The 57,264-nt window shown below is 51.3% G+C and overlaps 3 protein-coding genes across 4 annotated transcripts; 2 read left to right on the top strand and 1 right to left on the bottom strand.

Annotated features, from left to right (window-relative positions):
* Positions 1–15,336: 15,336 nt before the first annotated feature.
* Positions 15,337–16,164, top strand: LOC308258959 (tubulin alpha-4A chain-like; the record flags this gene model as incomplete). Its single annotated transcript, XM_080689611.1, has 1 exon — positions 15,337–16,164. Exon 1 carries the CDS (start codon positions 15,400–15,402, stop codon positions 16,162–16,164), a length of 765 nt encoding a protein of 254 aa, XP_080545737.1. The 5' UTR covers positions 15,337–15,399.
* Positions 16,165–24,818: 8,654 nt separating this feature from the next.
* Positions 24,819–31,481, top strand: DNAJB2 (DnaJ heat shock protein family (Hsp40) member B2; the record flags this gene model as incomplete). The annotated part of the gene is made up of 8 exons (XM_080689576.1): positions 24,819–24,883; positions 25,444–25,553; positions 26,983–27,036; positions 27,204–27,329; positions 29,676–29,768; positions 29,962–30,064; positions 30,212–30,282; positions 31,117–31,481. 8 exons carry the CDS (start codon positions 24,819–24,821, stop codon positions 31,479–31,481), a joined length of 987 nt encoding a protein of 328 aa, XP_080545702.1.
* A 3,593-nt stretch (positions 31,482–35,074) lies between these two features.
* Positions 35,075–55,639, bottom strand: PTPRN (protein tyrosine phosphatase receptor type N; the record flags this gene model as incomplete). 2 transcript variants are annotated; one of them, XM_080689787.1, is made up of 23 exons in its annotated part: positions 35,075–35,146; positions 35,384–35,457; positions 35,648–35,712; positions 36,304–36,357; positions 39,177–39,343; positions 40,450–40,569; positions 40,680–40,757; positions 41,254–41,327; positions 41,488–41,635; positions 41,727–41,927; positions 42,302–42,520; positions 43,487–43,551; positions 43,741–43,820; positions 44,132–44,218; positions 44,396–44,670; positions 45,491–45,525; positions 46,128–46,259; positions 46,646–47,000; positions 47,090–47,348; positions 48,988–49,084; positions 53,803–53,916; positions 54,132–54,182; positions 55,525–55,639. In XM_080689787.1, the coding sequence occupies 23 exons, from the start codon at positions 55,637–55,639 to the stop codon at positions 35,075–35,077; spliced, it is 2,937 nt and encodes a 978-aa protein (XP_080545913.1). The 2 variants fall into 2 exon arrangements, with proteins under 2 accessions (XP_080545913.1, XP_080545914.1); XM_080689788.1 differs by lacking the exon at positions 44,132–44,218.
* Positions 55,640–57,264: the final 1,625 nt, after the last annotated feature.

Here is a 57,264-nt window from a genome sequence, read left to right as displayed (position 1 = left end):
GGTGGCGATGGCAGGACGAGACTCGCCAGCACCTGCGTCACAGGGGCGTTGGTGGTCCTGGCTTCTGATTTGGGCTGGATCCAGTTGAAACCTTCCTTCCCAGGTGGATGCTGGCGGTCCTCACCAGCGCCTTTACCACCCAACCCCCTAGAGGCTCTAGTCGGCTGTGCAGCTCCGGCCTGTCTCTCGGGACCCCTTCCAGTAGCACGCCGCCGCAGGTCCCCACCTGCTGGACCGCAGACTGGAACCCGAGCTGCACAGCCTGAGCCCCAGGGTGCCCATTCTTTAAACTCTCCCAGAGAACCGAGCCCCACACCTCTCTGCGAGGGCAGACTCCCGGGAATCTGCCATGGCTCCGCTGCCGGTAGGTGAGAGGCGCAGGTCATCAGCTCCTCACTGTTAGTGAGCCCTGTCTCGCCCACCTGCGGGCTTTCCTGCTGCCAGAGCCCTGGCACACTGGACCTAGAGCCCTCACGATCCAAAATCGCATCCAGACTGCACTGTGGATCTTGGGCAAGTGACTGCCTCACTGGCCCCTGGACACATTCAGCAGGAGGTGTTACTTCTCTGTACATCTCATTTCATTTTCAAAAGGACCAGCCTTTCCAAGCTGTTTCTGCTTTCCCTGCTTTGCCTTACATTTTCCAGGTGTCTCCCTCCACTGGAAATTCATCAGACACTACCCATATGCTGGTTCCCATGTCCCTAAGAAGCCTGCTGCAAGCCAGGCATGCTGCATGCCTGCAGCTCCTGCTGCTTGGGAGGCTGAGGCAGGAGGATTCCAGTTCCTGAGTGACTTAGCCAGACCCCATCTCAAAACAAAAAAGGGCTAGGAGTGTAGCTCTGTGGTAAAGTGCCTCTGGGTTCAATCAAGAAGGAGAGAGGAAGAAAGAAGAAACCTGTCTCCCAGCCGGTCATCACTAGGAAAAGCTTCACCTGCCTCTCCTCCAGAGGTGTTTCCCCCAGGCCAGGGCTGACTAGCAGTGCAACACAAACGATAACGTAACTGGTGATGGCAACTTTCTATCAACAAATAACTACTTGGCATTTGACTTAGTCAAGGTTTCAGTCTTCCCAGTAGACCTGTGTGTAGTGGGGGAAGAAGGCTCATATATAAAAAGGAAACTGGCCAGGGCTCCCTGGGAGGCTGCTTGGGGAAGGAGGGCATGGTCTTGGGAAGGATTATAGGATACATGGCTCCGTGCACTCCTTTTTGGCTGTCTTGTTCCTTGTGTACCCCGATGTCAGAAGAATGAATATATTAGATCTGGTTATCTCAGGCAAAACCCTTAACCCGATTGACCTTCAGGTGCACTCCACGTGCAAACTTTGGACTTTGAGGACAAGATGAATTTAGGCTAGGTACACATACAGCAAAGCACGGTGTAAGTAGCTGAGATCTTAAAGCACTTTGTTCACATTTATTTTAGTATATTTAGCAACCATGCTGTAGTTATTTGTGTTTATGTCTGACTTACTAAATAGAAAACTGCTGCCGGGCGTGGTGGCGCACGCTTGTAATCCCCGCGCTTGGGAGGCACAGGTTCAAAGCCAGCCTCAGCTACTTAGTGAGGCTCTCAGCAACTTAGTGAGACTCTGCTTCCTTATAAAGTGTAAAATTAGTCTGGAAGTATGGTCCGGAGGTAGAAAGCCTCTGGGTTCCACCCTCAGTACCACACACACACACACACACACACACACACACAAAAGGAAAGAAAAAAAGAAAAAGAAAACTACTGAAAGTGAGGACTGTTGTGATCACCTTTGTGTCCCTGCTTCCTAATGTGGTGCTAAGCACACATGGTAGGCGTTTGCTAAGTGTGTATGGGACGAATTGTTTCGCTTTGGCGACAGGGCTAAAATTAGGTAAAATTAGGTAGAAACTAAGAAGACAGAAGTTGCAAATTGGCAGCCTGAAGACAAAATTCCCTCTTAGAAATATTTTGTTCATAGTGTTAAACACCATAGCATTTAGAATATGAAAAAAATCAGGAATGATTTTGTTGGATCACCCTTTAAGTTATCCCCAAGTTGAAAGAGTCATTAGAAGGAGCCACAGACTCTGGCACATAATTGTATCCACAGCTATTTTTTTTTGCAGCAATCTAGTAAGAATGCACAGCTGGATCATAAAAGGGAAAGACACTGAATCTGGAGGAATCTGTATCCTCTCTCTCCCATCATGGCTTATACAAAGTGTACTCTTCTTCCAAAATAAAAATGCAGCAACATTTTACTGCAATCTTTCTGTCCAAGGAAGTGCCATGGAAAGTCAGTAACCAAGGTTTTTTTTTTAATTTTTAAAAATTTTTTTTAGGCTTGTCATATAGGCACCTCTGTCCAGCACATACCAAAATTTCAGACTCCTAGAAGAAAAGCATAAAACGTGTTTATGCAAACAATCTAGGTACAGTGAACCATCCTTATCAGTTAACTGTTGACTGTGAGAAGCAGATTCCCAGAAACCAAAGAATACCTGTCTTGCAAGAAAGCCTTTCTAAGGACAGCAGACTCAGATCTGCTGTGTTAACTTTGCTGCCGTGATATCAAATTCCAGATATCTAGTCTATCTTGAAGAGAACTGGAAGCTCTAGTTGTACCAGGCCTGCATTCCCATTTAGCAACCGTGACAGGCAGAATAATGCACCCCTCCAAGATGTCTACATTCTAACCCCTAGAATCTGTGGCTATGCGACCTTACATGAAGAAAGACTGTGGAGGTGATTAAGGTAAGGATATTGGGATGGGGAGATTAGCTTGTGTTATCCAGGTGAGCCCAGAGTAATCACAGGGTCCTTAGAAGTGAAAGGGAGGCAGGAGGGTAAGAGAAGAGGTCAGAAGCAGAGGCCAGAGTGCCATAATTGTTGGGCAGAACAGCTAGGAGAAGTTAGGAGAACAGCTTCTAGGAGATGGAGAAGACAAGAAATTCCCCCTGGAGTTCAGAGGGAAGATAACCTGTCAACATCCTGAGTTGTAGCTCTGTAAGACCCATTTTGGACTTCTGACTCCAGAACTATACCATAATTAATTTTGTTGTTTTAAGCACTACATTCATAATCATTTGAACATCAGCAATAGGAAATATTACTGCAACAGATGGAGCTGGTAATGGCTACTTTCCTGTGATGGGCGACAAGCTCCCTACTTTACCATAGTCCTTGTTACTTTTGGTGTCTCCCTGACACAGAAGACCAGTGTCTGTTACCGTTTAACTTTATACACTCAGCCCACATCACACACTTACACTTACAAATCCTGAGCAAGCTCTCTAGCTGGACAAGACAAGGGTATAGGAAGAAACGCCCAAGGCAGGCTGTGGAATGCAGATTTTGCTTCTGATTGTATATGTCTCCTCAGGATATATACAGATTTCCTGAATTATGGCTTAAGCTCTGGACTGTAACAGTAATGGTCCTATTACCAGATTAAATCTTTGGGTTTCTTTTCAGTATTGAGAATTGAACCCTGGGGTGTTCTACCTCTGAGCTATACCCCCAGTCCTTTTTATTTTTTAGTTTTGAAACAGGGTCTCACTAAATCGCTGGGGATTTTGCTAAATTGCTGAGACTGATCTCAAACCTGCAACCCATCTATCTTAGCCTCCCAAGTATTAAGATTTATTTTTTTGTGGTACTAGGGGTAGAACCCAGGGGAATTTTCTACCTCTGGGCTATACTCCCAGACCTATTAAAATTTGTTTATTTATTTCTTTATTGTGGTACTGGGGGTGGAACCCAGGGGCTTTTCTACCTCTGGACTATACTCCCAGACCTATTTTATACTTTATTTGGAAACAGGGTCTCACTGAGTTGCTGAGAGCCTCACTAAGTAGCTGGAGGCTGGCTGCAAACCTGTGCGATCCTCCTGTCTCAGCCTCCCAAGCACTGGGATTACAGGTGTGTGCCACTTCGCCTGGCTTATTTTTTTATTTTGAGATAGAGTTTTGCTGAGTAGTTCAGACTGGTCTTGAACTTGTGATACTCCTATCTCAGCCTTCCAAATCCTGGGATTATAGATATAGCAAAATATTTAACAGGGATGTCGCAGCCAGGAGAGACAGCACATGCTGTAAAACCTGGGAGGCTGAGACAGGAGGATGGCAGGTTAGAAATCAGCCTCAGAAATGTAGTGAGACCCCCAGCAACTTAACACCCTGCTTCAAAATATAAAGGGCTCAGAAGTAGAGTGCCCTTGGGCTCAATCTCCAGTACCAAACAAAATAAAATAAAAGGGGAGTCCGTCTTATCCCCACCTCCACCTCCCACTCCTCCACACTCTCCAGCAGGCTTGGCTCCTGGGCTCCACTGAGATGCTCCTACCAGGGTCTCCAGCGACCTCCGTCTTGCCAAAGCCACAAAGGCCATAGCTACATCTCTGTTTTCTGAAGCTCGCCACAGCAGTGTTTGACAAGGTGGGGTCTCCTTCCTTCCCGAAGCTCCTTTTCCATGGCTCGAGGTTTGTCTGAGCCTCCTTGGCGGCCTCTGGCGGCTCACCTTCAACAGAGCTCCCCACAGCCCAGGCCCTGTGCTCTTGTTTTTATTCTCTACTTTTCTCCCCAAAAGAGCAATTGTTGAGGCTCAGTGACTGGTGTGCAGAGTTTTATCTCATTGTCTATACTTCGGTGTATATGTTTAAATGTTCATAATAAAAAGTTATTGTAGCTGAGCGTGGTGGTGCCCTGCGAACCCAGCACTTGGGAGGCTTAGACAGGAGGATTGCAGGGGTGAGACCATCCTCAGCAATAGTGAGAGTCTCTGTAACCTAGTGATACCCTGTTTCATGTGTGTGTGTGTGTGTGTGTGTGTGTGTGTGTGTGTGTGTACTGGGGGTGGAACTCAGGGGCTTTCTACCTCAAGGCTACACCTGCAGACTTATTTTTGTATTTGATTTGGAAACAGGGTCTCACTAAGTTGCTGAGAGCCTCACTAAGTAGCTGAGTCTGGCTTCGAACCCGTGTGATCCTCCTGTCTCAGCCTCCCAAGTACTGAGATTACAAGCGTGCGCCACCACGCCTGGATGTATACTCTGTCTCTAAATAAATAAGTAAACAAGCCGGGCGTGGTGGCGCACGCTTGTAATCCCAGCATTCGGGAGGCTGAGACTGGAGGATCGCGGTTCGCGGACAGCCTCATTTTCTCTTGATTTTCTGCCCTCGTGTGCTCCCTGCCAAGCCCACTTCTGTTCTCGGCATCTCAGGCTGTGTGAACAATATCGCCTTGACCCAAGTACTTAAGTTAAAATCTAGGGTCAGATTATTCCCTCCCCCCCACCTTATATTAGAATTTTTGGCTGCAAATAATGGAAAGCATAACTAATCGTGACTTAAACAATGAGGAGATTCATTATCCGGTGAGGGATCAGAGTGCAGGGCAGCTTCAGGCGGACCCAGGCACGGCACCAATAACTCCGGTGTTTCTGGCTCTGGGCTCCGCCATCCCCCATGGGCTGGTGACATTTTCCCTCATGATCATAAGATGGCTGCAGCAGCTCTAAACGTCATGTCCTCGATATGACACTGTCTTAAGGTAGGGAAGGGGGAGGATTTCTTTCCACGTCTCTTTTTATCAGAGAGAAAATCCTTAAAGTACCTCCCTAAAAAATAAAAAGAAGACCACTTCCGGGAAGATGGCGACCGAGAAAAGCGGGGCTTAAGAGTCCCGCTAACAACCAATCTCCATTACCACAAAAAGAGCGCCTTTCATAGCCAGAAAACACCATCACCAGAAAAACAAAAAAAAACACCAGGCTCCAGAGAGAAAGCGGACTGAGAACAGAGCTCAGGGCCACAGAGGAGACACACGCGCCCGAGGACGCGGCAGCAGCGCCATACTGCCTGCGGCAGCGGCGAACTCAACAGACGGCTACAGCAAGCCAGGTGAGCCGCTGCGGAACAGCCAGGCGGGATCTTTCGGCGCAGACAGCATTTAAAGCTCCCAGTGGCTGAGCTCAGCACACGCTTCAGGGATTAATCAAAACCAGAGAAGAAAAAATACGCCAGCCTCATGGCCGAGGGCGTGGCAGAGGCGCCATATTGCCACCGGCGGCGGCAGCAGCAGTGAATTCACCGAGTCCAGTACAGCTACATCTGCGTACTCAAGAACAGTGAGTCAAATTGCGGGCCACAGAGGAGAAATCGCAGTATTGGGCCTCCTGGGACTTGACCCAGTGAGGGAGTGGTGGTGGCAGAGATATCACACCATAGGAGAACGTGCAACCTGGCACCCCCCATAGTTTAAAGCAGCCTCTATCGACTCCCTGGGTCGGAGACTCTGTGATACAACCCAGTAAAGGAGTAGTGGGGTCTGAGATAATACAGACTCGAGATCCAGAGCACCTTAAGTGAAGCCATAGTGACCCAAGGGAAGAACCCAGAGAAGGCACAAACCTCCGAAATCATGGGAAAGAGGAATAACACTGGAGTAATGAATGTGCACAACCCCACAACATCAGAACCTGATAAAACAGAAAATCAGAGATTTCTAGAAGATCAAATCAGGAAAATAACTGTAGAAATAATAGAGGTGCTTCGAAAAGAACTCAGAGAGAGCCAAAAAGAGATAAAGGATGCAATTAATGAAGTAAAGGCCTCAATTCAAAGCACAAACAACCGATTAGACCACATGGGGAACAGAATCTCGCTCTTAGAAGATGATCATTCCAAAAATGAATGCATAGTTTCTAATCTAGAAAAAAATATCCAATAGCAGGAATCTGACATTGAAGAAATATGGGCCCATCTTAAGAGAGCTAACCTAAGAATAATTGGAATAGAGGAGGGAAAAGAAAGTGATACCAAAGGGATCAACAATCTCTTCAAGGAAGTAATAGCAGAAAATTTTCCAAATATAGAGCAAGAGGTTGATACACAGATCCAGGAAACTTATAGAACTCCCTTTAGACAGGATCGGAGAAGAGGATCCCCACGCCATATAATTGTCAAAATGACCAATGTAGAAGCCAAGCAGAGAATCTTAAAGGCAACAAAAACAAAGGGCCAAGTGACATTCAGAGGCAAACCAATTAGAATCACTCCAGACTTCCCAAACCAAGTCATGAGAGCCAGAAGGGCTTGGAGTAACATATTCCAAACTCTGAAAGAAAACAACTTCCAGCCAAAAATTTCCTATCCAGCAAAACTTTCTATCAAATTAGATGGAGAAATAAGAAGCTTCCATGACAAACAGAAACTGAAGGAATTTATGTCTTCAAAACCAGCGCTAGAGAAAATACTCAAAGAGATTAACTACAAAGAAGAAATAGGTAACACTCACCAGAACCAGAGAAACAAGAGTTTCCATCCAACAGACAACTAAGATTGGTTATCTGTGGAGATTCATTATTTATGTTAGTCTTTTACCTATCTCTAAGTTGTATTGTTTGCCTTTATTGTTGTTAATTTTTAGGATTTCTAGTTGGAATATTAATATACCTTCAGATATAGCATTTGGAAATATTTTATCCAATTCTATTAGTAACTTTTAACTGTTTACATTGTCTTTGGATATACAATATTTTCTTTTATTTTTTAGGGAGTTTGTATATTCTTCTGTTGCCTGTGCCATTGAAATCATATCCAAGAAATCACTGCCAATTTCAATGTTGTGAGGTTTTATGACCCAGATTTTCTCCTAAAAGTTTATAGTCTTAAGATTTATATTTAGGTCTTTTATCTATTTTGAGTTAATACTTGTATATGGGATTAGGTAAAGGTCCAATTTTATTCTTTTCCATGTAATTATTATTTTTCAACAATATTTAGTTAAAAGATTATTATTTCCACCACCAAATGTTCGTGGAAACCTTGTCAAAAATAACTTGACAATATAGGGAAGAATTTAGCTCTAGGCTTGTATTTAACTCTAATGGTCTATATATCTGCCTTTAGAACAGTACTACACTGTTTCAATTATTGTAGCTTTATATGGTTTGAAATCAGAAAATATATATCTGCAAGCTTTGTTCTTTTTCAAGATCGTTTTGGGCATCTAGAATTCATATTCCATATTAGGATAGATTTTTTTCTGAAAAATAAATATATAAATATATGATAGTTTCACCTAAAAAAACAGAAAAAAATATGCTCTAGTAAGAAAGAAAGCAAAAAGAAATATTGAAATGCTATCTTTAAATCATCAAACGCTTGGTATCAGACAAATGAAACTGTTATGTGAGATTATCATTTTTAATTTTGGATAAATTGCTATAATACTAGATGTCAACCACTAAGCCAAGCATGGGAAGGAGGGATGGGGAGGGAATGGGGTGGGGATCGGGTGGGGGCTGACTGGGCGATGTGTGCATGTATGTCTACAAAAGTTTGTATCCCACTATGATGTATGAATACAGTGCACCAATAAAATAAAATTAAAAAAAAAATAAAAAATAAAAAATAAAAAAAATAAAAAGAATTTTTTTTAATTAAGAAGGAGAGAGGGAGGAAAAGAAAGAAAGAAAGAAAGAAAGAAAGAAAGAAAGAAAGAAAGAAAGAAAGAAAAAAGAAAAAGGGAAGGACACCTTAGCAGACATCCCTTTGTTTCTCACTAGCCCATTCCTAAACCAGTTGCTGGAAAGAGGAAATCGAAACCCATGAACGGTTTACACTGATCGATATTCACCTGTGGGTCTGAGGAAACCAACTTCTTTCAACAACTTAAACAAAACAAGGCCGGGCATGGTGGCGCACGCTTGTAATCCCAGCATTCAGGAGGCTGAGACCAGAGGCTCGCGGTTCGCGGACAGCCTCAGCTACTTAGTGAGGCCCTCTGCAACTCAGTGAGACCTGGTTTCAAAATAAAGAATAAAAAATAGGGCAGGGGTTGTAGCTTGGAGGCCAAATGCCCCTGGGTTCCATCCCCAGACCCCCCCCCCCACACACACACACACAAAAAAAAAAACAACCAAGCCCCTGCCAGCAAAGAAGTGGGGCCAGTGCAGGAAGGTTGTTGGGGAGGTCTGCCACAGCCTGTATCCACACGCCCTTCACTTTACTTTGAACCCAATTACTCTCACCACCAACTCCTACTATAGCTCTGGTCCAAGCCACCCTCCTCTCCTTCCTCAATGTATGAAGCACCCCCTCATCCAGCTGCCCGCATCTGCCCTGCAGCATCCTCTCATCCAGCTGCCCACATCTGCCCTGAACCCCTATAATGCATTCTTCACAAAGCAGCTGCAGTATTCTCTAAAATTAGGCAATAATGCTTGCTTAAAACTCAGCCCTTATTTTGAATTTTTTATTTTGAAACAGGATCTCACTGAGTTGCAAAGGGTCTCTCTAAGTATCTGAGGCTATCCTCGAACCACAAGTCCCCTGTCTCAGCCTCCCAAATGCTGGGTTTCCAAGCATGTGCCACACTGCCTGGACTTTCTTTCTTTCTTTCTTTCTTTCTTTCTTTCTTTCTTTCTTTCTTTCTTTCTTTCTTTTCCTCCTTCCCTCCCTCCCTTCCTTCTTTTCTCTCTCTTTCTTTCTTTCTTTCTTTCTCTTTCTTTTTTTCATATTGGGGGCTGAGCCCAGGGGCATTCTATCTCTGAGCTACACCCCTAGCCCTATTTTATTTTTATTTTGAAACAGGATCTTGCTAGGTTGATGAGAGTCTCACTACTTGCTGAGGCTGTCCTTGAACCTGTCATCCTCCTGTCTTAGCCTCCCAAGTACTGGCATTACAGGCATGGGCTTTTCTAAAGCCACTGTTTAACTGGGCAAATGCAGGCACAGAGTTGGTGAAGAAATAGATTGAATCAGGATTGTGGTTTATTTTATTTTTGCAGTACTGGGGATGGAACCCAGGGGCATTGTACCTCTGAGTTATATATCCCCAAACCTATTTTTTATTCATTGTTTTTAAACAGGGTCTCACTGAGTTGTGAAGGGCCTCACTAAGTAGTAGCTGAGGCTGTCCTCGAATCATGATCCTCCTGTCTCAGCCTCGCGAATGCTGGGATCACAAGTGTGCACCACCACGCCTGGCCTAGGGGTGTGGGTTTCACCAAGAAGGATGAGGAAGCTGGAGGGAGGCAAGAGTTGAGGGGTATAGGGTTGACCCTGGCTGGCCATGGAATTGAAGATGGAGAGGAAGGAGATAAAGACCCAGGAGGGGCTATGGGACAGTGAACACTGCCTGGTGCTTGGATGAATCTTAGTTTTTCCCCTACTTAACCCCCATGTGGCCTGGGCAGGACACCAGAGACTTCCATTTCCTTGTCTTCATCATGGGGATGGGAGGACCACCTAGCATACCACACGAAGTTGTTGAGGGACTCAGAGGAAACAGACCACACAGCTGCCTTAACAGCTATAAAGTGGTATTGTGCTTGCCTAGCACGCACCAGGCCTTGGGCTCAATTCCACCACTGAAAAAGAAAGAAAAGAAAAGCAGTATATAAATGCTAGAGATTTTTATTTTATTTATTTATTTGCTTTTTTGAGGGTCTGGGGATGGAACCCAGGGGCATTCGACCTCCGAGCTACACCCCCTGCTGTATTTTTTTTCTTTATTTTGAAACCGGGTCTCACTGAGTTGCAGAGGGCCTCACTAAGTAGCTGGGGCTCTCCACGAACCGCGATCCTCCGGTATCAGCCTCCTAAATGCTGGGATTACAAGTGTGCGCCCCCACGCCTGGCTAAGAGATTTTGATTTTGATTTTAGAATTTTGTCCAAGAAGGCAACAGGGAGGCTCCTGTGGGGAAACAAAGCCAGGCTATTGCAACCATGACTTTAATTAACTTGGGGGAGACATTTAAAAATAGCCTGGGGACCCATGCTCATTGTCTTGCTTGCCTGCGGTGTACAGCAGCAACTCAAGACTGAGCACTTAAGAAAGTTCTTGAGCCGGGCGTTGGGACACACACTTGTAATCCCAGCATTTGAGAGGCTGAGACAGGAGGATCCCGGTTCTCGGCCAGCCTCAGCTACTACTTAATGAGGCCCTTTGCAACTCAGTGAGACCCTGTTTCAAAATAAAGAATAAAAAAAAAATAGGGCTGGAAGTATAGCTCGAAGGTAGAATGCACCTGGGTTCCATCCCTGGTACCACACACACACACACACACACACACACACACACACACACAAAGTTCTTTGAACCTCAAAATATCACCTCTCCCTTCTACAGATGAGAAAACTGAGGCCACACAAAGGTAAGTGGTAGTAGATAGTAGATACAGAGTTCCCTGTAAGGTCCTAGTTTCCTCTGTTCTGTGATATTCAGTTTCCACCCAGAATGCCCTGGGCTCCATCTCCTGTCCCAGTCTTCATTATTCCTTAATGGCTGCAGACATCTGCTTAGTTCACCCCAACTCCATTTCCAGCTCTCACCAACCCCAAGGAATGGGGTCAGTTGGAGCTCCAGTGTGGCGCTCTGGGGGCTTGATTTCTAGATCTTCTCCCACCTCTGAGAGCTGGGCTGGAAAAGGGATTATGTAACCCGCCAGGGACATCAGGTGGGGCCAGATGCCTGTATGGGGTTCCCATCCTTGCCTCCCCCTTTGCCCACCCCACCTGGCTCCCTGTCTGGGCCTCAGGCCCAAATCTTGCCTGCTGAGCTGTAACCAAGTCAACAGGCCAGCCCCCTGGGGGTGTTTCTAACCATACTTCCGCCTGGGAGCCAGCTGAGAGTCTAAGCGGCCACAGGTAGCTCTGGGTCTCTTGGGGAGCCACCCCTGCCCTACCAAGTGGCAGAGTGACACAGACGACCCCAGTGGGCCAGCATGGTGAGCAGGGCTGGGGCAAACACACGGGTCGGGGGCCCAGTGGCTGGTGATGGGCTGGTGATGGGGAACCTTGGGGGCTATACCTGTGAGATGGGCAAGGGAGGGGAGGAGACAGAGAGGGCCTTCCAGAGACGCGTGTGGTCCCACAAGTGTGCCAGTTTGGGGGAGCATGAACAAGAATGGGAGAAAGAAAGGATGATGTTTCCAAGGACGCATCTGAGCCTGGCTCAGGAGGGCTCTGGATTTAAGGGTGGAGAGTGTTAGATAAGTAGAACTTGAGCAAGAAGTACAGGCACTGTGCATACTCGCCAAGCCTCCAAAACCCAGGCTCTGCCACAGAGCTGCCGATGGGCTCTCATCCTCCTTCTCCACTGTGGGTACAAGTTCTTCCTAGAAGCTGCTGCTCTCTGATTTCTCCCTGAGCCCCTTATTTCAGCTACAGATCAGTGGGAGGAAGAGGAGGAGGGAGGGAGGTGCTCCATCTATCTAGAACAGCCGCGCTGTGCATGGGACATGTTTGATGTTTGATATCTTTAACAGTCTCCCCACCAGGCAGGGTAGAAGGGCGCTGGAGAACATGGTTGGAGACAGGCTGCTCCTACTCCGAACAGACCTGCTTTTGCTCATAACCCAGAGCAGGTGGCCTAACCCTCCAGAGGGTCAGGGTTTTTTTTTATCTGTAAAATGAGGGTAATAAAAGTGTCTGTCTAGGGTATCGTTGTGAAGATTAAATGAGGTAATATGTGGGAAGCGCATAATGCTGTCCCTGACACCTAATTAGTGCTTATTAAATGGGAACTAAATAGCACAACCGAGCCTGCCGTGTGGGAGATGAGGATGCCATGTGTGCTGTCTAGAAGAAGCAGCTCCAAAGCCGGGCGTGGTGGCGCACGCTTGTCATCCCAGCATTTGGGAGGCTGAGACAGGAGGATCATGGTTCGAGGACAGCCTCAGCTACTTAGTGAGGCCCTCTGCCACTCAGTGAGGCCCTGTTTTAAAATAAAGAATTAAAAAATAGGTCAGGGGGTGTAGCTCGGAGGTCAAATGCCCCTGGGTTTCATCCCCAGACCCTCAAAAAAAAAATCCTCAATCAAAGCTCCTATTTTATATTAAAACATCAGTGATGCTGGCTGTGGTGGGCCACACCTGCAATCCCAGTACTTGAGAAGCTGAGACAGTAGGATCCCAGATTTGAGGCTGGTTTTAACAACTTAGTGAGACCCTGTTCCAAAATAAAAGAGGACTGAGTATGTGGCCCAGAGGTAGAATGCCCCGGGGTTCAATCCCCAGTACCACAAAAGAAAAAAAAAAAGAAAAAGAAAATTAAAAAGTCATTGCTATGTTAAATTTAAGGAGAATGTATCATCATTAAGATTATGACTATTTTAGATATACAAAAATATAAAGACTAATGAACACCAGCTACCCACAGCTTTCAGACTCCCTCCCCTCTCCTGCCATAGAGAGCCATGCTTCCAAATTCAGTGACAATGTCTCCCCTTGCTTCCCACACCAATGGCTCCTCGTTTCTCTCTGAGCAGAGGTGAGCTGACTGTCGCGCTCCGCCAGACTCTGATCCCTTCCTCTGATGCTCCTCACTGAGGGGCTGAATCACTGAGCAGGCCCGCATCATCTTGGATCTGCCCACATCTGCTTCCTCCGAGAGTTTTGGCCTAGCCCAGGCCAACGCCTGGTGGTCCTCGATGCCACCAGCAAATGCTTAACCCAGGAGGTGGCACGAGGAGAGCAGAGTCCAGAAACCTGGGCCCTCAGCCAGACATCCACTCAAGGAAGGCCAGCAGGAACCATGACCAGCCTGAGACACTTCTAAGGCTGTGCTCTGCCCTTTGCCCACTAGGCATGAGTGTGTTTCAGTCCACCTGGAAGGCCAGCATGCAGATTAGCAGGCAGGGCCTGCTGGGAGCTATACTGCTCAGAACATAGAATACAACCAGATGAGCAGATGGCCAGTTACGAGACCTTCAGGGGACAGGAAGACTCCGTCAACACCTTCTTGAGGGAAGCAGACTAGAAAGCACCCTGGGCAGTGTTTGTGGACATGAGGCCCCCGTGATGGGAGAGTGGCGCTCATCCCCTGCCATAGCCTTGACCCTAAATACAGCAAGTCCCACTCCACCACTACAGAGCTCTGGAGTTCGTGGTGATAGCTGAGGCCTGGTGAGCCATTCCTTGTCTGTATTGTGAGGCTTGGGAATCAGACTCAAGGGAGGTGGGGTCCATCTGTACCCGTGCGGTGTGGACATGCACATTGCTGTCGGTTCTTCCACCCAGAGCAGCTCATCGAAGGTCAGGAAGGTGCTGCCAATGACCATGCCCAAGGCCACTGCACCCCTGGGAAGGAGCTCATTGACTGGAGGCTGGACTGGATTTGGAAGCTGGTGAGGGAGGGCTGCGGGCTGCGGCAGGGGAATCTGGAATCTGGGTCTTTTCCTGAAGTGCTCTGGAGACCACACTGCAGAAGGACAGCTTTGACACCTGGGAGAGGCTTTTTTTTTTTTTTTTTTTGGTGGTATTGGGGGTGGAACCCAGAGGCTTTCTACCTCCGGGCTATACTCCCAGACCCTTTTTATATTTTATTTGGAAACAGGGTCTCGCTAAGTTGCTGAGAGCCTCACTAAGTAGCTGAGGCTGGCTTCGAACCCGTGCGATCCTCCTGTCTCGGCCTCCCCAGCGTGGGGATTACAAGCGTGCGCCACCACGCCTGGCCCTGGAAGAGGCTTCTAAATGAGGAGGAAAATGGGGAGGAGGGCTAGGATCACTGAGGAGGACCCCTGCACTCTGAATAGGAGAGATGACCTATAGTTCCAGCCTAAAGCTGGGTGTCTTACTAGCTTTTTTGTTGTTTTGTTTTGTTTTAGGTACTGGGAATTAAACTCCTAGGAATTGTGCCACCAAGCTACACCACAGCCATTTTTATTTTTTTATTGTGAAACAGGGTCTCACTAAGTTGCTGAGGCTGGCCTTACACCTGACATCCTCCTGTCTCAGCCTCCCAAGTACTGGATTATAGGCAGGCAGCCCCATGCTGGGTGCTAGGTATGTTCTTTATCTTTATAGTAGCTGGCTCAGTGCCAGGGAGAGTGACCCCCAGTGCTAACATGTGATGGGCTGCCTGGCCAAGATATGGGGTCCACAAGCATCCCCAGAGTACCATCTTGTGCTGCTAGGATGTGGATAGAAGTCCCCATGAAAACCAGGGATTTTAAGAATGCTCTGTGATTGACTGGCTCCACCAAGGATGGTCCTGGATCGTGGATCTCAGTAGAGAAGCCCTCCACACACCTGTGAGATTAAGTCAGGGGGACATGGGAATGAAACTGGGTGGAGTTGGCAAGTTATGACAAAAATGACTATCTCACAAAATTCAAAGGAGATGTGTGTAAAAGACCTTAGGAGATTGTGGGAAGAAAGAGGGATGAGGAGAAGAGAGAGTGGGCCCTACCCTCGCAGCTTTCTTATGCTCTTAGGAAAGTTCGGAGATTTCATGAAGCTTTTGGGGGTCTTGGGGTAGCACAGATGGGTCTTTCCTTCATCAGCTGTTCTTCAAACCCCACATTTCTCCTCTCTTCACTGGACTGTCCTGTGCTGGTCAGTGCACAGGACTGCAGGGCTTCCTGGTGTTCCACAGCTTCGGCGGGGGCACGGGCTCTGGCTTCACCTCCCTCCTGATGGAGCGGCTCTCTGTTGACTATGGCAAGAAATCCAAGCTGGAGTTCTCCATCTACCCAGCCCCCCAGGTGTCCACAGCTGTGGTGGAGCCCTACAACTCCATCCTGACCACCCACACCACCCTGGAGCACTCCGATTGTGCCTTCATGGTGGACAACGAAGCCATCTATGACATCTGCCGCCGCAACCTGGACATCGAGCGCCCGACCTACACCAACCTCAATCGCCTCATCAGCCAAATCGTCTCCTCCATCACAGCTTCCCTGCGCTTTGACGGGGCCCTCAACGTGGACCTGACTGAGTTCCAGACCAACCTGGTGCCCTACCCTCGCATCCACTTCCCCCTGGCCACCTATGCTCCCGTGATCTCTGCAGAGAAAGCCTACCACGAGCAGCTGTCGGTGGCGGAGATCACCAATGCCTGCTTCGAGCCCGCCAACCAGATGGTGAAGTGTGACCCCCGGTACGGCAAGTACATGGCCTGCTGCCTGCTGTATCGTGGAGACGTGGTGCCCAAGGATGTCAACGCTGCCATTGCTGCCATCAAGACCAAGCGCAGCATCCAGTTTGTGGACTGGTGCCCCACAGGCTTCAAGGTTGGGATCAACTACCAGCGACCCACTGTGGTGCTGGGGGGTGACCTGGCCAAGGTGCAACGTACCGTGTGCATGCTGAGCAACACAACTGCCATTGCTGAGGCCTGGGCCCACCTAAAGCACAGGTTCACCCTGGTGTATGCCGAGAAGGCATTTGTGCACTGGTAGGTGGGTAGAGCATGGAGAAGAGAGAGTTCTCTGAGGCCTGAGAGGACATGGCTGCCCAGCAGGAGGATTACGAGAAGGTGGGCATGGGTAGTGTGGAAGGAGAGGGGAAGGAGGAGGAAGGCGATGAATACTAGGAGATCCTATGTCTCTGTCCTAAATAAAATGCTGTGGCCTTATTGTCTCACAAGGACCTTTTCTCTTGGGAAAAGCCACAGGGAAGGGCTTCTCCTCCATGAGAGAAAGGAAGGCTGGTGTCAGCCTGCGCTCCCCAGGAGGCAGATCAGATTTTAGATTTCATTACAGTGCAATTCCAGGGAGCAGAAAGGGGGCCACCAGGAGGATAGCAGGGAAGGAGGGTGAATTCACCGTAGAGACAATGCAGCCAGATGACTGGCATCGCGGGCCATCCTGGGGTGGGTGGGCAGGTGAGCAGGGAGAGTGGGGAGCTTGTGCACTGGCTCTGTTCCTCTGTGGGTTAAACCTCCACCCCATCAAAGTGCCAAGTCCCCTGCACTTCTGGGCTGCACACTCGGGCTGCAGTGTCAACAGGAAACCCCGGGGGAAGAGGAGGTGCACACTGTGAGGTCGGGGCTGTACCAGGAGCTGGGAAGGCTGAGGACCTGGACACTGCGGGCACTGTCCACCCTGTAGTCTGGAAGCTTGTCTTCCGGGGAGGAGGTGGGGTAGAGAGAGTCCAGAGTGGGCTGCGTGGCAGTGTAGCGGCAGGAACAGAGGGAGTGGCTGGGAGAAGAGATAACCTCAGTAATCTCCATCAACACTCGGCACCTTTCGTAAAGTCAGAGACCTCTTCTCAACCCTATGCTATGTGTTATGCAAGCACAGCTTCAGGCCCCCATTTCCAGCCTAATGACTCCTCCCAGTCCTTTCATATGGGCTCCCTGGAGCCCCTTCTGTGCTGAGGGATGGTTTAATTATCGGAGGTATTGGTGCTAGGGCCAAACCTTCTCCACCCCAAACAAGCTGAGATTCAGTTCTCAGTGCCGCCCTCGGCTTGGTCCTTCCTATAGTTCTCTTTCCCCAGGCTTGGTGCCTGTTCCCAAAGTTAGCAGCACCAGGAAGCTAACCGCTGGTGTTGGAGGGACTCTGTCGGATGAGAGGGGATGCCACAGCCTTGGAGCTGGGCCACCAGGCAAGAGTTGGGACCACAGCAGGGTCACCCAGGGGGAGCAGGAGGGACTGAGGAGGGAGGGCATCTGGCAGGATCAGAGCCAGGGAGGGGATGGTCACCGGCTGAGAAGCCACCTGACTTGGAGAGAGGGGGTGAAATGCCGTTGTTCCCACCAGCTGAACCTAGACAGAAGCCACCTGGCAAGGAGGGCCCAGGACAAGGGCAGGATGCCCCGAGACACAGAGCAGGGCAGGGCAGGGGAGAAGGGTCTCAGAGAAAGCAGGCAAATCCCCGCAGGACGCTGCTCAGAGTGACTCCTCCCCTCCTGTCCTTCTCACTCTTGTCTCAACAAGTACTTCCTGGTGAGCAGAGGACGGAGTAGAAGCAACAGGGTTGGGGTGTAGAGAAGAAAACAAGGCTCCTGGGCCAGCACCTTCCTGTTATCTACCTAGAGAGAGCACGCATTCGCAAGGCTTTTTTTTTTTTTTTTTTTTTTTTTGCGGGTCTGGGGATGGAAGCCAGGGGCATTTGACCTCTGAGCTACACCCCCTGCCCAATATTTTATTCTTTATTTGGAAACAGGGTCTCACTGAGTTGCGGAGGGCCTCACTAAGTAGCTGAGGCTGGCTTTGAACCTGTGCGATCCTCCGGTCTCAGCCTCCCGAATGCTGGGATTACAAGTGTGCGCCACCACGCCCGGCTTCTCAACGCCTCTTTGATGATTTAAACTTCATGGGCTCTCCCCTCAGAATAGAGGCTACAGTTTTGTGTATATGTGTGTTTGGTGAGGTATGAGTGGGGGTAATTTAATTCAGAGGGCGTATTTAGAAGTTCATTTTTTCCCAATAAAAGAATTGCTTTTATTTTTTATTTTTGTGGTACTAGGGGTGGAAGCCAGGGATTTTTCTACCTTCAGGCTATATTCCCTGATCTATTTTATATTTTATTTGGAAACAGGGTCTCACCAAGTTGCTCAGAGCCTCATTAAATAGCTGAGGCTGGATTCGAACCTGTGTGATCTTCTTGTCTCAGCCTCTCAAGCGCTAGTATTACAAGTATGTGCCACCACGCCCGGCTTAAAAGAATTGATTTTAAAATCTCCATCTGGGCCAATGTAGTAGTGCACACCTGTAATCCCAGTATTTGGGAAGCTGAGACTGTAGGATCACAGGCCTAAGGCCAGTCTTAGCAATTTAGTGAGACCCTTAGCACCTAAGTGAGACCCTGTTTTGAAATAAAAAATAAAAATGACTAGTTGTAGCTCAGAGAAAGAATGCCCCTAGGTTCAATCTCTACTATCAAAGAATATTAATAAAATAAAATATTTCATCTCTGTCTCTTATGTCTTTTTTATGTCTCTCTCTGATTTGTCTTTCTCTTCTCCTCCTCCTCCTCCTCCTCCTCCTCCTCCTCCTCCTCCTTCTTCTTCTGGTACTGGGGGTTGAACCTGAGGGTGTTCTACCTCCAAGCTACTCCCCATCTCTGTTTTATTTTTATTTTTTGAAACAGGGTCTTGCTAGGTTGATAAGAGTTTCACTCCTTGCTGAGGCTGTCCTTGAACCTACAATCCTCCTGTCTCAGCCTCCCAAGTACTGGGACTCCAGGTGTGCACCACTTGTACAGGCTTCACCTGGTTTCAAACTTGGGAAGAAAAGAGGAGTTACTTTGGGAGCCCTTCAAATACCAAGCCATAGTAGATGCTCTCAAGTACTGGACACCTATGCAGGCCCTGTGTCCACATTATTTGGTTTAGGTCCTGAAGTAAGGACTAAACCAAGTAATGGAAGCTCCGAGGGGTCAGGCCTTATTCCTCATTCTTCTATTCTCAGCACCCCATATGTCGCCTGATGCATCAGACACCCCATATTTGTTGAAGGAACTTGTTACATGAGTGACAGTTTTATAGATATGGAGTCTGAAGCTCAAGAAGTGATGTGGCTTGGCCAAGCTTCCCCAGCTGGCACATGGAGAGAGCAGAGCTCACACCCAGCTCAGCCTGACGAAAGCTTGTGCTGCTGCCCTCGCCTCCCGTGCCCTTTCCCCGCCCACGGTGGCTTCAGGCCTCCTAGGCACAGCCTCTTCTGGCCTGCCAGGTGCCCAGTGCCCAGACAGTGACTCAGGCATCTCTGGGGCAGGGCGGGGTGATGTCTGATGCTCCCCTGTTCGGGTTCTGGGATGGAGGGCATCAAGACCGGGAGCCGGGGGCCAGTTTTGAGGCCTAAATTGAGGTAGAGACTTCTTTTGGGATAGGTCTTGGCACCCTTTAGAAAGTGTCCCCTGACATCTCAGAGGAGGTGGAGCTCAGGAGAGGCCAGGAGGGCTGCGAGAGAGGTGGGAACATCACCTGCCAGGATGGCTGGGCATCCAGAGAGGCAGCCAGTCTCCTCTTCTGTCTGCTGTACAGCCGGCCCGCACTGGGTGCTCTACAAGGCTGTCTCTTCCCAGAACCCAAAAGATGTCCCAGCTCTTTCTGCTGGCAGGCACTGGCAAGCCTGGGTTGGATAAGGTGTGGGTCTAGGGAGGTGGCAACCCAGACCTCCTGGGGCAGCTGGGAGCGCCACCCAGCCTGGCTCCTGGGGACTCCCGCAGTTCAAGGGAGTGCTTTCATCCCTGACGCTTCTAAAGCCAGGGTACAATTACTTCCTGCAGGCGGGCACGAGACACAGCTTCCCAGCCCTGGATCCCACCCAACAGATTCACCTCTGGCCTCTTCTGTGTCAGAGCACGCTGGCCTCCACAGCTGTGTTCTCACTGTGCCCTCCCGCTGGCCACCTCTCCTGCTCCCCTCAAGGCGGCAGCTCCTTCCAGCTCAGGCCACAGTCTTCCAGAACCCGTCAGGTCAGGAGAGACTCTCCCTTCTCTGATCTCCCGGCCCCTAATAATGCCTCACCATTATTCATTTGGTGCTTGGCGCAGGTGGCCTTGTATGGCAGCGCATGGCTCCTTGCTGATGTCCTAGTTCCCCAGCTAGGCTCTTACGTTGTTTATATGCATTTGGACAGTTATTACGTGCCCGTGCTTCAGGATTCAAAAGGTACCGAAGCAACTTGTAATTAACAAAAGCAAACCTCCTTCATCTTGTTACTTTTGCCGGCCAGTGTTTCCTCTTAGGGAGATCTGCATATGTCTAGGTGTGTGCATACGTGTTTCCTGTTCACTGTGTTCTCTACCTTGTTGTTTCACTTACTGATCTGGAAGATTGTTTATATCAGTACATATAGCAAAATCTCTCTCTCTCTCTCTCTGACAATATTTCATCAACCATTGTTTATATTAGCCTGCTACTAATAGTTTAGGTTATTTCTAATCTTATGCTTCTAAAAATAACCTATTTCTCCATTTGTCCTTAGAATGTCTGGGTCAAAGGTTACACACATTTATTTATTTGTTTGTTTGTTTATTTATTTTTTGAGGGTCTGGGGATGGAGTCCAGGGCACTTGACCTCTGAGCTATACCCCCTGCCCTATATTTTATTCTTTAACTAGAAACAGGGTCTCACTAAGTTGCAGAGGGCCTCACTAAGTAGCTGAGGCTGTCCTCAAACCGTGATCCTCTGGTCTCAGCCTCCCGAATGCTGGGATTACAAGCGTGCGCCACCATACCCGGCTACACATTTAATTTCGTTGGATCCCATATTTCTCTCTTTGGAAATTATACCAAGTTAGCTGCCATCAGCTGCCCTCCCACCACCGTCATGAGCATTCCTATGCCCATGGCCTTGCTCATCAGTGGCATTTAGCATTTTGACCCTTATCAATCACTTAATAAGTGAAATAGTTGCAATTTTTGTCTATAATTCTCCTGTTTACAATTGAAACTGGGCATCTTTTCAGGTGTTTAGAAGCCAGTATTTGCTCTTCTGTGAGTTGTCTGTGCTCTTTGCCTGTTTTTAAAATTATACTAGGAGCCGGGCGTGGTGGTGCACACTTGTAATCCCAGTACTTGGGAGGCTGAGACAGAAGTATTGAAGGTTTATGGACAGCCTCAGCTACTTAGTGAGGCCCCCTACAACTTAGTGAGACCTGGCTTCAAAATTAGGAATAAAAAATAGGGCTGGGGGTGTAGCTTAGAGGTAGAATGCCTCTGGGTTTAAGCCCCAGTTCTGCAAAACAACAACAACAACAACAACAACAACAACAACAACAACAAAAACTACACTCGTGGTAGAACACTTGCCTGGCATTTGTGAGGTCCTGTGTTCCATTTCTGGCACTGAAAACATTTTCATTGTTTGTCTTTTCTTATTAATTTACTGGATGTCTTTATGAGCAAAGGAAAACAACACTTTGTCTGCTAGATGTTTTCCATATAATTTCCTTCCATTGCCGATTATGTCAAAACTAGGTTTTCATCTCCTTGAGCATAGGAACGGGAACTTAGAGCCTTTTGTATTTCTATTCTTAATATTGTGCCACATATATAGGAGGTGCTAAATAAATGTTTGTTGAATTGAAAGAAGAGGAAAAAGGAAGAGAAACTGTCAAGAGTTTTGAGTGACCTAACCTACCCTTTTCACTTACACAAAATCTAAACCCTCAGTCTTTGGGTCAGTCAAGACTCTTATTGTAAAGAGCAGAAACAAACTGGCAAATCATAAAAACAACAGCAATAAGAAAACAACACCCCCCAACAAGCAAGATAGATAGTAGCACACAGAATCAATGCAAGAGCCAGAAAACAGGGCTCAGAAAACAGGCAGGTACCACCACAGACACGGTCAGGGCACAGGGCAGCCTGTGCAGAAGCTCCTCGTCCCCTCCACCCTCTGCAGTGACCCTCCCTCTCAGCAGGTATTGAGGCTGACATTTCCCTTTCCAGGCACTAGAGGCCGCTGCAGGCCCCATAGCAGCCACCGCCATGCTGAAATGAATCCTCAACCATCCACACCTGCCTCTCAGTGGCCTGTTCCAGATCCCAAGCCCCAGTTGCAGCATCTGATTGGCAGAGTTTATGTCTTTTGCCTGCACCCTCGGAGCTGGGAAATCTGCACGAGCAAGCGTCGGCGCTTTGTGGCAGATGGTTTGCCTCCCATTGGGGCGCACGTAATGGAAATTCACCAAATGTAGATGGGAATTCCCAAATGCAGGCAGAAGTTCAGACCGTAGGCAGCCAGGGAAACTGGACAAATACACGCTGCCTTCTTCTCTCATGTCTGGCTCAAGGCTGTCTCTTTGATGAAGTGTTCCTGGGTCACCTGTCCTGAAACACTTTCCTAGGGTCATGTAACTGTTTCTCTTTGTGCCAGCTGAGGCAGTGCCAGCTGAGGCATTACCTATTATTTAGGGAGGGGGAAAAACAGCCCTGAGGGGCTCCCTCAAGTCATGCAGCAGTGCCAGGTTATAACCCAGGTGTTTTCCCAAAGCTCTGGGGTTTCCCAATGGGCTATATTGACAGGCTACAGCTTTCTCGTCAATTTCAAGATCTCTGAGGACAAGGATTGGGTCAAATTATCCTCCTCCTCCTCCTCCTCCCTTCCTCCTCCTCCTCCTCCTGCTCCTCCTCCTCTCCTCCTCCTCCTCTCCTCTTCTTCCTTCTCTCCTCCTCCTCCTCCTCCTCCTCCTCCTCCCCTCTTCCTCCTTCTCTCCTCCTCCTCCTCCTCTCCTTCTCTCCTCCTCCTTCTCTCCTCCTCCTCCTCCTCCCTTCCTCCTCCTCCTCCCCCCCTCTTCCTCCTCTTCTCCTCCTCCTCCTCCTCTCCTCCTCCTCCTCCTCCTCCTCCTCCTCCTCCTCCTCCTCCTCCCCTCTTCCTCCTTCTCTCCTCCTCCTCCTTCTCCTCGATACTGGAGATTGAACTCAGGGGCAGTCTACCTCAAACTACACACCCAGCCCTATTTCTTCATTTTGTGATACCGGGGATTTGTGGTAACCAGGAACATTCTAGCTCTGAGCTACACTCCCAGCCCTATTTTATTATTTATTTTGGAACAGGGTCTTGCTAAGTTGTTGAGAGTCTCGCTAGGTTGTTGAGGCTGGTCTCAAACCTAGGCATCAGCTATATTTGTGAGAAAAAAAGACAGATCTTCCTGTCTCAGTCTCCCAAGTACTGGCTGCATGGGCTTCCAGTGTGTGTGTGTGTGTGTGTGTGTGTGTGTGTGTGTGTGTGTGATGCTGGGAATTGAGCCCAGGAGCAATCTACCTCTGAGCTACACCCCCAGCCCTATTTTATTATTTTTTTAATTTGGAAACGGTCTCCCTGTTGCTGACAGTCTCACTAAATTGCTGAGGCTGTCTCCGAACCTGCGATCCTCCTGTCTTAGGCTCCTAAGTACTAGGATTGCGGGTGCGTGTCCTTTTATACACCCTAGCAGCATCTAGTACGTAGGTATGCAGAAGGTGCTCAATTAATGCTTGTGCATTGGCTGGATGGTACCAAGCAACAGCCATTCTGAAAGAGATGCCTGAACCCAGAAATCATTTTGCAGTGGAAAAGGCTAACTCAGGATGAGTTTGGGAAGAAAATCCTGGGAATTTTACTGTCCTCTTTAACCTCATCTCTCCCATATGGGTCAAAACTGTTACCAAGAGGTCTGCATTTGGTCCATATTTAATAATCTAACAAATTAATTTTGAACACTGACGACTGCCCTATATACTAGTGGGGGGAAAAGGACACAATCCCACAGCTCCACAGAACTTTCTAGTGGGGGAGGTGACCGATAATAAGCAAACCAATAAATGCTGCTCTGTGATTCCGACAAGCAGGAAGATGTCACGAGATGCTCTAGAGGCAGGTGTGACCTACTCAGAGAAGCTAGGGCAGCCCTTTGGAGGCCCCCGGGCTGGCGCAGGGATCTGAAGAAGGGGAGGGCTGAGGTCCAGAGGGTGAGTCCTTGGGACGACAAGGGCCTGCAGAGAGCATCCATGGTGCACCGACAGTTTACAGCAGAGGGACGGAGGCGCCGGGGGCGGGCCCCTCTCTTGATGGCTGCCTCCGCCTGTCTGCTCGGGTGCGCCAGGCCTCGACCGATAGATCCGGCCTCAGCTTCCCAGGCGCACCTGAGGGTGACGTCGCCGGGTGACAGCCCAAAATAGCCCGCCCCGCCCATCTCCCAGCAGCCCCTGCGGCGCCCCCCCCCCTCCCCGCCCCCGGCGTGCCGGCCTCTCCCGGCCTCTCGTAGTTTCCGAGCAGCTGACGCTGCTGCGCGCTGGCGGGCCGGGTGCGTCCTACGCCGAGCCGGCTGCGGCTGCCAGACAGTGCCCAGCGGGGGGCAGGGGCGGGGCCCCGGCGGGAGGTGCGGCCCCCACCCGGCCGGGCTCGGGCCTGTGTCGGGCTGCTGGAGTCAGAGGCTCAGCTAGGGCACCCCGGGCCTGCACCCCGAGATAGCGCTGGGCACCGGCCTGCGGGGCAGATAAGGCTGCGGAAGGAGCCTAGTCACCGGCTGCAAGCCCGGCCCCGAGGGCTCCGCTTCCACCTCCGGGCCTGTCCCCGGGGGGTCTCCGGCCGCAGCGAGGGGCTGCTGGTTCTTCCTGCCTGACACTTTCTCTCCCGCAGCCCCAAGAGGCGCGCCCAACGACTGACGGGTTGCCATGGCATCCTACTACGAGATTCTAGACGTGCCGCGAAGTGCGTCCGCTGATGACATCAAGAAGGCGTAAGTGCCTGCTCTGTGCATCAGAAAACCTCGCCCTCTGGCCCCCCAGCGCCCTGGGGCCCTTACGAGTGACATCCATAGAGAGGAAAGACACCCCTGGAGGAGTAGCAGAAGCCAGTCCAGAGAGGGGAGCAGATGTGCTGGGAGCCATACTGTGGGTCGTTCCCCAGCCCTCCTCCTCTCCACCCCTCCTCTGACCCCCAGCCCCAAGACATGGGCTTTCTCAGTAGCAATGCAAACATGCCCAGGCTCTGCCAGGTGGGCTAGTGTCCCTGTACCTTTTGGCCACAGGTGGCCTGCTCCAGCGAGCCCCAGGGAGGCGCCAGGGTGGGGGCAGCCTCCACCCTGACATTATCATTTGCTCCTACATGGAGTCGTAGCCCTGGCACAGGAGGGAGAGAGAACTTTGTGAAAACCTGGGAGCCGAGCTGCGGGAGTGGGCTGCGACCCAAGCAGGAAAGCTCAGTGGTGGGCCAAGCGTGCCGAGTGAGCGGCTCAGTTCCCTGTTGGGGGCACCTGCATTGGTCCCCTCACCCTCTTTCTGCATCCACATCCTACAGGTATCGCCGGAAAGCTCTACAGTGGCACCCAGACAAGAACCCAGATAATAAAGAGTTTGCCGAAAGGAAATTTAAGGAGGTGGCTGAGGCCTATGAAGTGCTGTCTGACAGTAAGGCTGGGGGCCAGGCAGGCCGGCACATCCCCTGCCCCCTTCACGTCCATCCCACTCTGTCCCAAAGCCATGCTTCCGCCACCCGTCACCAGACTTCTTCCCAGCCTGGCGTTTAAGTGCCCTCTTCCACGGGGAAAGCTCTCTGTCCCTCGGAGTCTGGAGAGCACAAGGGCTCTGGGCAGGGAAGGGAGCTGGTGTGTACTAAATACTCTGTGCCAGGCCCGGCCTCCGTGACCTCCTGGGTCCTCTCATCCATCCTGCCAAGCAGTGTTTTATTACCCCCACCCCCGCCGTATAGGCAAGGAAACTGAGGCTGGGAGAGGTGAAATAACTTGATCAGGGTCACACAGAGCTGGAATATGAGTCTAGATCTGTTTGTCTCTCCCTCCCAGTGTGTGTGTGTGTGTGTGTGTGTGTGTGTGTGTGTGTGTGTTACTAAGGATGGAACTCAGGGCCTTGCACATGCTAAGCAAATGCTCTATCTTTAAGATACACCCCCCAGCCCCACCCAGGTCATTTATTCATTCAAAAAGTACTTATTTGCCAGGCGTGGTGGCGCATGCTTGTAATCCCAGCATTTGGGAGGCTGAGACAGGAGGATCATGGTTCGAGGACAGCCTTAGCTACTTAGGTTCTTTGCAACTCAGTGAGACCCTGTTTCAAAATAAAGAATAAAAAATAGGGCAGGGAGTATAGTGCCCCTGGGTTCTATCCTCAGTACCGCAAAAACAAAAACACACACAAAAAAGTATTTATTGAATGCATGAATGCGCATAGTTCCAGACACTTGTTGGGCACGGGGGAGATAGCAGAGGACAAGCAGAACTGTCCTGGTCCTGGGGGTCAGGGAAGACAGACAATACCAGAGGCAGGTTATAGCTTGTGAAGTAATCCCCAAGGAGGGTAGCAGAGTGATGTGGCAGGGAATAATGGAGGTGTTTTGTTGCAGTGGTCTCAGACTGTCTCTCTGAGGTAGTGACATTTAGGCTAAGCCCTGATTAAAATAACATAATAATAATTAGCTGACTTCTGTTGATTTTTAATTTTGTTGCGGTGCTGGGGATTGAACCCAGGGCTGTGCGCAGGCTGTGCCCTGACTCGATCACTGAGCCGCACCCCCAGCCCCCGCAGACATTTGTGGAACTGGCTATGTACCAGGCGCTGTGCTGCTTACATGATTATTTCATTTAACCTGTGCAAGAGTCCTAGGAAGTAGGTGGTATTAGTATGTCCATTTTACAGATGAGAGGGAGCCAGCTTCGTGAAGGGCTGAGCTGCTGCAAAAACCCACATGGCCCGTGTCCCCGGGACACCTGCTGCCCCCCATACATCGGTCCTGGGCAAGCCTCTGAGGGGTGGCCAGGCCAGGCCAGGTGGGCCATCAAACCAAAGACAGGGAGAAATGATCGGGTCTCTTTTTTTCCAGAGCATAAGCGAGAGATCTATGACCGCTATGGCCGGGAAGGGCTGACGGGGGCAGGTAGGCGGAGCCGGGCCCAGGGATGGAAGTGGGTCAGGGAGGAGGGCGGGCAGACTCCTGCGGGGCGGGTGCTCTGGAGGCTCCTGGCTCCCCAGGTGGGGCCCCCTGGTTTGGGGCGAGACATACGCCCTCCCTCTTGTCCTCACGCTGCCTCCCCTCTCCTCCAGGCACTGGCCCCTCCCGGCCGGAAACTGGCGGTGGTGGTGGGTCTGGCTTCACCTTCACCTTCCGCAGTCCCGAGGAGGTCTTCAGGGAGTTCTTCGGGAGTGGAGACCCTTTCGCAGAGCTCTTTGGTGAGTGGGATCCCTGAGGCTCAGAGTGGTACAACTTCCCCCTTCAGGCCTGGCCTCCAGCAGCTGGGAGGCCCTGGGGTGGGAGGCTGAGAGGGCAGCAGGGTTTTGTGCAGTGGGCGTGGGTCCAGTGAGAACTGGGACAGAACCTCACACATGCCAGAACCCACGTGGCCCGCCAGTGGCACTTTACAGACTGGCCTTATTAAATGACAACAATAATACATTGTTAGACCGCCACAATAGCAGCTGTGAGAACAAGACTCAGAAGCGTCCTGTGACAGTAATAGTGGCATTACACACGACAGTGTATACCATTTTTCGGAATGATTAATGTGTCAACTATTTTATATCCCCTCATCCTCCTGTGCACCCATAGAGGTGAGTAATTCTAATTCTCATGTACAGATGGACAAACTGAGGCACAAGTGCCATGGTTAGGGTGACGTAGTAGAGGGCAGCCTAGGACGCTGCCTGCCATCAAACCATCCTTATCTGCCTCTGTGGAGGGAACCATCGGCCCTTCCTCCCTCCTGTCTTTCCCCCTTTTCTAATTTCCTTTGTTCCTTGTTGTGAACAGAATTTAACTAGTGAGTGTTTTCATATGCTACATTAAGAAGCAACTTAACTTATTAAGAAGCCTAACCCAAGCTGAGCATGGTGGTGCATGCTTGTAATTCCAGTACTTGAGAGGCTGAGAAGGGAGGGCTCGCAGGTTTGCAGCCAGCCTCTGCTACTTAGTGAAGCCCTTTGCAACTCAGTGAGACTGTTTCAAAATGAAGAATAAAAAATAGGGCTGGGGGTGTAGCTCAGAGGTAGAATGCCCCCGGCTTCCAACCCCAGTACTGGAAAAAAAAAATAAAGGAGGAGGAACAACAACAACAACAACAACAACAACAACAACAACGAAGCAGCAGCAGCATAACCAAATACAGGAGAAAAAGTCAGAAGTGTGCCTAGTCAACTAATTGCTTAGCAGCTTATATTTCTAGACTCTTTTTGGTGGTACTGGGAATCGAACCAAAGGGCATTCTAATCCTGAGCTACACCCATTTTATTTTTTTATTTTGAAATGGGGTCTCACTAAATTGCTGATGGTCTTTTTTTTTTTTTTTGTACTGAGAGTGGAACCCAGGGTCTTTTCTACCTCTGGGCTATATTCCCAGACCTATTCTATACTTTATGTGGAAACAGGGTCTCACTAAGTTGCTGAGAGCCTCACTAAGTAGCTGAGGCTGGCTTTGAACCTGTGATCCTCCTGTCTCAGCCTCCCAAATGCTGGGATTACCAGCGTGCGCCACCACGCCTGGCTCGCTAATGGTCTTGATAAGTTGCTGAAGCTTTTGTCTCAGCCTCCCAAATTTTGGAATTACAGGCATGCACCACCATGCGAGGCACCACCAGAGCATTGGGGGAATACTAGGGGCTAAACCCAGGATTGTTCTGACTTTGAGCTACACCTCAAGCCCTGTTCTCGCTCTGTCTCTCTCTGTCTCTGTCTGTCTGTCTCTCTCTCTCTCTTTTCAGCACTGGGGATTAAACCCAGGGGCTTTCTACCTCTGAGCTACACCCCCAGCCCTATTTTATATTCTTTATTTGAAACAGGGTCTCACTAAGTTGCATAGGGCTTCACTAAGTAGTTGAGACTGTCCTTGAACCTGCAATCCTGTCTCAGCATCCCAAGTACTGGGATTTCAAGTGTGTGCCACCATGCCTGGCATATTTTTGCTAGGTTGCTAAGAGTTGCTACAGTATGGAAGCTGAGGCAGGTCCTCTTTGTGTATGTGTGTGTGGGGGGTACTGGGAATTGAACCCAGGGGCATTCTACCTTCAAGGTTTTTAATTTGATTTTATTATTATTTTTTGTGGTACTGGGGGTGGAACCCAGAGGCTTTCTACCTCCAGGCTATACTCCCAGACCTATTTTATATTTTTGGAAACAGGGTCACACTAAGTTGCTGAGAGCCTCACCTAGTAGCTGAGTCTGGCTTCAAACCTGTGCAATCCTCCTGTCTCAGCCTCCCAAGCGCAGGGATTACAAGCGTGCGCCACCATGCCCGGCAGCTTTTTTATTTTGAAACAGGGTCTCACTAGGTTAATGAGCGTCTCACTACTTGCTAAGGCTGTCCTCAAACCTTCAATCCTCTTTTCTCAACCTCCTAAGTGCTGGGATCACAGGTGTGGGCCAACATGACCAGCTTGAGTCTGCAATCCTCCTGTCTCAGCCTCCTAAGTACTGGTATTATAGGCATGTGCCACCACACCCGGCTTATGTCTAGATTTGAAAGCAAGGTCCACAGATTTGGGGGGAACCTCACCGATGACTACTGATGTGCTTACTTGTTGCAGATGACTTGGGCCCCTTCTCAGAGCTTCAGAATCGGGGTTCCCGACACTCGGGTCCTTTCTTTACCTTCTCCTCCTCCTTCCCTGGACACTCTGGTAAGCGCTGTCCCTTCCCCTTTTTTGAAAGCTCTGACTGCTGGACCCCCTGGTGTGTTCATTTCACTTTTCTACTGCTGTGGAGAAAGCTCAGGGCAGCTCTGCGGGAGGCCCAGGGTTCTCAGCCTTCGGCTGCTGTAGGCAGCGCCCAGCCTCCTCCTAACGGCCTCTCCCGCCTCTGTCCCAATGCCAGATTTCTCCTCCTCGTCTTTCTCCTTCAGCCCTGGGGCTGGTGCTTTTCGCTCTGTTTCTACATCCACCACTTTTGTCCAAGGCCGCCGCATCACGACACGCAGGTGAGGGCGACGTCTAGGGCCACCCGGTGGAGGGCCTGGGTGAGGGGTGGGGTGGGAGCCGTGCACAGGTAGGAAGTTTACCCTGCCTGCCGCGGTGACCAGAGGCTGCTCTGGTCTGCTCACTGACTGCATTGTGCTCTCTCACAGAATCATGGAGAATGGGCAGGAGCGGGTAGAAGTGGAGGAGGACGGGCAGCTGAAGTCAGTCTCCATCAATGGTGAGGACGGCTCTACCCGCCATTCCCCGGCAGAAAGCCCCAGCCTCAACCCCTGAAGCCTCCTCCCTGAATGGCCCCTCTCTACTGGGCATGGTGGCACCTGCTTGTAATATCAGTACTTGGGGGGCTGAGACAGGAGGATCGCAGGTTTGTGGTAAACCTCAGCTACTTAGTGAGGCCCTTGGCAACAGAGTGAGACCCTGTTTCAAAACAAAGAATAAAAAATAGGGCTGGGGGTGTAGCTCAGAAGTACAGTGCCCATGAATTTAATTTATTGTAACACACACACACACACACACACACACACACACACACACACACACAGCATTCACAGGGCAGATGGGATTTGCCTAGTTTTTATTTGAGGAGAGTGAAATAAATGATCTGACTTCTGGGTAGCTCCTGGCTCAAACTGTTTCCGACCCCATTAAGCAAGGCCTACAGTAAGCCAGGATCCAAACTCAGGATACAGGAGTTCTGGGCAGAATGCTTTTCATTATACCACAACCCCCAGATTCCACCTTTGCTAACACTGCTGCCTGCGGACACCAGGAGCACTGTGTGCCGAGTACTTTACCCAGTTGTCTTATTTAATGATTGGAATGATCTGTGTATGTAGACATGATCACTATTCCTTTTCATAGGTGAGGGAAAGGAGGCCGAGTCACTTGCCCAAGGAGATAGAGCTAAATAGTCCCCCGTCTTTAAGCACCATGACCTCAGGGGCCTAATGCATGCCTGCCAGTTCCAAAGTGAGGCTGCAAGCCGTGAGGGTCATCACCGTGTGACCCCGGCTTGGGTTGGGGCCTCATAACGCGGTCACAACTCTTGCAGGTGTCCCGGATGACCTGGCCCTGGGCTTGGAGCTGAGCCGTCGCGAGCAGCAGCCGTCAGTCACCTCCAGGCTGGGGGGCACGCAGGTCCTGCCGACCTCTGTCTCACGCCCCTCTGACAGTGACCTCTCTGAGGACGATGAGGACCTGCAGCTTGCTATGGCCTACAGCCTGTCAGAGATGGAAGCAGCTGGGCAGAAACCGGCAGGTGGGCGGGAGGTGCAGCAGCGACCGCAGGGGCGGCCCAAGGCCCAGCACCCAGAGCCGGGCATGGGGGGTACCCACGAGGGTGCGGGTGCAAGGGGTGAGCCGGCCAAACCTAGCCCATCCCCAGAGGAGAAGGCCTCTCGCTGCCTCATCCTCTGAACACAGGCCCAGCCCTGCCTTATTTGGGTCTTGACTCTGGAGAGCTGAGCGGGCGTGGCCTGACTTAAAGGAGCCTGTCTCCAAATCTTGAGTCTCCCTACAAGTTTCCCTTCTGGGCCTGCTGCACCCCAGCATGGACTCGGGGTTTGTTGTCCTCAGCCCAGGGCCAGGGCGCCAGGTCCCTTGTTGGATGGGGAGTTCCTGAGGGGCACTAGTAGTTTGGGTTGGGCCTTTTGTGCCCAGGTTCTCTGCCACCTGTGTTATTGATGGGATCAAGGAAGGAGGATTGGCCTGGGGTTCTCTGAGCCCAAGCTGGCAGCTTCCCTGGGGAGCAGTGCAGGCCAAGTGGAGTCTCCGCTCTCCTTGTCCAGCTGCAAGCGTCCCGGTTCCTGTGCACTGTTGAGCTCTGATCGTGTCTGTGCTTGCCTTCTGGTGCTGCTCTCCTCTCTCCCATTCTGCTCTCTGCAACTCCCTGCTGGCCACACCGCTTGCTTTCACTGCCGTCTGGCTAGGACTCCCTTCTCCTTCCTTCCCTGAGAGGCCTCAGTGTGCCCAGGAAGACGCTGGGGCCAGTAGGGCCCTGTGGTCTTCTGGGGAGGCTAGCTGGGTGGGGCGGGAGCCTCTCAGACGTCCAGATTCGGAACCGGAGTCCACTCCTCCCTTCCTCTTGCTGCCTCAGCCTGCCCCGGCCTTGGGACCAGGCAGAGGTGAGGCTGGCTAACCCTGGAGAGGTGGGATAGGGCCAGGGCGACCCTGGGGAGGCCTAGGTGGGGACTGTATCCCGTCCTCCTTTCCCACCATGCATCAGGGCTCAGGGAGAGGCCACACAACCAGCCCAGGTGTGCATGAGCGGCTTCATCCCTCACGGCTTGCTGCTGACCCTCTCTCCTGTCACCCGCCCCCGCTCTCTCTCCAGATGTGTTCTGAGCTGGATGCCCGGGATCCAGAGTTGCTGCACAGTTCCAACAGGACAGCGCCCTCCCCTGTGTTTGGGGAGGAGACACTCTATTCCTCTCCCTCACCCACGCTAAGTGTAGAGCCGGGGCCTGGGTGGTGGGTGGGGGGTGGTAGTAGTCTTAGCCTATGAACTCTCTTCCCTTAGTGGTAGTGTTTGTGTCCTGGGGACTACAAGTCCCAGAATGCAACACACCTGGCCTCCTTTCTGATAGGGTGCGCTGGGGGAAGTGGTGTGTGGTTATGGAGCTGTGCTTCTTGGGATATGTAGTTCAAGCCCTGGCCAGCTTGTCACTGGCTATGGACAGAGAGATCTTGTGTTTTGATATGCCCCTGCCTGGGTGGTTAGAATGTGGATGAAGGGGAAATGACGCAAGCCTTAGTTTCCCTGACACCTCTTGCTAGCTCCAAGGTTGGAGAGGGCAGGTCAAGGCCTTGCAGTATCTGGGAGAGTTTTATTTTTTGTTTTGTTTTGTTTTTCCCATGGACAGCCTGGGGTCCAAAAAACAAGCCAGGGGCAGCTGGCGGAGGAAGCAGGGCATAGCCCTGGAAGGCTGATGAGCATGGGCCGGCTGGCAGAGCTTGGAAGGGAAGGCCACCTTCAGGTGCATGTGTGGCCGGTGTGTATGGCTGGGACTGGCATGAGAGGGGAGCACCGGGCATGCTGCTGCTGGAATGGCTTTCTTTGACCTCTGACCCTGCTGCCCATTCTTTCTGTTCAACATCACGGATGAGTTGCCTCTCCTCCTCCCTGCCCCGGGGAGCCCCGTACTACTGAGCCTCAGACACCTACCAAAGCCAGCTGGGCTGAGCTCAGGCTGAGAGGGAAACTGGAAGTCAATAAAGCTGTCTTGAGAGCTTGGTGGTGGGCTGTGCTCCTGTGTTCTTCCTTTCGACTGGCTGGAGAGAGCCAGTGGGTGACCAGCAGCTGGAGGTGCAAGCCTTGCCAGATGGCGGCACAAGTCCACTCTTTGGCCAGGTTATTCTCCTCAAAAGTTGATGTGGGACCCCAAGAAATGTTACATCCGTAGCCCTCACCTCTTGGGAGCCCATAGCTGTCTTCCCTCAACGGTTGATGTTTCTCTTGCTGTGGAGTCCAAAGGGAATACCCCCAACACTCCACAGTGTGCTTAGGACAAGAATAAGACTTGACAGAAATCATGGGAGCCACAGAAAGCCAGTGATGGGTGGTGAACCCCTTAAGCTGTAGCCCAAGGTCTCTACACTAAGCTCCTCACCAGGTGTCCTTGGCTGTGAGCCAAGGCACATGGAGGGCCACGTATCCACGCTCCCCGGGGCCCAGGCCCCGAGCATGTTTATTCTCCAGCCACAGGACAAGCACCTTTGAGTTGCCCCGCAGAGGGGCATGGCCCCTCGCCCCTCTGTCAGTCAGCTTCCCCTCCGGTAGTCAAAGGGCCTACAATGGAATTTTCTCAAAGCAGCCTGTCCTGAGGAATGTTACGCCTCCATCCCGAGTCTGCCAGAAGTTGCCAGGTGCTGTTTTGCCCACGTCTGCACATGGAGTTGCCTCCACAGAGCACAGGCGGACAGCAGGCCCCTGTGGTGTGTGGCCGCTGCCTTCGCTTCCCGCGGGGCAGAGGCATTACCTCTATTTTTTATTTGAGGCTGAGCCTCAGCATGGGTAAGTGGCCCTAACTCCCAAGTAACCCAGGCCCAAAGCTCTTCTCACCTTGCATCGCCTGGAGACATGCAGGTGAGGGCCCCTCCTGGAGAAGGAACAGTAAGAGAGAGGCCCTGGGACCTGGGGTGGTCAGAGGGAGGAGGGGTCCCTTCCCACAGGAAGGCCTGCCCTCTGCAGGTCATAACCCCGGTCCCGCTGTGTGTGAGTGTCATTACTCAGAAGGGCACAAATGAGGAGAGGTGTAAAGAGGTCTCAAGCTGCGGCCTCGCGTCCTGAATCCACCTCTTACAAGTTCGCGTTCCCTGGCCACTGTTGTGCTGCAGTCTCTATCTGTGAAATCGGACAAAGCATCGGTTTTTGGAAGATTAAGCAAATTCATATGAGCAAGACACCTTGGAGACGGCCGGCCACCTAAAAGCAGTGGGAGAGGAAGGCTGTGCAGAGAGGAGTGTGTAGGAGTCGGGCTGCAGCTGCACAGACAACAAACACACTACCTTTATTCACATTGATACAAAAGTAAATTTTTCTAGAAATGGTCTCTTGGGCCAGAGGAGATAAGTTGAGCAGAGCTGCAGGAGGGCAGGGGAAGGAGGCTGGGCAGGAGGCTGGGCCAGGAAGGCTCTCGTGGGTCCAGGCAGCAGGCTGGGGCCACTGGGCTGGGCAAACTGGCGCCCCTCTGCTCTGACCACACCGCAGGCGGGGGCGGTACGCAGGTGGCCAGGGAACGCAGGCAGGAAAGGCTCTGGGTGCGATGCCCATGTTCCCTCCTCTCCTCCTGGCCACTGCCAACTCCCCCATGGGCTGCCTGGGCTTGGGCTGTGTGCAGTAGGTCAGGCCGCCCTTTCCTCTTCCCCTTTCTTGGTCATTGCTCTTGGAAGGGCTGGGCATGCCCGAAAGGGACCAAGGTGGCGGGCAGGGGCTCAAGGGTGGGTACACAGATAGATGCTCACACAGGCAGAGGGAATGGAGGCGGGGCTGCCAACAAGGGGCCCGGGACTCACTGGGGCAGGGCCTTGAGGATGGCGTTTACCTCTTCAGCCACAGCCGTCAGGGCAAATTCAAACTGGTCCTGAAGAATGGCAATGGAAAGCAGGTCATGGGGAGGCCTAGCCTCTGTTCCCGTCCCATGGGGACCTTCCTGGGGTGCGGTGCTGGGCAGGTCCCCTGGGTGAAGGGAGTCCTCCTGGGGGAGGTACAAAGGCATCCGGGGGAGGCGGACTGCTGTTGGTTGGGGATGGCTGAGTAGTGGGGATGGCCTGAGCAGGGAAGGGTGGTCACTAGGGTCAGGGCAGGGAGGCACAGTCACCTTAGAGCGGACAAGGCCAGGCCGCTGGTCACGGACATGCTCCAGGGTGGCCGCGATATCGATCTCCTTCACTCCTGGGGATGGGGTGGGGCATGGGCTGCTCAGGGGTGTCCAGAGGAGGCTGGGGCCCAGCAAGCCTCAGACATCCTGGGGCAGGAGGCTCAGAGGTTGGCGCGAGCCTGGAGGCATGACAGCCTGCGTCCCCTTGAGCTCCCAGGTCCCTGGGTCTGGGGACGCTCAGTGAGGGCCCGGGCAGGGCCTTACCTTTTGCCATGCGGTTCAGTACCATGTCAATGAGGATGTAGGTGCCAGTCCTCCCTGCTCCGTCACTGAAACAGGAGCGGATAACGGCTCAGCGTGGAGGTCCAGCAAAAGGGGGGAGGGAAGGGTAATTGATTTGGGGTCTGAGGAGGACGCTGGTTGATCTGCTGGGGTGGGCCTGGGGAGGGTGTGGGTGAGCCCAGGGTGACAGAAAGGTCACAACACCTGGCCCCTGGGACTCGGACCTTGTGTGGTGAGCCTGTGGGCCTAGGCACTGGGACAACCAAAAAATGGAGCTGGCTCAGTGCCATGGAAGGGGAATGGCCTTCTCCAACTGAGAGCCTGTTTTTTTGTTGTTGTTTTTTTGCCAACTGTTGGTGGAAGGAGCCAGATAATACATATTTCTGACTTTGTGGGACACATACAGTCTCTGTCATACATTTGTTCCCCATTCAACCATCCTCATTGCTATAAAAATAAAAAGAAAGAGAGTGTATAGGATTTGTCCTCTGGGCTGCAGTTTGCTGGCATCAAAGGGGCAGGCGGCACCGTGCATGGGAGGCGTGCACAGGAAGCAGGACCACAGAGGGTGGGAATCAGGAAGGTCCTAGCTCCAGCCCTCTGGCCTGGGCGGCATGTGCCCTGCAGGCCCCACTCACCTGCAGTGCACGATGATGGGGCAGGAGCGGCCCCGGTAGCACTTGTTCACCTTCCTGCAATGAGAAATGGGTATGAGGGCCAGTGGGCAGCAGCGAAGGGGGAAGGGGGGCTGAACACACGTGTCAGCCTCATCGCTTGTCTTTTCTCCCCGTTTGGCCAGGGCAGAGGAGCAGTGGGCTGGGGAGAGGAGTCAGGACTGGAGGCCGAGAATCAGAGCGGGTGTGGGTGGCACTGGGCTCGGCCTGTCACCAGGAGCCCGGTATCCCAGCGATGCACCTGGAACAACTAGCTTAACCTTCTGAACCTCCGTTTTCTTACTGTGAAGTGGGGGGATCATCAAAGCGGCAATCTTCTTACGGTTCTTACGATTATGTGAGATAATCAAGTAAAGAACTAAGTGCCAAGCATGGAACACAGTCGGTGCTTAGTAAATGGTGGCCAACGGGCCAGGTGACTTTGCACTTTTTTTTTTTAGGAGTCCACAGGGCTTTCCAGCACTTGATGAATGCAAGAAGGCTGGGGTTGAACGATGGTCACACAGTGGTTTCCAGTCTGTTGGCATTAGCAGGAACAAACAGCGCCCTGATGAACCGAGCCCTTGCTCTGTGCTACACACTCAAATTAGAGTCTTGTAATAGCGCCCCAAAGTGTCATCATCCTCACCTCACAGGTAGGAGAAGAGAGGGAGGGCAAAGACCTTGCCCAGGGTCACTTTCTAGGACTTCTTTTTATTAATTTGCCTTCCCTCTGGTGGGACCTTCACCAAAACACATTTATTAAGCAACAAAGAATTTGTTCTAGATGTCTCATGCCAGCCGAATTTACACAATTTTAGCCTAAGTCACAGAAAAATTTTAGCTCACCTGTAGAGCCTTAAAACAGGTCCATGCAGTGGTTCTATTGGGATTCTCCCCCTTCCCTTTTTTGGAGATACTGGAGATAGAACCCAGGGCCTCACACAAGCTATGTAAGTATTCTACCACTGAGCTACGCCCCCAGCTCAAGCCGGATTTTAAACTGTGGAAAAAGAAGCCAGGCATGGTGGCACATGTTTGTAATCTCAGTATTGGGAGGCTGAGACAGGAGGATCGTAGGTTCAAAGCCAGCCTCAGCTACTTAGTGAGGCCCTTCACAACTTACTGAGACCCTGTCTCAATATAAAGAATAAAAAATAGGGCTGGGGGTAGAGCTGGGAGGTAGAATGCCCCTGGGTTCAATCCCCAGTACCACAAAACAAAAACAAAAATACCTGTGTAAAAAGGAAACAGCTCCAATACCCTGGCATTGCTTTCAAGATGTATCTCAGACTCTAAGAATTCCAGTTAGAAACCATTGTCCTGCTGGGCGTGGTGATGCACGCTTATAATCCCAGTACTTGGGAGGCTGAGACAGGAGGATCGTAGGCTCAAAGCCAGCCTCAGCAGCTTAGTGAGGCCCTGTTTCCAAATAAAATATAAAATAGGTCTGGAGGTGTAGCATGGAGGAAGAAGGCCCCTGGGTTCCATTCCCAGTACCACAAAAAAAAGAAGGAAAAAAAAAAAGAAAAGAAAAAGAAAAAGAAAGAAACCATTGTCCTGAGGTCTAGAAACCGTTCCGAGGTCCCCACCCCAGCTCTGCTCCTCTGCCCAGCACCTAGAGGCCGCCCTCCACCCCCACCAGCCTGGCAGGAGACAGAGAAGCAGAAGGCGGCACTGGAGGAGCCCTGCTATAGAGGCGGCTGCTCGGCCACCTGACTGGGCAGAGGCAGAGGGTGCCAGGTGACTGGCCTGCTCTGGGTTCCAGTGTCAGCGCAGGCTGAATCCCTAAGTGAGCTTCTGTCCCAGTTCCCACCCACTCCAAAGAGTTCCCCCAAATGCAAGCATCCTCCTGCCCTCCTGCAGTCTCAATCTCTTCCCCTCCCTGGCCCAGCTCTCCCCCAGGCAGCAGCCACACCTGCTATGGACAGCTTTTGTGATCATGCAAGTGGAATGAGAATACCAGCTGCAGATCACAAAAGTGACATTGGCAGCTGTGGAGAGAGAGAGAGGAGAGAGAGAGAGAGAGAGAGAGAGAGAGAGAGAGAGAGACAGACAGACAGACAGACAGACAGACAGACAGGAGAGGGAGAGAGACACACACTAGGAGGGAGAAATGGAATGGAGATAGAAGAGACAGCGACAGAGATAAAGATGAGGGAGAGAAGAGGAAAAGGCAGAAAGGAAAGCCAGGTGTGGCGGCGCCCGCTTGTGATACCAGCATGTGGGAGGCTGAGACAGGAGGATCGCGGTTCACGGACAGCCTCAGCTACTATTTAGTGAGGTCCTTTGCAACTCAGTGAGACCCTGTTTCAAAATTAAGAATAAAAAATAGGGCTGGGGGTCTAGCTCGTAGGTAGAATGACCCTGGGTTCCATCCCCAGTACCGCGGAAAAAAAAAAGAAAGAAAAAGAAAGAAAGAAAAGGAAAGGAAAAAAGGAAAGAGAGAATTAAAGCCAGAGAAAAAGAAAATCAGACAGAGAGGCAGGGACAAAGATGGAGGAGAGCAGGGCAGGAAACAGAGGAGGGGCGGGCGGCAGGCGAGAGAGCTGCGTGGTTCGCCTACTCCAGGGAGGCCGGTACAGGAGGAGCCAGACCCCAAGGGGGCGTGAGAAGCGACACCGGGCTGGGGATGGCACAGCCAGGCAGCACTGTCTTGGTTTGGGGGGTGAGAGGGCACTGCAGGGGGCGGCCAGAGGCCGAGGCTCCAGGCCAGAGCTGGGGTCCCAGGAGAAGCTGGGTCGGATGGGGAAGCCCGGAGCCCCGCGCCTGCCCGGGGTCCTCGGCGACCGCTCCCCCCGCAGCTTCACGGTGGGGCGGACCCAGGGGCCGGGGTCCCAGCGCTGGCGCTCGCCCACCTGCGGAAGTCCAGCAGCGGCCGGGTGGAGGCCGGGGTGCCCTCTGCCGGCCAGCTGAGGAAGTGGAACTGCGTGAGCGTGCGCGTCTCCTGGGTCTGTACGTTCTTCAGGTAGAAACTCCGCACCAGGAAGTCTTCGCACCAGATGTGCTCCGACACCAGGTTCACCTGCCCGGGACCCGCCCAGGCCTGAGCGCGGGCCGGACTCCAGCTTCCCAGGCGAGTGCAATATGAAGGCCTTCGGGAAGCGTACCCTCTCCCCGCCCCGCCTGCCCCAGCTGTTCCCCAGACCCCTGGCTGCCTGTATCACTCATCTACTGCTTAGGGCAACGCCTGGCTTTTCCAACCCAGCCTCAGCTATTACTGTGAGTTTCTTAAAGTCGGTCTGCCAAAGTTGGCTACATGTCCCATAAACCTGGATTTAACTCCGTATTGTTTCTGTTTGTTTTCTTTACTCACGAGCACAATCAATAACAGTCTTTTCAAGAGACTCCTGGGTGCTCATTGGTGATGGAAAACGACCCAGGCTCATCTGGTGATGAGAAATTCTGTTGTGTTATTGAAGTTTCTTGTCTCACAGAGTCACCTCCCACTTGTCTGGAATCTCCCCCACCCCTTTGCCTCTGTCCCTCTCTCCCACACCTGTCTATCTGCTCTCTTAATGACAACATGTTTTCCTATTTTACAAAAGCAACATATGTGACTGGTGGCATTTATTTCTCTCTTTTGGTCACCAGGAAGCTCAGAGCTAAGTTAAGCTCAATTAAAGTAGGTGTTACTCTCTGTCACTGGATATATTTATGTCCCCTGTCTCACATACTTATGGCTTTTAGCTTTTGACATTAGTTTCAGTGGTTTTATTTTATATTTATTTATTTGTTTATTGCAGTACTGGGGATGGAACCCAAGGGGTTCCATTCGAGTTACACCCCCAGTCCTATTTTTTATTCTTTGTTTTGAAACAGAGTCTCATTGAGTTGCAAAGGGCCTCACTAAAGTAGCTGAGGCTGTCCGTGAACCTTGATCCTCCTGTCTGTCTCCCAAGTACTGGGATTACAACCGTGTACCACCACATGGGCTTATTTCTGTATTTTTATCTTAAGTCCCTACACATGCTTTTTTGATCCTAGATAGGACACACAGGCACAATATATGTAGGTATGTGACTATACGTGTGTATGCATATATAAGTTTATACATACACACACTAAATGACCAGGCCACCATCCGTCCTCCCCAATCCTGTCATCCCTCTGCTGCGGGGCCCTGCTGACCTCATATACGTGATACAGGGAGGAGCCCTCATCTGGCCAGTAGCGATCACACTGCTTGACACCGTCCTCCACCAGGGGGGTCAGCATGACGATGACAGTGCAGCCACTCTCCCACACCATCTAGGAACCGACACCCAGGTAAGCTGCACCCTAACCTCCATAGGACCTGGAGGTTAGAGGTTGGCCACAGGGCCGCCGTCTCTGCAGAAGCCCTCCCCCTCCAAGCGTACCTGCCAGAAGTCTGCAATGGTATGGGACAGCGGTCCCTGTGTGGCTATGTAGGCTGGCATCCGAGGGTCGTGCTCAATCTGAGGATAGGGAGCCAGAAATGGGCAGTGCCACAACAGAGGGGCTTGGTCAAAGAGAGGGAGCCTGGGGGAGGCTGAGAAGCCCCCATTTCTCTTTCTTTCTTTCTTTCTTTCTTTCTTTCTTCCTTTCTTTCTTTCTTTCTTTCTTTCTTTTTTGTAGTACCAGGGATGGAACCCAGGGGCATTTTACCTCTGAGCTACACCCACAGCCCTATTTTTTATTCTTTATTTTGAAACAGGGTTTCAATGAGTTGCAAAGGGCCTCACTAAGTAGCTGTGGCTGTCCACAAACCGTGATCCTCCTGTCTTAGCCTCCCGAATGCTGGGATTACAAGGGTGTGCCACCATGCCCGGCAAGAAGCCCCCATTTCCATGCTAGAGTGACAGGCCTCACAATTCCAGGGCCTTGGCTGGGGTGAGAGGCGAGCACAGGAAACAGTGAAGAGGAGCAGGATCCAGATGGGGCAGAGGTGGGGATGGAGGCAGGGCCACTCACAATGGGGCTGGCGTTGATGTAATCACTCCGAGAAGGGCTGCTCTCCACCTTTAGCTTGATGCGAGCGTGGTCGTCTGTACAGACCCCAAATCCCACCCAAGGTGGCTCTCTGGTCACTGGGGTCCTGGCAGCTCTGCCCCTCAGCCTGAGCCAGGAGCCCCGGCCCCTTCCCTGCAGCCCTTTGGAGCTCCCAGCAGAGAGAGCATGGCCAGGCTGGCCAGAGGGCTTACTTACAGGGCAGAAAGTCCGGATGGCGGTTCTTCTTGATGTTGCCCTCTCCCTGCGCAGTGGCACAAGTGTTCGGCTCTGCCTGGTAGGCACACAGGGCCTGCCACTCCTTGGCCAGGCGGTCCCGGTTCCGCAGATGGTCCTCCATGTACGCCTGCAGGGGCAGGACAGCTTGGCTCTGGCCAACACTGCCAGTTCTGCCTCTCCCGCCATCCTGCCCCTCTGGACCCAGGCCCTGTCCTGACCAGAATCATGTGTCCTGTGGAGATGTCCATGTTGGCCTGGGCAGGCTCTTCGCACCAGGACGGTGTGCTGCTGTGGGAGCTGGGGCTGGCCTGGGCTGCATCGCTGAACTGGGAGGACACGCTGCTTACCCGTGAAGGTTCTGGGGGGCCCTCGGCCCGGTTGAACAACGACTTTGTGGCCATGTGCTGGCGACACAGGTCCTGCAGAAGGATCAGTGGGTCCTGAGGGTCCTGAAGGCTTTCAACAAGACCATGGACTGGGCCCCTAGGGTTTTCCACCCTGGTTGTCATTCTTTTTGGGGTTTTCTGCATGGGTGATGCTTATGACAACCTTGGATATTACAGAGTAGAATCCCAGAACCCCGGAATCACAGCATGGGGAAGAAGCCCCAACTCCCATTCATTCAAAAATGCCCCTACCACAGTCTTGCCGGAGCCTCTCCAGTCTCTGCCTGGACCTTCTGCCAGGGATGGCAGCTCACTGCCCATTTCATTCCCACCTTCACTGCATGCAAGGCCCAGGGCCCCAGGCTCCTTGCACTTCCTCCCCTTGATGAGTTTTTGGGGTCGCGCACCTGGTACTCAAAGGTAGTGTCGCCATGGGCCCCTTCGGGCCCCAGGGCTGCCAGGCGCTCCTTGTCCCGCTGCCGTGAGTGCTGGCGCATACACAGAGCCACCGCCAAAGCCACCAGCAGCCCGGCGACACCCGCCAGGGCCACCAGAGCTAGCAGCACTGAGCGCATGGGAGAGGTGCCGTGGGCTGGTCTGGGAAGGACCGCAGCCGCCTCCTCCCGCTGTAGGAACAAGGCCACAGTCAGGGGTGGGAGGTGGCAGGAAATTTAGGAGCCTCTCCTCACCCTGTCCCATACCCTGATTCTTGCTAGGACCTCCCCTGGGGCAAGGCTGGGAAGCCAGGGGTATGGTAATAAAGGCAGAAGGGCTCAGATCCTCCTTCTTGGTCTCCATCAGACCAACTCGAGTCTTTGTGGGTGACCCCCACCAGGAGGATTTCCAGATAAAGAAGCACGGAGAGAATTGGGGAGAAAACCCAAGGAATGGGAAATTAGACAGCCATTAAGCCAGGCGTGGTGGTACACGCTTGTAATCCCAGTACTTGGGAGGCTGAGACAGGAGGATCTGGGTTCAAGAACGGCCTTGGCTACTTAGTGAGGCCCTTTGCAACTCAGTGAGACCCTGTTTCAAAATAAAGAATTAAAAAATAGAGCCGGGCCTGGTGACACACACTTGTAATCCCAGTACTTGGGAGCCGGAGACAGGAGGATCGCACAGGTTTGAAGCCAGCCTCAGCTACTTAGTGAGGCTCTCAGCAACTCAGTGAGACCCTGTTTCCAACTAAAGAATAAAAAATAGGGCTGGGAGTGGGGCTCGGAGGTAGAATCCATCCCCAGTAATAGAAAAAAATAAAAAGAGAGTGAGACATTAGTGTCGATGCAGACTAGAAACATATTTTGAGTACCGTGTTCTTTCTATGCAACATTTTCCCTTGGAACTTAGTGATCTTGATAGATAATTCCTCCCAGCCTAAGCCTTCCTGTAGGCGGCTGGGGCTCTCCTCTGGGAGGAGGAGCCACTGGGGCCATCTGCTGGCCAGAAGGAAATATGTGGGGAGAAGCTGGTGGGCGAAGGCCGCTGGCCAGCCACAGACTTGAGGCCTCAGCTCAGTTCTGCCAAGTTCGCCTCCATCTCTTGGGTAATGTCAGCCCACTGGTGCTGTGACGGATTCTCCAGTTAGTGCCTACCTGTCCTACTCCTGTCTGCAAGATCTGGAGTCCTGTCTGTGTTTCCAGTTCAGACTTCACTAGCCCTGCAGGGAGAATGCAGGTCAGGCTCTCTCCAGCCCCATGCGGCCTCGGTCCCATGTCATGCTATGCCAGGTACCAGGTAGGGCCCAGTTGGCATGTGGGCTGGCAATATTTCAAGGGAGAATCAGCCGCAGGCCAATTAGGGTTGGGACCAGGGCCAAGCCTCAGCTTGAGATCGGGGTGGTATTTACCAGCTTGCTGGGTCACATCCGCCAAAGACAGATTCTGTTCATTGTGCCGGATGCGGAAGGTGAGGGCTGGTCCCACCACACTGCCAAATAGGTGCCATGTTAATGCCTTGCCCACCTTAACCCCAGACTCTAAAAGAGAGGCTGGCTCTGGTCCTCTCCCCATTAGAGGAGGGGGCTGGAGCAGAAAAGGGATGTCTACAGGGTGTCTGTTAACAGGCAGATAGTGGACAGGGCCAGCGGCAGGGCGAGGTGTGGCTGTACCTTCAATCCAGCTGGGAGCGCTTCTGACCCCAAAGCATCCATCTCCTCCCCCGAGCCTGTCCCTCCAGCCACAGCCTCACCCAAGCTGCTCTCTAGACCCTTGTCCCCGCCATCAGGCTCCCAGCCCCACCTGATGTTGATGAAGCTGCCTGAGGACAAGTGCACGTGCTCAGCCAGGATCTCCAGCAGCTTCACTCCTGCAGCCAGGCTCAGGGGTCTGCAGGGGTGAGGGGCAGGCAGAGGAAGGAAGGGAAGGGAAGACCCTCTCAGTCACTTTCTGGAAACAAGCCGCTGCTACGGGTGCAGAGCTACCTGCTCCGCCCCTGTCTCTCGTTTTCACGTCTAGATTATTTCTCTCTGCTTCTGGAAGGCTTCCCCTGGCTCCAGCCCTTACTTTTGGTCAGTGACGATGTAGCCATACTCCTCTGCTGATGGTCGAGCTAAGGGCTGTCCCACTACTGGCGGCTGGCTCTGGCCCAGTGGACTTTTCTTCTCCAGCAGGACAGATGTTGCAGAGGGGCTGGTAACTCTGGGGGGCTCAGAGGCGTCAGGGCTCATGACCTCCTGGTCTTTATTGGAGGCGGGGTTGGCGGTGGGGTGCCCAGGCAGGGAGGGTGTTGGGGATGGAGGTTCAGCTTTGTCTCCACCCTGCATGTTCTCCTCCATTGTCTGTTAGAAGAGAGGGTGGAGGTATGACCTCTGGGCAATGGAGAGGGTCGGGGAGGGGTCCATATTCTGGACTCTGAGTTCTCCATACTGAAGCTTAAGGCCTGTTTAACTCTCTACCCCCAGATCCTGGTGCAATGCTGGGTACAGAGCGCAACCAGAGAATGTAAGTCAAGTGAATGAATGAATGAATAAAAGATTGATCCATGCAGGACTGTAATCCCAGTACTTAGGAGGCTGATACAGGAGGATCACAGGTTCTTAGCCAGCCTCAGCAACTTAGCAAGGCTTTCAGCAATTTAGCAAGACCCTGTTTCCAAATAAAAATAAAACAGCTTGGAGGTAGAACACCTCTGTGATCAAACCTCACTACCCCCCTTAAAAAAGACTGATTGAAACATGGTCTGTAGTACTCTACAGGGTGGGAGGACCCCCTAGAGCAAGGAGAGCTGGAGTGAGGCTAGAAGACGAATGGGTATGTAATGGATTTTAGACTTCTGTTCAGCTGCATCTTGGGAGCCCAACACCTAAAACAGAGAGAAGCAGAGCTCCTCCACTCCAGCTGGTCAGAGCCTGGCTGCTCTCAGCATCCCCCTTGCTGGGGGACTCCCCAGAGCCTGGTCTGGAAGGATTGCAGTGAGGAGGACTCTGCCTCAACTTGGCATGAGACCTCAGGCGATGACTTGAGCCCCCTGGGCCTGGGTTTCCCCAAAGTGAGAAACTGGAGGATGCAGACTCCAGGTCCCAACCCTGAGTTTAGGTTTCAGCAAGGGGGTGTGCTGCCATGGGGCATTCCCAGGTCAGGGAGGTGCTGGGAACTCACTTTCTTGGCATCAGCTCCAACATTTACAACCCCTCCTGCAAAGAAAGGAAAAGCAAGAGTCCTGGGAGGAGGCCGAGGTCAAGGTCCACTTGACACAGGTGAGGAGGGGGCCCACCCCGGAGCTGCTCCGCTTGCGGTAGCCTCTCTCCTCTCGGTCAGTGGTAAGACCCCGCCAATGGTCCCATCCCAAGCATGGCCTCATTTCTTTGCTTCTGTGTATAAGTCACTGCTTTATTAACTCCTCTGTTTGTCATTGGCCTTAGCTCTCAAACCCATTCTGCCGTCAGTCTTCCCTCTACCTGTCAAACACTGACTTCTTCTTAATGGCCACGTTCTCAAGTCCTCATTAACAATGACCGGCCCTGCTTCTTGTCTTCTCCCCGCTCACACCCTCTGTTGGCTTCTGTTTTCATTACTTCCACATTCTAGTCTCTTCTTGGTCAAACTCCTGGTCAGATCACCGTCCTACCCCTTGGTTCCCTACCCTTTGCTGGCAATGACCTTGAGTCTCAAAATAACTCTTTTCCCTTGATCTTGATCCTGACTCCTCCCTCTAAGCTACTCAGTGTGGTCTTTCCAGGTGGAGCAAAAGGCCTCCGTGGAGCTGGGAGATGCTGGTCTCTGCTTGGACACTCACCCAGGTTTTTTCCGGTGCCCTTGGGCAGCAGCTGCAGCAGGGTCAAGAGGGTGGACAGCTGCTCAGGAGTCAGCTGACGCAGCTCCACCCCGTAGCCTGCCAGCACAGTGGCCAGCCTCTGCAGAGTGACATCTGCAGGGAACCAGACACACAGAGCTTAGCCCCGATGGTAAGATACAGGTGGGTGACTTGGGGGAGAGGCCAGCACATTTAAGGGATTCTTCTTAAATACTAGGACACTGTTGCCCTCTCCATCCCAGCCCTTGTACACACTTTTGGGGAAAGACCTCCAGGCTGAACTCCAAGCCCACCATTGTCCTTTTGATTCTCTGTCTGAAGGACAGTCATGTCAGCGCCACACGCCCTCTCCACCCCAGTGCTCCATCTAAGCTCCTAGCTGCACAGATCAACTTGTCAGTAGACATTAGCTACTGTATGCTGACTTTAGGGACAAGTTAAATGCCTGGATCATCAGGAAAGAGCCCTGTGGTCCTCCCCAGGCAGGGGGTGGATGTTACCTGGTGGCACTGCTGGGGCAGGGGGCTTCTCCCCGAGACCCCCTAGTTCTTCCTCCTCATAGCTCTCTGCAGAATCCTCTGCCCGGTTGCTGTTGCCTTGCTTTGGAAGACTCAGTGTCCTGGCTGTGTTGGGCACTGGCAACTCTTGGGCCGTGTAGAATAGCCCTGAGTCCTGGAAAAGCTGAGCAGGTGAGGGCCCTGCAAGGTCCCCATAGGAGTGGCCAGAGTGGGCCCCAAACATGCCCTTGGGGGCTGTTCTGCTGAAGAGGGCAGGAGCTTCAGCCTTGGGCAGGGGGCCGACGCTGACCATCCCTGGGGAGCCTTCTGAGCTCCGGGAGCCATCACGGGAACCAAACTGCAGGAAACCAGAGATCTGGGTAAGAGCAGAAGTCAGGGCTGGGCATTGGGGTTGGCGTTGGGGCAGGGTCAAAGTCAAAGGCTCACCTGGTGGAACAGGTAGGGCTGCAGCAAGGCAGGTTCATAACTCAGGGCCGGGAGTGGAGGCTGAGGGGGCAGCAGAAGATGCTCCAAGAGAGGGGGCAGCAGCTCAGCTTGCAGAGGAGACAGGGAGGAGCCCCCGCTAGCTCCACCCCCACCCACCGGGGGTCGAGAAAGCCCCTGGGCAGCTGGGGCGGAGCCCGTGGGGAGGCCCTGTAAAAGCAGCTCCCCAGCAGGACCAGGTCTCCTGGGCATCAAGCCAGATCTGCAAAGGAAAGCAGTGTGTGTGTGTGTGTGTGTGTGTGTGTGTGTGTGTGTGTGTGTGCTCACTGTACAGAGAGCTTACAAGGCAGAGATGGCATGGAGGGCAGGTTCACCCATTTAGCCTGACCTCTTAAGAAATAAGCTGGCCTGCCGGGGCGTGGTGATGCACGCTTGTAATCCCCGCTCTTGGGAGGCGGAGACAGGAGGATCGCACTGGTTCGAAGCCAGCCTTGCTGGCTTAAGAGACTCTGTTTCCACATAAAAATGTTAAAAAATAGGTCTGGGAGTGTAGCCCGTGGGAGTGTATCCCAGAGGTAGAAGGGCTTCCAGGAACCCCAGTACCACCAAAAAAAAAAAAAAAAAGAAAAAGAAAAAGAAATAAGCTGGCCTAAGTGGACAAGAGCTGGGCCAGAAGAGATGGGGATGGGCTAAGAGGCCAAGCCTGGGCGAGGTATCTGCCTCCTTGGTAAGCACGCATAGGTCCCTGACATGGCTGCAGAGGCTAGGATGGAAGAAGGGGAGTGTGAGCAGGGAAACGCAGCTTGGATCCTCTCCAGACAAGTGGTGGCTACAGTTTTCCGAGTTCTCCCTGAGTGTTGAATCCCACACCTGGTTCTCCAAGGGTATGTTCAAACACCCAAGACCTCCCCACCCACCCCACCCCACCATGTGCTTTCTTCATCCTGCTATCGTGATCTGCGCTCTCTGGACCTCATCTCCCTTCTTCTGTTTTGCCAGATCTGAACACTGCCTTCGGAGGCCCTAACCACGCAAGGATGGTGATATCTCTCGCCATAATGAATCCCACATAGTAATGAAACTGAACATTGAGTAAATAACTTTGGTTCAACAAGATACTAGTTTGCCCACGTTGACTATGTGTATGCATGTGAGGGGGGCACTGGGGATGGAACCCAGGGGCATTCTACTTCTGAGCTACACCCCCATCCCTTTTTATTTTTATTTGCAAGCAGGGTCTCCCTAGGTTGTGGAGAGTCTCATTCATTGCTGAGGCTGTCCTTGAACCTGCGATCCTTCTGTCTCAGCCTCCCAAGTACTGGGATTACAAGCATGTGCCACCTCACCCAGCTTCATGATGACTATTTTGATGCTCCTTTTAAAATATCAAATATCACCGCATGGTGGCGCACGCTTGTAATCCCCACACTTGGGAGGCGGAGACAGGTGGATCGTGCAGGTTCGAAGCCAGCCGCGCTGGCTTAAGAGACCCTGTTTCCAAATACAAAAGTATAAAATGGGTCTGGGAGCATAGCCCGGAGGTAGAAGAAGGGCTTCTAGGAATCCCAGTACCACCAAAAAAAAAAAAAAAGGTCTGGGAGTGTAGCCCAGATGTAGAAGGGTTCCATCCCCAGTACCACCAAAAAAATAAGTAAAATATCAAATATCAAACATTTTTGAAAGTATTTTTCATGCTGTTTTGTTGGATCTCCAGGGTGAGCTCGGCACCTTTTGGGCATGTGAGCAGGATGGAGAGTTACCATTCCTGAACCTCTTTCACCTGTGTCCCACATCCTGACCTTGGTGCCCTTATCTTCCCTCTCTCCTCTCCCCATCAGAAAGACCACAAGCCATCAACCACAAGCCTCAACACTCTAGGGCTGTCGAGAAAGGCTGCCTACCTGTCCCTTGGGCGGGGCTCCGGGGGGCGAAGCCTAGGGATGCGCTCCATCTCCTGGGAGATCACATACTGCGTAAGGTCATCATGCCAGGACAATCCTGTCAGAGGAAAGAACAGGGTGGGGAGGGCTAGAGAGGCTGTGAGCCCAGTCATAGGGCCAGTGGAGATCAGAAGGACACCCCTATCGCTGCAGTTTGTTGGGTTTGGCCGAGCAGAGGGCAGAGGAGGGGGCTGGGAACTCCTTGGGCGATGCCAGGTGTCTTCTTACATCCTTGGGTACAGCTTTTGGAGTCAGACTGCCTGGGTTCACACCTATGCCCCTGGGCAATCTGCTGAGCCTCAGTGATCTCATTTCATTTCTCTCTGAGCCTCAAGTCTCTCATATAAGATGGGAAGATGAACTTCCTAAAATCGTGGTGGAAATTAAAACAATGCACATGAATAGAGTAGTGCCTGTCACATAATGAACTTTCAGCAAATGGGATTATTATCACACTATTATGGCTAGTCCCTTTGCTGCTCCTGAACCTCAGTTTTCCTTATTTGTAAAGTAGAACTAATACATCTTTCACGGGGTGGTTATGATGGTCAAATGTGATCAGGGAGGGAGGAGGGACTTCAGTGGAGTGATGGAGGACCTTTAGGAGTGGAGAAAGGATGCTCAGTGAAGACAACGGCTCATTAATGCTCTGTGTGTAACAAAATTATCAATACCAGTCTCAGTGCTGTGTGCATGTGTGTTACCATCACTCTGAGCCTCATTATGCTGTGTAATTAAAAAGTACTAATAAAATTATATTTTATTTATTATTTTGTGTTACTGGGGATGGAACCCAGGGGCGTTCTACCTTTAAGCTACACCCTCAGCCCCATTTTTAAATTATTCTTTATTTTTGAAACAGGGTCTCACTGAGTTGCAAAGGGCCTCACTAAGTAGCTGAGGCTGTCCACAAACCCAGATCCTCCTGTCTCAGCCTCCCAAATGCTGGGATTACAAGTGTGCGCCACCACGCCCAGCTTAAAAGTATATTTTAAAAAAGAACTCACCGGGCATGGTGGCATACGCTTGAAATCCCCCACCACCACCCGGCTTGGGAGGCGGAGACAGGAGAATCGCGCAGGTTCGAAGCCAGCCACGCTGGCTTAAGAGACCTTGTTTCCAAATTAAAAAAAAAAAAAGTATAAAATAGGTCTGGGAGTGTAGCCCGGAGGTAGAAGGGATTCCAGGAACCCCAGTACCACAAAAAAGTAAATAAATACAAAGAAAAAAGAAAAATCTAGAGCAGTATATACATCCTCTAATAACTATACCACCCTCACCATTGTGCTAATCATCATTGTCATCTTCATTCCCATCACAGCCTGTCTTGAAGTAGATCCTCTCTTTGACTCTATGCCCCATTTTTTTTTTTTTTTGGTACTGGGGATCGAGCCCAGAGGCATTCTACTTCTGAGCTACACCCCCAGCCCTATTTTTTAATTCTTTATTTTGAAATAGGGCCTCTCTAAGTTGCAGAGAGCCTCACTAAGTAGCTGAGGCTGGCCACAAACCTGTGATTCTCCTGTTTCAGCCTCCCAAGTACTGGGATTACAAGTGTGCACCACCACACCTGGCTTCCAATGACTTATTCTAAGAGAATAATCTCCCACTCTCCACCCCCATTCTTATTTCCTGCTCCGGATTTACAATCTGTGCTGCTCTTGACTGATTCTCTGGAATCTGCCGACATCCATAACCTGCCACCTTGCCTATTAACATTAGGTGGACAATCTGTATTCCTATTTAAAGTCAATTCCTGATTACATGCCAGTACTTGGGAGTCTGAGACAGGAGGAGCACAGGTTCAAGGCCAGTCTCAACAACTTAGAAAGACCCCCAGCAACTTAATGAGACCCTGTTTCACATAAAAATATAATTACATAGGACTGGGGATGTGGCTTGGAGGTATAATACCCTGGATTCAATCACCAGCACCAAAAAAAGGAAGAGAGGGAGAGGGAGGGAGAGGAGGAGGAGGAGGAGGAGGAAGAGGAGGAGGAAGAGGAGGAGAAAGCCAGTTCTTTTTCTTGAGTCCCCTCTTACATACTCAAGATCACTCCCTTCACAATTTTTTTCTACTTCCTTCATCATCCTTTTCTCTATTTTCTACTGAAAAAAAAAAAAAAAAAACACTAAGTAGCTGAGGCTGTCCACGAACTGCAATCCTCCTGTCTCAGCCTCCCAAATGCTGAGATAACAAGCCTGCACCACCATGGCTGGCCTGAATTGTTTTCATTAACATGCAAAAATGATGCAATTTCTTCCATCTTAAGAAAATACTATGCCGGGCGTGGTGGCGCACGCTTGTAATCCCCGCGCTTGGGAGGCAGAGACAGGAGGATCGCACAGGTTCGAAGCCAGCCGCGCACGCTGGCTTAGGAGACCCTGTTTCTAAATAAAAATATAAAAATAGGTCTGGGAGTGTAGCCCAGAGGTAGAAGGGCTTCCAGGAACCCCAGTACCACAAAAAAAAAAAAAAAAAAAGAAAATACTATTTGGCCCCTCATTCCTTTCAGCTAGCACCCTATTTCTTTGCATTTCTCTATACCAAGATTCCTTGAAAGCTTTGTCTATATTGTCTGTATCCAATTTCTTTCCTCTCATTTCCCCTGGGGCCAATCTAATCAGGATTTTATTCCCAACTATTCTATCAAGCTGCTCCCACCAGGACCACCAGTGAATTACACCTGTCTAACCCAGTGGTCAGTTCTCAGATCTCATTTTACTGAACCCATCATCATCATTTGACACTATTGATCATTCCTTGATGCACTTTCACTTGGCTTCTAGGACACTGATTACCCTGATTTTTCCTCCTACCCCACGAGCCTTCCCAGCTCAGTCTCACTTGTTTGTTCGTCTCCTTCTCCCGGTCCTCTTAATAATTAGCATTCTCCATGGCTCAGTTTCTGGATTTATATTAGAATTCTTGAAGGTTTGATCCTTGATCCTCTTCTTCATATACATTCAATCTTTTGGTTAGGTCATCTACTTTAGAGATTTTATTATCCTCTATATCCCAAAGAATTCCAAATTTATATCTCTACTCTGGACCTCTCAAAATCCAATCTAAGATATTCAACTTACCAGTCTACTTGAATAGACATCTTAAATTCAACATATTCAAAATCGAACACCCCCCAACCTTGCACCAGAGTTATTATTTTTTTCCTGTAATTTTCCCCAACATAATTAATGATATCTCCATTGACTCAGTTTTTCAGGCAATAAACCTTGGGTATCATTTTTTATTCCCATTTTTCAGCCATAATCAATATTTCACAAATCATGACCCTAGTTCAATATCTTCTTTACTCTTATCTGAGTTATTGTGGTAGCTTGTATGGATTCCCTGCTTCAACCTTGACTCTTTACATTCTGTGTGTTCTCAACACTGTAGCAAAAGTGGTCCTTTTTTGTGGTACTGAGATGAAACCCAGGGATCTTCTACCTCTGGGCTATACTCCCAGACCTATTTTATATTTATTTGAAAACAGGGTCTCACTAAGTTGCTGAGAGCCTCACTAAGTAGCTGAGGATGGCTTTGAACCTGTGTGATCCTTCTGTCTCAGCCTCCCAAGTACTGAGATTACAAGCGTGCGCCACCACGCCTGGCTAAAAGTGATCCTTTTAAGTAGAAGTTAAAGTTGAGCATGGTGGTGCACACTTGTAATCCCAGCATTTGGGAGGCTGAAACAGCACGATCATGGTTTGAGGACAGCTTCAGCTACTTAGTGAGGCCCTTTGTAACTCAGTAAGACCCTGTTTCAAAGTAAAGAATAAAAACTAAGGCTGAGTGTGTAGCTTGGAGGTAGAATGCCCCTGGGTTCCATCCCCAATACCTCAAAAAATATAGAAGTTAGATTATGCACAGATGTGCTCAAAACCTTGCAACTTTTTTCTTTTACTCACAATAAAGCCAGTGTTCATACATTATACCATGTGTCCCACAATAATCTTCACCCTCTCCCCCATTATTGACACATCTTTATTTTATATTCTTCCTTTCCATCACCCTCTACAGCCATATGACATCCATGGTATTTCTCAAACTTTTGCCTCTGATTTATAGCTCTTGTTTTAGATATCTGGTCTGCCTGAAACACTTGTACCCTGAATAACCTCCTGGGAAACTCTTCCATCTATGTCAAGTCTGTTCAAATTTTATAGATTTGATAAGGCCCACTGCAGCTTCCAAACTCACCATTTCTGGTCCCATTATTCTGCTATAGTATTCCATAGCACTTAACAGCTTCTAGCATCCTCTATATTTTCTAATTTATGTTGTGTGTTTCTTCCCTTATCTCCCATACATAAGCTCCAGCAAGCAGAGATCTTTGTTTTATTCCAAATACATCCTCAACACCTAAAACTATGCCTCCCACATAGTAATAAATACTTGTTGAATGATTGAATTGGATAAGTGGGGTATTCTCCTGCCTGAGGATCTCAGAATTCATGGCTCAGGAACACTCAAACAGTTGCCAGGCAACTTGGGCTGGTCCTAAATAGATGGATGCTGGGCTCTTCCAGTGACTTCATCTAAAGCATCCTCTGGACCCCTCCAGAGAGTCCAGATGTGAATGGCTAGTCTCTAGGGTTCCAACCCCACCCTGTGTTTTCCCCTTCTTCAGCAAGATCTGGGAGGGTGAGGCTGCACAAGTGGGTGCAGTGGGAATGCTCCGTGAAGAGAAGCCCTTGGGTCAGGTGGCTCCTCATTTCTCCATCCACATTCAGCCAAGCTCCACTCTCTTTTCCAATGCACTCAGATCTCACCTTGGGACATGAGCTGCCGAAGCACACCTTGTAAGCGCTGGAGAACTGGGGAGGTGACTTGCAAAAGGGGCCGGGCCTGCCCCGCTCCCACCTGGCACTGTCCAAACAAGCCATCTAAGAGCACAAAAACAGTGTTATCAGGGGCTTGGACGAGAGGCCTTCCAAAGTCCAAGTTGCAAATGAACTGCATTCTTCCTGCCTCGAGAGCTTTGCTCCTCCCAGCCAGGGCTCTTCTCTCCCCATGCCCATCCCCTTCCTCCCTGCTGGTACCCCCACTTGTGTTTCCTGTATCTCACGTCCTATGGGTCCTATGTCTGGGCCTCACTCACCCTGAATACAGACTTCAAGGTGAGAGCAGAGTCTCCGGTCAAACAGACAGCCTGTAAAGAGATAGGTGAGCAAGGGCTCAGAAACCCACACACAGAATGGGAGGATGGGGTCCACTCTACTTAAGAAAGACTTAAGCTGGCAGAGACCTTGAATTCTTTAAAAGAAGGAAGAATGGGACCTGGCTTTTTATAGATCGGAGAGTCCAAATTTAAAAGCCTTAATTTGCTTAATTGAGTTTTGGAAAAGAAACTTTTCAGGTGCATGGGAGGGGACAGTGTGGTGGATGGTCATATATTTTAGGATGCTTGACAGGATCGCTGTTAGAGAGTTTTCAGCCATGTCCGGAAGGAAAGGTACTCCCCCTAAATCTCTAAAAGCATTCTAACTATAATGACCAGAAACTCAGAAGAGGCAGAAACTCCAGCACACCTCCCTGGCCTGGGGAAAGGGGTAGTAGTAAGGTGGGTGTCTGGATCAGCGCTCCCCACAGGGTCCCTGGCCCGAGTCACTGGCGCTGTCCGTGGTGCTGAAGCTGTGAGCCTGGACCGGCCAAGGGCTCGCTGGGAGACCATTGCGAGAGAGGGAGAGGGGTCAGGGCAGGGAGTCTCCGCAGGACCTGACCCCTCCGCTCCATCTTGTTAACCCATAGCATCAAAGGAGAAACCTTGCATTGGCCTCCAACCCGGGTGGGGAAAGAGGGCGCCAGATGGCCGGGCTGCGCCCCTTCCCCCTCGAGCGCCACCTTCTCACCCCCACCCCCAGCCCATGAGTCAGCGCTGACTGTCTCTGTCCGCACTGCTGTGAGTCAGCACCAGGCCTGGCTGTGGGGAGGGGGACAGGGGAGGACCCTCCCCTCTTCGTCCTCCTCTGCCGCCTCCCTCAGCAGTTCCCCTCTTCTTAGAGATCAGATCGCAGCCACCGGCCTCTCTAGACTTAAAGAGAAACCCAAGCCCCTCTGCCAGCCCAATCCTCTACTGGAAGCTGGAACCCAGGTGGCCCAGCTTCTAGTGCTCAGAAATCACCGCTCCCTTCCCCCTTCAGTCCCCGCCCCCCCTTTTCAACTCGGGTCATCACCTCCCCGGCACCTCAGGAGTCTTCTCCCTAGCCCATCCCTTAGGCCCTCTGAACACATGCACCCCCATGCTTCCGCCCGAACCAGCGATCTTGCCCTCAGCCACTTCTCTTAGGCCCCGCCCGCGTATATCCAGCCCCACCTCCAGGCCTACGCCCCTTTCCGCCCCGGCACCCTCATCTACCAGCGCCTGCCCCAGCCCACCCCATACGCACATTTTTCCTGAGCTTCTCAACCTTTGCGACACTTGCCCCCAACCCCCACCGAGTTTTGCTCCCGGCCCTAACCCCCCTCCCCCCCCCCCCCAGTTTTCTCCTGACCGTGGGCACTGATGGCGCTGCAACCTCCCGGGCGGCTGCTCAGCAGCAGGAGGCACACGAGCAGCCGGAGACCTCCGGATCCCCCGGGCCCCCCAGGCCGCCGTGGGCGCCGCATCCTTCCAGGATCGGAGCGCTGGCTCCCCGGCCAAGTCGTGGAGCCGCGGCCCCAGCCTGCGGAGCTGCCGAGGCGGGGCCTGCGGCTCCCCACCCACCGCCAAGGCGGGGTCTACAGGCCCCTCTGGGGAAGCTGAGCCAACGGCAGGCGGGCGGTGACGACATCTCCACCCCCGGCTCTGACGCCTATTTGCGTCATACATGGCGTCAGAGCCTTTCTTAGCCCGGGACCTACTCAACTTATTCTTCCTCCCCCTAACAGTAGGCGCCTCACTAGAACTCCCACCTGGCCCCACCTGCTTCTGACTACACTCCTCCTCGAGGGCCACTACCTCTATCTCCTGGACCCAGGGTTGGCGACGGGGGTCATAGTTCCGTGGGGGTCAGGAAAGATACTTGGATCGGGGAAAAGAAATCCTAAAATGAGAAACACAAAAAACGAATAAAATAGGAACTCTTACGTATAGGATTTCAACATGTGACTCTTTGGGGGAAACAATTCAACCTGTATCAGTTGGCAAGGCTTAGGCTAACACTCATCTTTCGAATCTCTCTCGTCGGTCTTCTCTTCCATTGACTTTCTGGTTCTTGGTTGGCACACACCACCGTGTGTGTGTGTGTGTGTGTGTGTGTGTGTGTGTGTGTGTGTGTGTTGCTGGGGATGGAACCCTTCTACCTCCGGGCTACACTCACAGACCTATTTTATATTTTTTTATTTGGAAATAGGGTCTCTTAAGCCAGCGAGGCTGGCTTCCAACCTGCGTGATCCTCCTGTCTCCGCCTCCCAAGCGCGGGGATTACAAGCGTAAACCACCATGTCCGGCACACGCCACCATTTCTAAAGGTCCTCCTCCATCCTTCTCTCTGACCCATCATTATGCGGAAATGAGGAACTAATCTTGACTACAACTTTCTTGTTATGCCCTTGCTCAAAACCCTTTAGTGGCTCCTCATTACTGACCAGTTGTGATCCAATTCATATGACCTTGTCCTCTGCAAAAAAACCTAAGCCTGTCTTCCTCTTAAACCTCCTGTCCTTTCTACCCATTTGCTTTGTCTCCGAATTATTAGGCTATCTAACTTCCCCTGTAAGTTTTACATTTCTAACCTCTGCCACTTTGTTTTAGGGGTGAGAATGTGAAGAGTGCCAGGCTATGGACCACAGAATAGAACTTAGATTTTAGGGTAAGATTAACAACGTGTGTTGGGATGAGGCACTTCTCTGTGGAGAGGATGGCATATAGAAGGGCCCAGAAGCAGAAGCCACCTCGGGATGATTTGGGCAACATAATTAGGGCTGAATTTCTGGTACCCATAGGGTGAAAGAATGGGGGAGAGCACAATAGCCCTGAAGAGGTTGGCAAGACCAGAACCTGGGTGCACTGTGGGCCAGATAAACTATCCATGGTAGTGAGCACTTCGTCTTATTCACGGCTGTATCTCCAGGGCATAGAAGAGGGTCTAGCATATAGCAGGCTTAGTTTGAGTTGGCCCCAAAGTGATAAAAAGATAGGTGCAAGTAATCTGGCTACGTGTGTATGTGTGTGTGAGTGCTGAGGATTGAACCCAGAGGTGTTCTACCTCACTTTCCCCTGACAGATGGGGAAAGTAAGCCCCATCTTCAAT

This window comes from Muscardinus avellanarius (genome assembly GCF_963383645.1).
Source record: "Muscardinus avellanarius genome assembly, chromosome: 2".
Lineage (NCBI taxonomy): Eukaryota > Metazoa > Chordata > Mammalia > Rodentia > Gliridae > Muscardinus > Muscardinus avellanarius.
Note: the sequence above shows the minus strand (reverse complement) of the source record. Positions and strands in the feature narration are given on the sequence as shown.